At 40.7% G+C, this 72,089-nt stretch overlaps 3 protein-coding genes across 5 annotated transcripts in view; 2 read left to right on the top strand and 1 right to left on the bottom strand.

The window, feature by feature from the left end:
* Nucleotides 1-21,494: 21,494 nt before the first annotated feature.
* fzd7a (frizzled class receptor 7a) lies at nt 21,495-24,525 on the top strand. Its single transcript, XM_058393119.1, has one exon. It carries the CDS (start codon nt 22,100-22,102, stop codon nt 23,762-23,764), a length of 1,665 nt encoding a protein of 554 aa, XP_058249102.1. The 5' UTR covers nt 21,495-22,099; the 3' UTR covers nt 23,765-24,525.
* A 2,232-nt stretch (nt 24,526-26,757) lies between these two features.
* On the top strand, nt 26,758-54,067 carry LOC131353760 (uncharacterized protein KIAA2012). Of its 2 annotated transcripts, none has more exons than XM_058390822.1 (23): nt 26,758-27,004; nt 27,085-27,229; nt 27,955-28,227; nt 30,852-30,981; nt 31,278-31,466; nt 32,399-32,565; nt 33,676-33,868; nt 34,079-34,152; nt 35,411-35,576; nt 35,882-36,058; nt 38,123-38,281; nt 39,133-39,264; nt 39,593-39,676; nt 45,185-45,252; nt 47,068-47,134; nt 48,047-48,242; nt 49,296-49,491; nt 49,583-49,688; nt 49,772-50,292; nt 51,640-51,860; nt 51,948-52,129; nt 52,762-52,957; nt 53,069-54,067. In XM_058390822.1, exons 2-23 carry the CDS (start codon nt 27,125-27,127, stop codon nt 53,220-53,222), a joined length of 3,756 nt encoding a protein of 1,251 aa, XP_058246805.1. In that variant the 5' UTR covers nt 26,758-27,004; nt 27,085-27,124; the 3' UTR covers nt 53,223-54,067. The 2 variants fall into 2 exon arrangements, with proteins under 2 accessions (XP_058246805.1, XP_058246804.1); XM_058390821.1 differs by having other exon boundaries at nt 26,759-26,984; nt 53,069-54,066.
* A 9,760-nt stretch (nt 54,068-63,827) lies between these two features.
* Nucleotides 63,828-72,089, bottom strand: part of fam117bb (family with sequence similarity 117 member Bb) — a 30,828-nt gene continuing 22,566 nt past the window's right edge. For both annotated transcript variants that reach the window (XM_058392965.1, XM_058392964.1), the window contains 4 exons: nt 67,866-68,009; nt 67,114-67,345; nt 66,317-66,440; nt 63,828-66,126 (listed from right to left, as the gene is read on the bottom strand). In XM_058392965.1, coding sequence (XP_058248948.1) covers nt 65,946-66,126; nt 66,317-66,440; nt 67,114-67,345; nt 67,866-68,009 — 681 coding nt within the window. In that variant the 3' untranslated portion in view covers nt 63,828-65,945. The remainder of the gene's footprint in view (nt 66,127-66,316; nt 66,441-67,113; nt 67,346-67,865; nt 68,010-72,089) is intronic.

Consider the following 72,089-nt stretch of genomic DNA (forward strand, 5'->3'; position numbering starts at 1 on the left):
CTGCAGGTTGATCTACAGACATTCTTCAGAGTGTGTGTGTGCTTGCACTATGTTGGTAAAAGGGCAGTTAGAATGCACTCACAGTTATTTTCAATGGCGCAGTACCATGTGGTCTGATGCTAATGCCTCCACAAACTGTAGTAACCTCTCACAATGTGTGCCAAGAGCACGACTCCAACAGGACCCTAAATTCTCTCTTACACACTTGCACGTAAATGTAAAATCTGTCCGGATGACAAATATAGATTTAATATGATGCACAATTATTTCAGTGGACTTACCTATAAAGAACAAAGCGGACACTCTGACTGGGAGTGATTTATTTTAGGGTAAATATGGTCAAATTTCCCAGAGTCGACAGGAGGAGTGGGATTTAGAGCAGGAACGAAAAAGAGACAAGGCGGCCCCATGATCTGGGCCCTATTTTCGGTATCAGGCAGTCATGTGGCCGGGGGAAGAGGGCCTCCATACATACACTTAGCCTTTTGTGGGGTATAGGAATGCTGTATGTAAGAGAGAGTGCAAAAGAGAGGGCGAGAGGGAGGGATGGAGGGAGAGAAGGAGGGACAGTGTGGGGGTAGTAAAAGAAAGTGTGGGAGGAAAAAATTAAAAGGAAGAAATGGGGAAAAAGAGGGGACAAAAAGAGAATTTAAAGGACATAGCTCAGTCTGACACTGGTTTCATTCTTGTTAAATAGAACTGGGGTGTAAATCACATGCCATTAGTTCTGGGAGGGTCAAAGATGGTAGCAGGAAGAGAGGAAGAGAGGAGCAGCACAGGGAGAGGTGAAGAGATGGAAACATAAAAGGTGCAGGGATAATTCGAGGAATGATGCAGGATTTTAGTCAGCTCCAAACTCCAGTGAGATGCCTTCAAACCTCTAACTCTCTCTCTGTCCATCAGTCCCTTGGCCATAGCCTTCACTGTCTCTTTCACTTTTTGCTTCTGTTCCCTCTTTCAAAGAACTAAACTCCCCCCTCCTCAGCTTTTGGGATTTACACACAAACAAGCACACACGCGCACACATGCGTGCACACACACACACACACACACAGCCTAATTCATTCAACTTCAAAGCAGCACCACATCGACCTCTCTCCCTCTCTCTCTTTCTCTCACCACAAATCACTTCTCTTTCTCTAGCAAACCTTTTTTATTCTCTTTCTCCTTTACTCTAGCCAGTCCCACATCCCAGCAGCTGAAGCAAAAGAACAAGCAGTGCAGGAGTCAGAGAAAAAAAAAAATAGGACGGTGCGCTGAAAGAAAAAAGTCTTGCTTCCTTGAGTAAACACATCTTCTGTCCACAAGACATATTTAGAGTTATCTTCCCATTTTCTCCATCTCTCCAGATCAACTGCAGTTCAACTGACTCCCACCTCTACATTCACACAGAAAGAGTCTTGTGGTTCTCTTCTTGGGCGGTATTTTCCCTGAGATCTGTGTTAGTGTAACTGTACCTACACCCATCACCTATCACCTACTAACTTGAAATCTTTTACTTTTGAAATACAAGTTTACACGATATCAAAAACAACGTATTCCTGTAGTCACAGGATCAGTTGGTCCCCACATACTTGTCCACACTCTCTCCTCAGCTGGCTAAAGTAAGACAGTCGCAGCATCAATCCGAATGCTTTTCAAAGCAATTCAGAAGGAGCATGTCTCTTATTTTGCTCAGTGGTTCCTATATTCTTGGCTCAGCCTCCGCTGCATGGTAGCACCACAGAGGCTAACACGCTCAGCCAGAGAGGTGACTAGATAAACTGAAAGCTCTGCAGTTCTGAGATGAGAGACAAGCATCCGAATCTGTGGGAGATTTCCACCACTCAGACAAGAGGGGGTGGCCTGGGGAATGACATCATCAAATAATAACAGCCCTGTCAATAAGAACAACTGGGGGCTGCACAACAGACATCCAGCTTTCCAGACATCAAGCAACTACTGTTTACTGAATTGGTACATCATAGGTATTGTATCTTATTACAAAAGGTTACTTTAATGAATGCAGTAGCAAAACATTTTCCCTGGAGTGTATCTAGTAAAATAAATAAATAAATAAATAAATAAATAAATAAATAATAATAATAATAATAATAATAATAATAATAATAATAATAATAATAATAATAATAATAAATTATTATGTATATTATATACTATTTTTGATCATTTTATTATAATGATTAAGTAATAAATACAGCAATAATTGATCAGAAAATCAAAAGAAAATTAATAAAGCACATTTTACTTTCATGAACAAGAACTACACAGCTTAAACTGATTTATTAAAATCATAGTTTTACAACATTTCAGCCTCACACCCAGAAGTAGCGCGTTACACTCTGTGAAAGCTTTCATGTCAGACTAATAAACATTACTAACTAACATTACTAGTGTCTGGCTAGCTGATTTTCCTAGCTGCTGCTGTTATATAACAGGTTTACTTAAAACCAAGGTATGTTAAAGCCCCCATGAAATTAAAAGCAGTTCATCCAGTACTCTTCCAATTTGCGTCCAATTAAATGCTCTATAAAACACATTTGTCTCACCCAGTTTGCTCTACATTAGCTGCTATTTAGCATTACACATGGCTTGTTTGTGTAGGCATGCCTATGTAGCTTCCTGCAGGCTGTTCTCATTGCAAACAAACTCTTGCGTGTTGAAGACATGGTTGGAGCTTACACGTGTCGGTGCCCCTCTATCTCTATTCTGGCTCCAATATATACTGCTGCTGATGTGTGCTGCATTAACTGTGATGGTCTATGAAATGGCATGTGAGCATTTCAACATATCAAAGCACATGCATGCTATGAAGTTAAAAACAAGCTCTATTTAAACGTGTGCTCTTTTTCAGCTGGTTTGCTAAGCCATTGTTATGTCTGTTCAGATTCAGCAGGAGGTATGGCATATCTCAAACACTGCAAGCTGTTGTGGAAATTAGTTAAACTCTTCTGCAAACTTTTTCCTGGTTCAAAAAGAACTAAATAAACACACACAATCGAATCATGCTTTACATGCCATTTTATGGACACTTCATGTAACTAATGCAAGGTATATGCTAAGCCCTGGAATTTCCAGAAATACTAATGCTGCATTCAACTTGTAATTCCCACTTACAAGCAGTAAATGTTACAGGAAATGCCCTGACAAATTGCAGTTTCAACTCGTTATGTTAGTGTAGTCTTCTCGACTACTATTTCTTTTACTGTCAACATTGCTGCACACACTGTAAACAGTGTAGCGTGTCCCTTCCCTACTTTTAAATAAGTTTATAACAGTATCTGGCTTTAGATTAGTTAATATACAGACACAACAATTGGTTAAATCTATAGAATTGTCCATACTAATCACTTTTTTGAGAAGGAAATAATCAGTGATAGAGTTATAACTAATGTTAGCTGGCAGGCTTGTTGCTAACACTACTTGCTATTATATGCTGTTGTAGCTCTACTGCAAATGTAGTCCACAATGTTGCATAAATGTTTGAAGTTCATTACTTAGAGCGCTAATTTGACACCATAGAACAGCACGCAGCCCTTTACCTGTCATTTTTATGAGCTTTTTATGTGTTTGTCAGCACAAACAAACGTTATAAGGCACCATAAACACAGCATAATGCTACATGCTAGCTCACCTAGTGTAGCTAGCAGGTTTAGTCAAATTTTCTCATAAGCTATATTTATATATTCTTTATTTGGGATTGACCATTATAATTCCCAAAGAGTCTAAAATGGTGTTGAAGAGGTACATTAGTTATCAAAAGGTTGTAAAGCAGGCACTGTCTTTATGAACATTGTATTTATTTTTTCCAACTCTGAAATTACTGAAACCTAAAGCTAAATAAAACAGGGTGAGCCCTCCCCGTCAACATTAGCTGATTCGCTAACAGGTGTTCCTCATATTTTGGCCAAACAGCAGTCATATTTCCTGAATTTTCTATAACATGACCTAATGCTGTAACACTCCTCGCTTAATGAAACTGCATTATGTGAAATGTCAGTACAAAAAAACTTTAACGTAATAATATTTTGCACTTACTTGAAGTACTGTGTGTAACGTATTTGAACTCAAAATAGCCAGATTGCTAATTTTTAGTATAAAACTTTAATTATACAAGGGTCCTAGTGCCATGAGCCATGTCACAATCCAAAATGTTTCAGTGAAACCTATGCCTCTTCTGACTAGCATAAAAAAGTCCAAAAAACGTCCCTCATAATGCAAAGACTGGAAGTGTGTCTAAGTGTGTCTTTCATCACCTGCACATCTGAAAACTTTCCTAAATCATGGCGTAGCCAATAAAAATGCAGTCTCATGCATGACCGCATTCAGAGCCTGTTATTTAATCCTGGAGTGCATGTGTGTGTCCAGACCAGAACATAAAGCACAGCAGTGTCTGAAGGGGACCATATTCTCTTGTCTCAGACAGGTGGTCACCACAGAAGGGTGGTCTGCAGATAAGGTCTGTGTGCAACCAGGGAGCTATCTAATGACACAGGGGTCATATTAACAACCTGATGGTCAGTTAGATGAAAGCTACAGAGTGCCTGGGGAAATACTGAACGTATGTGTGTGTGATAAAACAGTTGCATTTTAATGTTAATTAAATTATTTCATCATCGGCATTCATGCATACATACACAGGATATCCCCAATATATCTTTAAGGGAGTATATGCCTAACAATATTATAGATTGTAGATTGTTTTAGGGACTAAAACGGTCAAAATCAGATTTCTATGGAGAAACAAGAGAGAGAGAGAGAGAGAGAGAGAGAGAGAGGAAAGAGGGTGTATTTTTTTTTTTCAAAGAAACATGGCACAATTGAGTTAAGGTCCCCACTCCGTGATCTCTGACCTTGCAATCGGCCTGGGTCAAGACACTGAGCATAGCCTGATGACAGACTATGTATGGCCTTTTCCGAGAGAAACAGAGATAGAGAGAGAGAAAGAGTGAGAGAGAGAGAGAGAGGGGTTGGGTGGGGTGGGGTGGTGAAGGTGGGTGGATTGTCTGCCAGTTACCAATTTAGTAGCAGTCTCGGAGTTTTAATGGAAAGGGGTGTTGACTGATTAATATGCATGAATTTGGGAACAGTTGTGGTTTTGTACTGGACTGTGCTTTTCTCACGAAAGGTGGGACGGCCAGGGGAATGAATGCATTAATGCTCTGAAGGCCAAGGAAGAAAGAGAAAGACAGAGCAGTGAAAGAGAGGTGCGGGACAAAGAAGGAGGGGGCTCTTCTGCTTTTCCATCAAACAAATTAAGAGGGGAGGCAAAAAAAGGGAGGCTGGTCCCTAAGTGGGGGTAATATCAGTTTTCTTCAGCCTTTCAGCCTTTCTCAAACCGACAAGAGTTCTGAACATGATCCAGACTCACTCCTCTCTCAGTGACAATAGGAATCAGAGCCAGGCATAGAATAGTGTAGCCTATTAGTCAATTTTTTTGTTGGCCACAACACTTAATGTAGACAAATATTCGGTCATGGATTTCTCATTCTAGACGTTGATATATTATGGAAAAAATACAGCCAATGTTCTAATTATAGTGAAAGGCAGGGATCGCACCTTATTTATAGTGAAGTATGGTCAAAAGTTTGAGACAGAAGTTTCATCATGCTCACTTTGTTATTTCTCGATTTCAGCAAAGATCCGTCCGTCACCAGGACGCCCCACAGGGGAAAATGCTCAACATCCTGTATTCAAACTCTCCTTCTTTAAGGGTTTGCATTATTCTAGTTTCATTTCTTACCCCTCCCAAAGGTTTCTTTCCACTGCCGCCTTTATCTTCACCTCTCCGTCTCCCCCTTCTCTCTCTCTGGACATGCAGAAGGAGGACTATTGTTCCCTCTCTCCCAGCATAGCCTGGGGCCCTGCAGCCTGGCTTGTCATGGTAATGGCTCTGAATGATGTGGTAATGGGATGTAAATACCACTATACTCTTTAACATACCACCAACAGCACACACATTCAAAACTTTACTCCCTGTCCTGCTCTGTCCTTCATTTTTTTTCTCTCTCTCTCTTTTCTCCCTCTTCCTTTCCCTATAGTCAAAGCTAAACAGGGAATTGAGCGAATTTTTCACCAGTGCATACAGGTCAGAGGACAAGGTAACTATTTCTAGGGAACACAAGGGCTACTCTCTAGCTTTTTGGTTGAGTTGTTGGAAGTTGGAGGTAATGGAGGGTGAAGGTTTTAGTCAGCCCTCACCACAGACAGCAGCTATTTCAGACACCATTACAGAGCTCGTAAAGCCATTACACACCACTGTCTCCACCATCATTAAGAGATTAGAGACTAAGCCATACGCCTGCCAGCCTTTAATCATAATATCGCATATATTCAAGGATTTAAAACAAAAGATACAAAGAACATATTTATAAAATTATGTCACCGTTGAATGAGTAGGATAGAAAAATACAAGAGTCTGATTCTTTTAACAAGATGATTGATCTCATGTATGAGGATTTATTAGTGAATTTTCATCTTTATTGTATTAATCTATGCTGTCAAAAAGAGATCAATTGAAAAGCTAATAAACTGAAATAAGCACACAGGATCTTGACTACACCTGGAGTGAAATGTAGACAGATCTGCCACAAATGAGTTTTCTTTTAAAAAAAAATAAAGCTTTCACTTAAACTACAACTAAAGCTCTCTCTCTCTCTCTCTCTCTCTATCCCAGACGAGATCATCCACCACATTACATCTGACATGAATAACATTGATTATCTTGTTACTATGGCATCTGTCAAGGGTTAGGATATACGAGGCGGCATATGAATAGTCAGTTCTCAAAGTTGTGTCTTGGAAGCAGGAATAATGGACCAGATTGTGATGGCTAGATGATTGGGTCAGAGCATCTTCAAACATCATGTGGTCGAATCCCACAGAAGAGCTACACACATTTCTCGTATCACAACAGCTCATATATCTACCATGAGCAATCAGACAGCTTTCATCCAGTTAATTTGCCCTCATCAAAGCACATGCACAGCTTTACCCTGCAGTTAATGAAGCTCCTGGTGGCATGGTGGTCCGTACGCACAGAATGGCAAGGTCAAACTTGTACATGCCACTGATGCCATCCTATCAGCCCTTCCTGTGCAAAACAGTGGAGAATGAGAGCTAGTATGGTATGAGGGTTAGAGGACATGATGAAGGAAGGAGATATAAGATGGAGTGATAGGAAAGAGCAATAGAGATATGGATGGACAGCAGATGAAAGGAAGGAGGAAGGAGGGTCACCCTCCTGCCGGGCTCATCCCAGCTGATAGCTTTATCTGTCCTTTCTTCCTTTGTTTCACCCGCTCTTCCTCCCTTAATTCCCTTTATCTTTCTCTCTCTCTGATCACCATGTCCCTCCTCACTCCTCCAAGGCAGGCTCTCCTTCCTTTTTTTCCTGAAGAAGATGCAAACTCAAAGAGACTTCATTCATCATTGATGATAAACACACACACACACTGTGCCGAAAAAGGTTTAAAAAAAAAAAAAAAGTCTTCTCGTTTGATTGAGGTACCGATTTCATCTTAGAAACAAACACAAATTCTTTATTCCTCCATTTTCAGCTTTCACACAGTTGCATCATGCTTCGAAAGTTAAGCAGTGTAACCCACACACTGAAGTCTCAGTCCTAAAGCTAATAAAGTTTCCAAGACTGTGTGACTATTATATCATTGTGTAACTCTAACTAATATACAGTATAATTTATCTGTGCACTAATTAGAATAAGACAACGTTAAATTCATTTCATGCCAAATACTATAAAAATCCCTTGTTTTGTCCAAGTGCACCACTACAAAGCCCATCAATTTCAGAGCTGATTTAAGTCTATATGATCCAATTCTTGGCTTGTAGTAGACATTTCAGACATGTTTATGAATCCCAGGATCATCTGCGGATCCTCGTGACTGGCTAATCCTGATAAATTCACCTGAGCTCTCACCTGAGGGAGAGTGAAACAACATGAAAGACGGAGAAAATGGATAGAGAGCAAATTCTGTTGTCAGCCCGAATTACTGTTATAATAACTAGCTTCAGTAAATGACTTCAAAATTTAATTTAGTGACAAACACAAAAGGGAAAACATCTGAAGTCAGTGGCATCCTGCAGCTTGTCATGTGACCCACACTCTTGCTAAGCGACTCACTGATTCCCTAAAGGACCTTTATGCTCTCTCTCTCTCTCTCTCTCTTTCTCTCTCTGGCTGAGTATCATCTCCCATACAGCTGAGCCACGTATCCTTGAGTTTGGGATGATAATATATTCCAGCCACAAAGCCAGCTGAACAATGCTGCTTATAGAAACGGTTCTCTCTCTGCCTTCCTGAGGAGTGCCTGTTTTTGGGCCCTGTGTTTTGAGTTTCTCTCCCTTCTTTAAATGACAAAGTAAATCCTCATGGCAGCCCCCTACGAGAGTCTCCCGCCCGCCCCCTACCCATAACCCCCAAGCTCCAAGACAGGCCAACAAAAGGGCCCATTTGCACGGTGTGAGGGCATAATGCAGTTATTAGTGCGAGGAGCTGCAGAGGGTCAGAGGGGGAGAGCCGCCCTCCTGCCCCGGTACAATGCAGGCCAGTGGGCTGAGCCAGGGGGCTTGGGGTGCCGGCCATTCGGCTTTTCTTCCCAAACCTTTTTTCATCAAAGAGTCACTTGATTCACAGCTTTATAATAAAACGTCTCTGTTTTTCAGAAATAAATTACTCGAGAATAAACCTGGCAAACATCTCAGGTTTTCCAGCAAATTAAAGTACTTTGTTTAAAAAAAAAACTTAGCAGCTCAGCATTGACATTTGCTGCATTAAACCTTCAATCACTCTAATTATCACAAAAGCTCCCACCTAAGAGTCATGACAGCCACTGAATCATGGTTTGAAGGGATCTCCTTATTAATAACAGTCCAGAGAAAAAAAGGTTTGCTTTTGATACAGTTGCTAGGTTCTAGCCCATTTAATGAAACCAAGAGTCTCGTTTACTTTCACCACATCAGAGCAACTAAAACCCGAGTTCAACTCATCAGTCTTGGGCCCATTTCTTCCACTGAAACCTAACTGACAGCATCTCCGGCCTAGTCGAAGCTTCAATCCGCTGCCTTCTACCATGCCCCGTTATTAACCCTCTCCTTATCCTTTGCTCACTCACAATTAATTCACATGGAGGTCTGACATTGCTTTGATCTTGAATCTCTCCGTTCCATTTTTAGTTTGTAAAGTTAACGCAGGCTGTCCCAGAGAGAGATAAACACTAAATCCTGCTCATCCAGCACCTCATCAGTCTGACTCGGGCTTAGAAGATGGGAAAGAAACCTTAGGCATACAAATCCAGCTTTTGTCTACATGTACATGTGTGCACATGCATATGTAAACGAACACATGCATACGCAGCAGATCTCCAATGTCCAGATTAATAATGAACACATACTTCTTTAAAATGTAGACAGAAGAGAGAGAGAGAAAAAAACTTTGTTCAGCACTACTAAGGTCTGGAATAACTCAGTCTATGTATTATGTATTTTCTGGAAGGAAGACATTGAGCACAAACCGAAGACTTTCTCATTTTTACCAAAGCTGTAATACGTAACACACTGGAACAATCAAAACTCTCTGTGTCTATCCTCTACACTCACTGCTTTGCACTGTATGTGTGAAGATTAGTTTCAATTTTAGCATTTGCAACATAACCTTGAAAAATAATTTCAGCCTTTAATATTCTATTTATATTTTTTTCTCATGTGCATATGGATGTTTTCTGGTTCTCTGGTTTCTTCCCACCTCTTACAAACACGCTGTATTCATTTTTCCCGGGATAGCCTCTGAATCCGCTGCGACCCGGACAAGGATAAAGTGACTGACTGTATAGCATACAAATAGTCTAATATATGGTGTGATACATACTGTTAAAGGTTCTATAGGGAACCCTGTAGCAGAGGGTTTCAAATTTCATAAATCTGAAATTCAGGATTTCAGAATTGCATCCCTTTCAATTGGCTCGGAAATAATTTCAGTAATCTGAATTTCTATTCCTGACAAATCCACAATCAGAACCAGTGGAACAGGCTTGCTTAGAGAACGGGTCAGTAATGTGTAAAAATAACTTTGAAAAAAGAAGTCAAATATTAGCAGCATAGGAGTATGAGCCAGAGGTGTCAGATAAAAGTTACATCCATTGCACGATTTTCCCAAGGAAAAAATAGCTATCATGAAATTCATAACATATGCATTTAGTGGCGGGGAATTTCCAGTAAGCAAAATGTTAAAATAGCAAGCTGTGAAACCTTGAAAAGATCTGTGAAGCAATCAATAAACAGAGCAAAAAAAAAACTTGCCAAAAAAGTCTGGACAAGAACGGTGTACATTTGACCTTTTCCAAACCTGCCCCCCACCCCCCCACACCAATCAGCAGAGATTTGTAATCCCTGAAATATGCAGCTCTGATAAAAAGCAAGGCCTCCTGATGAAGATCGCGCATGGCTAGGAGACAGAACGTCTGCAGAGGAGCAGAGATACAGTATAAAATAGAAAAGGCCAGTGGAAGATAGTCCTGGTCTTCGTCCTCTAACTGCCACAGAGCAGATTTACAATATCTCACCTCCTATCAATCCCGGAATCTGCGGAATGTGCTTTGGCCAACTCGATAGGCGGACTCCTATCAGGAGTGGGGTTCGGCTCTCTGTCAGTTTATTGATAAAACAGCCCTTCTCTCTCTCTCTCTCTCTCTCTCTCTCCCCTTTCATCTGAAGTGTGCTCCTTCAACACGGAAGCTGTCAGAAGTGTTCTGCCAGGCTGGAGACTTCTGCAATCACCACGGCCGTACAAAACAGAGGAAAGCAGTGCGAATATGAAAATGTGCAGGCATGGAATTTAAAAGTGGGCTTTTGTGGCTATCCATCAACACACTTGCATAAACACCACCTCGTGTGATATACACAAAACCAAGCAGAGGAGTTTTCACTCTAATGATTCGAATTAATCTGACAGTCAAACAGCAATTAATGCTATGCTGCTGCATCCATTTTAGTCACTATAGCCATCTTAATTCCCTGTTTAATCGGAAAATCTCCATTCTACCTGGAACCGAAGACAAGAAGGTAACCAAGTTTTGAAACTTGTTAGAGGAGGAGAAATTAAAGGTTATTTCAAATTGAGGGAAAGTCACTAGTGGTGGAGAAAAAAAATCATTCAAAAAAAAAAAAAAAAGAACAAACAAATCTTTGACAGTCGTCATGGAAACTGGAGGCCCATGGTGCTAGGCTGCATGTCTCTGAGTGTGAGCAGACCAAAGGAACCACACACACACACACACACACAAGCTAAGTCACAGATTCTAGGGATCACAGTGGTGAGCATTAAATGATGGAGAGAGTGTTACAATATCATTTGCTCTCACAAGCACACACACACACACACAGAATGTCTACTGTCTGCTACCAACCAGGAAAAAGTTTACCTTAATTGCATGTTGCAATAAAGTAATAATATAACCTTGGCTACTGTATACTGGTGACACTGAAATAATATATTGTCAAAATGCACAGTTCCACATGACCAATGAAATGTAAAAAACAAAATAAATAAATGAATAACAGACACATTAGATTGGAAAGATGCATGCAGATAAATGCAAAAATAAAATTACATTTAAAACATTTAAAGGTCTTGACAATCTCAGTAACTTACATTGATCTCAATCAAAAACAACCATTCAACAAAATGTTCACAAGTTATATGGAGCATTAACTTGACACATTAACTTACTTTTACCTGTTCAACGTGTAAACTAGAGGCACACTTTATCACCCCAACATTCCTGTTGATACAGTGCATACATTGTATCAGAAAAGAAGGAAATGAAATGGAGAAAGCTCTAAAAGAGTGCAGATGAGAGTCAAATTGAAAGAGATCTAGTCTGAATATTAATAAATATAACATGATGATGAAGACAGTCCAATCTTTTACGAAGGCAGGAAATCTTATTCAAGGTCAGAATTCAAAGAATTCCCATACAAGGTCAGCTCATAACACCCGATCCCTTCATCATACCCACCAACAGTTTTCATTTCAAGAGCCATGGGGCTTGGCCCTGAGCTACACTGCCACAAACGCTTGAAGAGAGTCACCCATTGCTAATAGAAAACACCCATGTGAACCTGGAGCTGAGCGACAGCAGCACTACCAGACGGTGCTGCCCTAGCGTACAATGGCCACACAAATATCTTTTAAATCCTAGAGCTCAACTCTATCTTTTGCTGGCAGTTACATAATGGAACCTTGTGTAACATTTCCTATCTGACAGACATGAGCTATCTCCTCAAACAGTGTTGTGAAATCGAAATAAAATATAATGTTGCTATTGGTGATTTGCATGATCACAAAATAACGCTGTTTTCTCAAGATTTAAGGTGAGAGGATATGAAAAGGAAAAAAGATAAATGAAGTCGACAACAATAATAATGGCCTTATAAATCAGATTGATTTCCATAATAAATCATAATAAGTCTTTCAGATTTAATCTTGTGAAGCTAAGAAATTTAATCTGCCTAATTTATGAAGATGTTTTAAAACATGGTTGTCAGGAGGAATGTAATAAGAAAGATAAATTATATGTACATTTCACTTTTTTTTTTGGCACAGTGAAAATGCTAAATTATACACTCCAGCATTTCCGAGGTGTTTTTCTAAGCTTTATATTTCAAAGCAGATCTCAGTGCCTTATAACCGGTACTCACATAGGTGTAGCATGTTAAGATTCCTCTGGATTATGTCTTATTTTTCACTTTTCTCTTCCTATATTTTAGTTATAAACTATTATTGGAACCTGTTGGAGAATCAGCCCTGAGGACAAGTTGAGAAAAGCTCTCGCTCATACACTCACCCAATCACTCACACTCACACACACACACTCACACTGCATGCATGTGTCTCTCCCAGCCCGGTATAGCCAGAGGGGCTTTAGCAGCAGCCCGGCTCCTCAGAGACTGATTAACACAGGCATGTCTCCAAGCAGGAGAGCATATCTTACACTCCTCCTCAAAGCGAGCAATCACACACACACACGCGCGCACACACACACACACGCAATGCATTCACGTTATACTCAAACACAAATGTCCTAACTGTTACATGTCAGGAATTGACACAGGGGTTCACAGAGGAAAACACACTCACACAGAAGAGACAAAACATTTACCTATCTAGATTAAGCACTGTTAAACAGTGGCCATGTGGCGAGACCTGAATGCAGCAGTGAGTGATTGTGCCCCCTGTCCTCTACCTCACCACACAAGCCTGTTCTGCTTTCATCCTGACTCCCCCTTCTTTTGCTGCTGCCTTTTGTCTGGATGTGCTAATATCCCAAGTGCAACGCTCCAAACTCTGCAAGCCTACTGCGAGAGAGAGAGATCAATACTGCATCCAGCTCTAGCCTGTTACTTGGGGTTATGTAAATGCCCTCACTTGCACACAAACACACAGGGATCTACAGCACCCACAGCTCTAAGCACTATTCCTAGCTCTTAAAAGACTAGAGCCTGACATGGTAAAACAGTGGAGTGAGAGAGTGGGTAGAGTGAACGTTTGTGCACATCGATTTCCTGTCAAGCTAAAAGCCTAACCTGCCTAGCAGCAGTTGACTGCTCTTCCTCAGGTGCTGAGAGCTAGCCGTCCCACAGACGCCAAAAAAAAAAGAAGGAGCCTTTACGCCAAGCAGATCAATACTAGCACCTTGTAACACTGGAGAATATGGTCAGAGACTCTGGACATCTATTTTTATGAGACCTGATCTTCACCTCACAGTCAATTATAGCTCCTCACATGACTGAGAGTTCAGTGGGATCAGGGAGTTCAAAAAGATTAAACAAAAAAAATGATGACCGAGATACTGCAGGAGCTCCAAACTCAACTGGATGAAATAAATATCGTCTCCACTGGCTGTGTACAGCTGCTTCCCAGAGAATACAATCTCAACCTGGATTGGAGACGAAGACATGATAACATTCACCTCATATTACTATAACACAGGAGCTTCGATGTTTAATCCTAAAACCACTTGGGAAGAACATTGTACACATTTTCGTGCATCTTTCTTTGTCAGGAATCAGTCAATCTTTTAAACTACTAGTCAAGTCAAGGAGCTTCTATTGTCATTTCAAGCATATACAGCTGGTGCAGTACACAGTGAAAGGAAACAATGTTCCTCCAGGACCATGCTACATAAAACACAGAGCTACATAAAAAAAAACACAGAACTAAGTACACTAGACAGTACTACATAAAGGGAATGTGTGCAAACAGTGCAAGACAGAAGACAGACAGTACAATACAATACAGTACAAAATACAATAATGTTCACAGAGCAGCGCCGACCAGTACACAGCTCTGTAGTGACTATGGGAGCCATTATGTATTCAGAAGTCTGGGTTAAAAATAAGATAAACAGCATGTAGTGGATTTAACTACTTGTATTTCTGGCTTTAAGACCATGTATTACTATCCGAAATCATATACATCATCTTTAGTCTCAGTCTAAGACATCCTCAGCGTCAAGGACTATTATTACACTTATTACACTTTTCTGGCCACAAGCTTCAGGTTGCAATCGGAGTCTTCCATGTGTACACACTTCCTTGCATCAGTTTCTACAGTGAAAAACCTTGGAACACAGTGGCATTATGGGTTTTTTTGGGGGCATAATATGTTGACTAGATACTCATACTTAAAAAGTTTGTTTAAAGCACTTAGTCATGAATAAATGAGGTAATTTGCATGTTTGCCCGTGGGCTACGAGAATGTCTGTGGTTGGTCATCTGCCATCTGCCTATGAATGAGGTTGCATTTATTCAGACTCTCTAGTGGTTGCTAGAGTTCTGGCTTGCGAGACAATATTAATTATACAATTACAAGTATATATCTACTTAGTGGAAATTTGTTTAGCCTTAACAATGCAACTTCTCTTTCCAGTAACATTTCCATAGTTTCTTCTGCATTATTTTAATTTAGCAACAAAAACAACTTGTGCCGCCTGAGTTATTGTCAACATGATGAAGTGATGCTGTCCCAAAACCTCCGCTATCACCGGTTTGTAGTGCTGGAACTAATTTAATTTCCCCCATCTGGGTATTTGCTCATTTGTATTGAAAAAGCTCAGAACGATTTGAGATTAAGCATCAGCTCATGAACCAGCACCGGTGTTTTGATGTATAAGAGCCATGCTGGCTACAAAGAAATCAGATCACAACTCTGTTGGCATGAGAAAGATTTCTTAGCAGCCCTCACACTGAAAAGATTCCACCACAAACACCAGCAAAGCCTAATGCACATGGGTGTGCTTGTCCACACACACTCAGACAGTAAACAGAAGGTTTTCTCCTCCTAATGTAGCATGTGTGTGTATGTCTTCCTGCCGTCCGAAGGGTCAGTGTGTTTATTAATCTTACATCAGAATGTCACTTTCAAACAGTGCAGAGCTCCCAGAGGGGGCCCTCGAATCTGTTTTTTTTCTCTCCAGTGATAAACACAAGATGGCCGGCCCCACCCCTGTTAGTTTACACAAGCCTGTTAAACATCCCCTGCCTCTTGCCCTCTGCACCGACACCCCAGCACCAGGCTGCACGGCCAGAACAGCCTTCCTGCTCATTTGCCAGCAGAGCGTACATGCAGCGTATTTGTGCTGCATAAATCATTCTTTCATCGCTTGTCCCCTCCTCCCCCTTCTCCGGGCGCCATGTTTTTTTTTTCCAGGTTGGTGTAGGTAATGTACCGCTGGCCTGTACTGTAGCAGCTCTGTAAAGCGCTGACGGATTGGAGCCAGCTGGCCAAGAGTACGGCACTCTGCCCAACATTCCTACCCAGCTCGAGTGCACTTCATCGCTGCCACCTTCACAGCAGCCGTCAGGAGAAAGCAGGCCTGGACGAAACAGCCACCTTATTCATTCATCCCCTCTTTCGCTTGTTTAGTCAGCAGAAATATTGAGGACATTAGAGCAGGCTGAGCTGTAACGTCTAATCATGAAGCGAGATGAAGAAAAACTCTCAAGGAAATGAAAGATTTTGAGTAATTATAAAACTTTTTCATTTCTGACACCTCATAATCAGTTTAGTTTCCTGCAACAGAAAGCTGTTTCAATTAAATCCAGACTAGTTAATGCCGCATGGGTGTGTGAGTGAGTATGAGTGTGTGTGTGTGCAAGTGTGTGTGGGTGAAGCGGAAGGCATGTGCAACCTTCCTTTAAATCTGGTCTTAGATGAGCCCATATTTCTCTAAACTATTTCACCTAAAAAGCACGCTGGCAGACGGCTGTGTTTAAGTTAACCGTATAGTGTGTTTACACAATGAGGGCTTCTTCCAGTGTGGAAAGGGCCTCGGTTGAATTAGAGTATTATCAAATTGATGCATGGTCTCTGACAGCTGGCCACTTGAGTTTGACAAATGATGCGGGAACATCTTCCATTCAGTATAAGCTCTCAGATGAACTGAAAGCAGACCTGGAACTCTATGTGCAGTCAAACATGCATCGGAAGACAAAACTAAGAATAAAAATGACAAAACTGAATTATGACAAGAACTAAACAAGTTGCTGTATACAGCTTGTAGAATAGGGTGTAGCAGAGATGTTTACATTGATGCTGCTTCATCCAGAACAAAGTTCCTGTCCCCTTTCACAGCCCCACACACAAATGCTGCAGGCATGAAGAGGAAAAACTTCAATGTTTTTTTTTTTTACTACTTTAGACTTTTACTACTCTAATTAATAACAGGACCAGCTCTGTGCTCCTGTCACACTCACACACACACACACGAACTGGGTCATAAGGGCATTGAGATAATGTTTATATGGGAAGATAAACAACAGTGTGCAAATGAAATGTTTTCAAATGTGAAATGATTCCTGAGTTAGGATTTAACGTACATGAAATGTAAAATGTACTAATCAGATTTTCCTTACAGCGTTCAATACATAATTTTAAAGTTCCAAATGATGCTGTTAACATTACTGTGGTTGAAACTAGGATATTTTATATGAACTAAAATGCAGCTGATTGGATCCATTTCAAGCACATGATAAACTGGAGATTAAACATGAGCATTATCTTCTGTCAGATTTTTAAAACACATCCAAATCCAAAAAGAAAATAATTTTAAAATGATGCAATTTTGTTTTATCGATATATATTTTCATTATCATTATCATTATCATGATCAATCCTGTTGCCCGTTAACAGCAACCCATGTCATTTAGGATTCTCAGTAATGTCACCTGAAAGCTGTCCCTGAGTATTTCCACAGAGTCCTGAGGAACCTGCATTTCCTGTCTCTCTCTCTATCTCTCTCTGTCTCTCTCTCTCACACACACACACACACACACTCATTCCTCCTAGTAGCTTTCAACCATTCCACGGTTGCTGATACTGTTCATACATATGCAAACAGGGATTATAGACCAGTGTATGAACAGACATGTATTTATAGATCAGGATATTTTAACCTTTTTAAAAAAGGGTTATGTAAACAGAGATATATAGATAGGTGTGCATAGAAATGGCTAAATTACGGAAGTTATATGGACATGTATAGGCAGGGAGAGAGATGTAGATAAAAAGGGGTTATATATGGCGAGACTCATGCACATACAGATGTATAAACAGTAGACAGGATCATTGTGCTCTCTTATCATGTGCTGTGAATATCAGGCATGGGAAACACAGCTTGCACTGTTTTCTGCAAGTCTAGACAAACAGACTAATACACTCAAAACAGACTAGAACACTCATCTTACACACGCACACACACAGACACACTCATGCTCACAGATAAATGCCCTATCTTCATCAATCCGTCACAAGCATCTTCACACCTCGGCACTGCTAGAGTGTAGATAAGAGCCAGCATTTCTTGCCAACTCAGATGTGTTGAAAGCTTGGTCAATATTCTGGCACCACCCATCCTGCTGGATGTCAGGTAAGAGAGGAATAAGAGGCATGTCTTCGCTTCAGGGGAAATGTAGCTAAAGCCTCAGCGAGCAGCCAAGCTAAAGCTACACACAGCAGCATAGCTCCTAATTGACCACAGTGATATACACTTGGCCCAAGAAGATGTGACATGAAGCACTCACAGACTGCACTTAAACATTCTCGCTTGGCTTGTTTGTGTATTCTGTGTTGAGTTATGCACCACAGTCTCCTGTATACCCGCACATTTGCCAGATTATGGCAAACCAAAGGCCTGACCAAAGCAAAACAGTCTCTCACCCACAAATTTACAGACCTACTACTGGAAGAAAGAGGATGAAGGAAGTAGAGGAAAAGAGGGAAACCCTGAAACCTACAAAGAGCCTGCTGCAGTAATTTAATTGGATAAAAGTGTAATTCAACAAGAAAGTGGCGAGAAAAGTCAGAACAAATAAAAGGCGTCCCGAAAGAAAAAATAATCATCTGCTGACTACAGCTCCAGAGCAATTACTGCTTCTTATCTCCAGTCCCTGGTAAAAGCCGTCCTGACAGCCTCTACATCAAACATGTCCGACACACAAAGAGACAGGGATCTGTATGTGAGGAATGTGTATGATAAAAACATTATGGCGAAAGTGAATGCTGAATGGTATAATGAGATTTCCTCATGTCCAAAATGAGGAAATCACCCGAGGGGAGACATGGCTATGACATGGGTTTTGCAGGAGACTTTGATGGATCAGACATCAATGAATTTGCAAAAGGGCCTCTAAAAACAGAATACATGCAAAAGCTGCAAAGTAAACTCTGCACATCCTCTCTAATCTTAAACATTCAGCCAAAGGAAGGGATTATTCCATAAAATACCCTGAAGCTATCTGGGCCATTTAATGCTTAAACATTCTTAGTTGATTCTCTGGCTGGATCATCACAGAAGTACTATCATAAATAAATAAATTTCTATTTAATCTCATGCTCATTTTTATTTCACTGGATAGTAGTCGGGAATATCCCAGGGGTCCTGTGATAACTGCTAGGCTTGTCCAAGCTGCACTCTGGGGAAATCAGAAAGGGCTTGCCACACAACACCAAGTGACCTCTTATAGAGGAGACATCATTGACTGTCAGTGAAAACACAGATGTATAATTAGCACACTGGCCCTAAACCAACTGAGAGGAATGATTTCATCATATCACCCGACTATATGAGCCTCAAGCCTAACGTTAAAGCCTTCTTTGCACATTTTCCTTGAGGCTACTACAGATGTGTAGCGATGAATGAAATTCAAAACTAGTACTATCATAAATATATAATAACATGTTGCCCTATAAACTCATCTGCTACTGCTATGTTGGCCAAGATATAAGGTGGCTGTTTCTTTTCAAGGCATTTTAGAACTAATCCATCACTTTATTAATGAAAGGAGTGGCACACACACACAAACTTATAACTGGCACTATGGATTTTTGGCACCTGGACAGGTATTGACACTACATATGCCAATTTTCAGCTCTGCTCAATTTCTGCAGGTGATTAACAGCCAAGTGTAATTATGCCAGAAGCCCATCACAACAAGTGAATGATTTATATGTACTGGAAATAAACGAATAAACTAGAGGTGCTGTGTTACTCCATGACCAGAGGTGTTTTTCTCTACTAAACATTGGTGTTCTTGATTTTATTCTACCACATTTCCTTTTTATTTTGCTCCTTCTTTGTGTTTCTCTCTCTCTCTCCTTTCAGTAACGGAATGGTGAAGATATGAGGTGAAGCCAAGTGTGAAAGCTAATAAGGTCCAGAGGGAGAGTACATAACATTAATGAGCTCAAATACAACTCGCCTTCACAACCCCAACTGCCCTAATCAACTGCGGCACTGTGAATCTGATAACGCTCAGCCGGCACACATTTGCTTCATTAGTAAATTTACTGACTCTGTAAGTATTGGGTTTAAATAGGACTATAACCATATGCATCATTCTATGCAACTAAGACCCTGTCTGTTTGTGATATGGAAAGTTCTTTTGGACAGAACTTTATAAACATGCACAGAAATCACAGATCTATTGCTATGTATGTTTTTCCTAGCGTAAAACATTCTGATGCGAACTGAGAAGATAAATTAGGAACAATTATGTATATTTCCAGTGAAAATATTCCTAAACAATGAGTTTCATATATAAAATGTTGTGTAAAGTGTCTGAAATGTACTGACAAGGAGTAGGACACAGGACGGAAATAATATGGAGAGAGAATGGGAATGAGAATGGCAGGCAGCTCGGTTGTGAGGCAAGGCAGCGGCTTTGGCTTCTCTGTGATTGATGTTGAAGTCCATGGAGCAGCTTATCTCCCTTAGCCCTCACATTTACATACTGAGGAACCTCACACTCTGCTCTCTAGCTCAGATCTATTTTTAAAACTTGCTCCAGCGGAGAGCAGGGAATTTTTTATTCATGATCAAGAATAACTTATTAAATAACAAGCCAATAACTTAGGCCATTTTGGTATCAGCATGATTATTAATTGATCCATTGATAATCAGGTTGAGCTGTGAACATTTTTTTGAGTTACGGCAGAACAGATGTTATGTTGGAGATCAGTGACATTTAAGATGTTCCCTTTAAATATTTCACTCTAAATCAAAAAAGGGAACTTCTAATGACACCTGTTTTTGTAAAAATAAAATTTCAGCACTAAAAGTTTTCCAGTGAAGTGGCTGGGTGTTCTGGTTTCTTTTTGCTACCAATTTGAATTGATATGAAACTTATTCAAATGAAAAGAACCAGCCATTTACTAGTTAACAAACCCCACACAATCTGCCAAGGGTGATACAACTCCTGGAGTGTGAACGGGTGTGTCTTTGTACTGTGACACTGAAACTACCACCTTCACATTTACAAATGAGGTAATCTCTCGGACTTTTAACTAACGTTAGGTTTACTGATTTTGATTGAATTAAGAGAAAAGTAAAGAGCAGGGGAAATTGGGGTGTTTATGTTACCATGATAAATATTCAGTAATATGTTTTAAAATGATATGAATGAAAACATCTGATATTCAAAACCTCCCATTTATCATGAAACGTTTTCTTCTTAATTGGAAGTGTATTTCGTTTCTTATCAATATCTTATCTCGGCATAATTTAATTAGGCCATCATAATCTCATTTAGAAGTGATTGACCATTTGATGACCAGTCACTGCTTCAAGAGATAACAAAATGACAAAGGCTTCAGATAAAAGTTCACATTCCATGACAGGATAATAAAATCAAGAGCATTTGGCTCTTATCGAAGGCGTTATAGTTAGTGTTATGTTGGTATGTATATGCAGAAGAGACATTTATTTTATTTTTTTTTACTTTAGCAAAAGGAAGAAAGGGGGAAAGTTTCTAGTAGATCTCTGCAATTACTTTCTCGGACCAATCAGGAGCAAGAGGCGAAGGAAAACAAAATCCGTGATTGGTCAGAGAAGCCTCCGTTTCAAGGCGCCCCGTCGTGACGAGCGGCGGGTCTGAATGAGGGGCGCCTGGAAACGGACGACACACATTACACTGTGCGCTGCGTGCTCGCGCTCAAACCGTGCAGAGAGAGAGAGACGCGATTTTACACGCGCTCCGAGACGGACGACGCTGCGACGCTGTACGACCGAGAAATAGCTCTAACCTGGGGGAAAAAGTTTATACGCGTAGATCAAAACATCCTCCGTGCGCGAGATACTCTTTCGAGGACACCGAGGAAGCTATGGAAAGTTAAAACCTAGAGGATTGTATGATATGGTCCCAAAATTGACTTTATAATGGACTTCGGAGCAACTTGGTGATTGCGAGAGTTTTTCTGCGACTTTTAAAGGACAAAAACACACACACAGTGCACGATCAGACTGCTCTTTATTCTGTTTGTGTCTGTTTTTTTTTTTTGTTTGTTTGCGAACTTGTTGGTTAGCATGCTCGACTTGATGCTTGGACTGAGTTGGTGTTGAAGAAAAACCCGACGCGAGCTAAGAGCAACAGCTGGAAAGGATTTCCCCCAGTGTAATTGGGTGAAATTCTGTGGTGGACTAAAACAGGCCTAGTTTTCTTTCTTTTTTTAACCACACTTTCAAAAGAAAGACAGCGCATTGTCTTCCACTTTTTTCCCGATTGTCCAAAAACGACGGCTTTCGCCAAAATGCCGCGGCGTGCAGAACGTGTGGGCTTTTTCCTTGCAGCTTTGTGCCTTTTGTGCTTCACCCTGAGCAGTGGTCAGTACCACGGTGAGAAGGGCATCTCGATCCCGGAGCACGGATTTTGCCAGCCCATCTCTATTCCTCTGTGCACGGACATTGCGTACAATCAGACCATCATGCCCAACCTTCTGGGTCACACTAACCAGGAGGACGCCGGACTCGAGGTGCACCAGTTCTACCCGCTGGTAAAAGTGCAGTGCTCGGCTGACCTCAAGTTCTTTCTGTGCTCCATGTACGCGCCCGTGTGCACGGTGCTAGAGCAGGCCATCCCACCATGTCGCTCTCTGTGCGAGCGGGCCAGACAGGGCTGCGAGGCGCTCATGAACAAGTTCGGCTTCCAGTGGCCCGAGCGCCTGCGCTGCGAGAACTTCCCAGTACACGGCGCGGGTGAGATCTGCGTGGGCCAGAACACGTCAGAGGCCGGGAGTCCAACGTCCGACCCGACACCGTACGTGCCCAACCTGATCACACTGCCGCCCAGTACAGGTAAAAACCCTCAGCAGTTCACTTGTCCGCTGCAGCTGAAAGTGCCCTCGTACCTCAACTACTACTTCATGGGCGAGAAGGACTGCGGCGCGCCGTGTGAACCCGCCAAGCCCAACGGCCTCATGTACTTCCGAGAAGAAGAGGTGAAGTTTGGACGCCTCTGGGTCGGCATCTGGTCCATTCTGTGTTGCGTGAGCACCCTCTTCACTGTGCTCACCTATTTGGTGGACATGAGGCGATTCCGTTACCCGGAGAGACCCATCATCTTCCTGTCCGGCTGCTACTTCATGGTGGCCGTGGCCTACGCGGCGGGCTTCTTCCTAGAGGACAAGGTGGTTTGCATCGACAAATTCAACGAGGATGGTTACAAGACGGTGGCGCAGGGTACAAAGAAGGAAGGATGCACTATCCTCTTTATGATCCTCTACTTCTTCGGCATGGCGAGCTCCATCTGGTGGGTCATCTTGTCCCTCACGTGGTTCCTCTCAGCCGGCATGAAGTGGGGCCATGAGGCCATCGAGGCCAACTCGCAATACTTCCACCTGGCAGCGTGGGCCGTTCCCGCGGTCAAGACCATCACTATCCTCGCCATGGGTCAGGTGGACGGAGACCTGCTGACGGGCGTGTGCTATGTGGGCATATACAGCGTAGCGTCTCTTCGGGGCTTCGTTCTGGCGCCGCTCTTCGTTTACCTCTTCATCGGCACGTCGTTCCTACTAGCAGGCTTCGTGTCCCTCTTCCGCATCCGCACCATCATGAAGCACGACGGTACGAAGACTGAGAAGCTGGAGAAGCTCATGGTGCGCATCGGGGTGTTCAGCGTGCTCTACACTGTGCCCGCTACCATTGTGATCGCCTGCTACTTCTACGAGCAGGCTTTCCGCGAGCATTGGGAGAAGACGTGGCACATGCAGACGTGCAAGCGCTTCGCTGTGCCCTGCCCGGCCGGCAACTTCGCACCCATGTCGCCCGACTTCACTGTGTTCATGATCAAGTACCTGATGACCATGATCGTAGGGATCACGTCCGGCTTTTGGATTTGGTCCGGCAAAACGCTGCAGTCGTGGCGCAGGTTTTACAAAAGACTCAGTAACAGTAACCAGGGTGAGACGACTGTATGAAAACGGTACACGACCCTGAGAGTGAAACACAAGACTGAAATTATGAGGAAACTGGTTTGCCATGCCTGGACGACACTTTTTTTAAATTTTATTTTACATTTCTGAGACATATTGAGCCCAAACACGAAACTGAAGCGTTCTGCGGTTACAATTAAACATGCCATGCTTTACAGCAATTTCGCTTTGTCTTTTGAGAAATTAAATTCTGTGGACACTCAAAAAAATGTGCCAACATGTTTCCCCAAACCTTGCCTTTGTTTTCTTCATGTGAAAAAAAAATATTTTGACTTTGCCTCTATGTAACAGTATATTTTACACATGTGATCTCTGCACATTTTAAGGCCTACATTTCACGCGCTGTAATCGGCATAGTACATGTAGCGCTCATTACTGTGGAATCGTGATTTTTTTTTTTACCCACGAATATTGACCGTGTTTTGCTTTACAGATGTATCCTCTCTAGTCTTCTATGGACTTGTATGACTTTCAGAGCCACCCGCTGACAATCATGCATCGTTCATGTGGCACAAAGGCGCGTTGGGTTTGGGGTTGGAGGGCTACATGCATGTGTCCAGCTGGGAAATTATGCAAGCTCCTTTTAAAGTGCGTAACTTTGTAAATAATCACCCTTTCTTAAAGAATATATGTATTTATGAAGATAATCTTTGTTGTTTTTTTACTTGATTTTTTTAAAACAGAAAATTGGTAAGAGGACATTTGTATATGTACAGTTTCACCGAATAAAACGATTAGATTTTTAATTTTCTGCTTCATAAGTATTCATTTATTTGATATTTTTGCTCAATGATTGTTTGTCATCTGTTAGATTATTTTAAAGCGCAGGACAACTGTTTTATCTTATGGTAATGATATAGAATGAACATTTTAACATTATTATAATTATTATTATAATTAGTAGTAGTAGTATTTTTATTGATAAATAACAAACGCAATTCCATTAATTATTTTAAGGTAAAAACTCACAAATAAGCTGGACATTCGCTGTGGTTATTAAAAGGCTACAACAACTTTAATAAACGTTGCTACAAATTGCTCTTATATAGATAATAAACAGATAAACGTGGAGATTAAATCGCATTATATAAAACAGTGGTCAGGGAGACGTGCAAAGTCGCCTCAATATCTTCAGTAATAGCCGCTTATCAGAGAGTAACGGCCCGAAAGTGCATTATAGCAGTAAGAGAAGGCGTACACCAGTGAGATAGCGCCCCCAATCGGTGGCCGGTTTTAAACAAGCCCTGTTAATTTCCCTCTGAACCTGGGCTTCTCAAAATGGGCTTCTGGGATGTGTGCAGTCAGGTAGTCCCTAAATTTATTACCCTTTTAATGACATGACTCGGCTGAGGAACTATTAAGACTATTATTAATATAGTTAGGATGCTAAATCATTATTATGGTTTGCTTATAAGCCTAACTGACTGGTCACTTGATTGTTCCAACTATTCAAATGTAAAATCTACACTTATAAAGTTTCTTTCATTTATCCTGAGGGCTGTGTTAGATCCGGACCATATCACTGGAACAGCTGGAGTGAGGTGGGGACACACCCTGAATGGGACCTCAGTGTATTCAATGGTTGCTTATGCTACTTTTATAAAGCATGTATTTGTTGCTTTTTAAAGAGGTATCTGGGTATATATTAGACAACAGGTTGTAAGGCTGTCATTTTTTACTTCTACATAGCTCCACAGTGAATAATATTTAATGTGTGTCTGGCTTAATTCTCATTTGACATGGCATTTATGAAGATTAGACCACCATCCAGTGTGTTTAACCAGAAACAGGCAAGTTGGATCAAGAGCTCATGCACATCATGAAAATTTTAGTAAAAAGTCGTTCCTGATTTTATACACATTAAATGGAAATTAATTCATCCAAGAACCAGTGTTAATGACTTTCTGCAATCTACACATGGTGGAACGTAGAGTCAAACAGCATGGTGACTGTGCTTACAGACTAGCTGTAAAATCTTCATTGTGCTTACTGGCGTCAAATTACTCTATCTTCGGAATTCAGTAAAATACGGGCAACTACTGTAAATATGTGATCAGAGCTCATATTGCTATAAAATAACCTACAATGGTTATATACAGCAAGAGGAAATGCTAATATGAACGTTGTGGCTCGCAGGCATCCTCAGCAGGGAGGAGAGATTCTCTCTCGGCACTGCACTGTGAAATTCCTGATCACTTTTCCAACATCTTGTCAGGAAACCACCATTCTAAGACAGTAATGTGAAATAATCGCTTAATATTTATATTAATCAACAGTTGATCATGAGGTTATGAGATTTAACTGTCCTGAAAAATGTTGAAAGTTCACAAGCTGTGTTCAGAGTTTACTGAAGTAAACATGAAGAAATGTTCCAGGTTTGTCTATATTATATGATCTATGATTTGTAATTGATCTGTATTTCAGTTACAAATCAAATATTCTGAGTAGTTTCCTGGAATTGTTTTATTGTGGACAATAAAACATACTGTACACAATCAAGCAACATAGCAAAGCTGTCCAACAACTGGATTTTTATATGAACACAATATGAACACAATCAGTACTGACAGACCAAATGCAGACTATTTTTTCTGTTATATTAAATTATATTAGTTTTGTCCATGAACTACACTAAACAAGTGCTTTTCACTATATGGAAAATATTCAGATGAAGTTCTTCTGGCACACTCCACTCTTAAATAAATGGCCCATGGCCGTATGTCTACCTCCTCTCTACTTTTATGAGGATATATTACTCTAACTGTCAGAGGGAGGTGCAGCATGTGGAGGAAGAAACTAAAAAGTGACAAAACTGCACCAGTCAAAAACCTTAATTAGGGAGTGCCTCATCTAGACCATCTGACAGGAAGTGAAGGAGAGTTGTGTGAATTACTGTAAGTTAGCAGGCCTTCTTTTTCCTTTTGTTTGAAATTCAGGATTGGTACAAACAGGGTAGCCCAAAATAGCAGCCTAAACCAGGAGGTAATCTCTTGGTTCCAAGGCAACATGAAAACAGTCCAGTCTTAAGGAGCTTTGGAAAGCCTAGCAACGGCAAACAGAGGCAATCAAATGGAGTCAGACATGACTGTGCTGCAGTGTGAAAGCGGCGATTTCCATTCACTGATACTCAACAGGCTTCAGAATCTATTCCCAGAATGCTAAAGAGACAGTTGCTCAGGAGAAGGGTCCAACAATATAAACTCAGGTGAGACAACACAGCGCCGGGTGAGTGAAATGTATTTTCTCTAAGATCTTGATTCTGAAATACAGGCACTGAAACAAACCACTTCAATCATCAATGTTAGGTTTTGAAAGAACACTGAGAAAAGCACTATCAGCTTCGACATGAAAGAGCTTGTCCTATCCCTCCTGAGCCGGGGATACGGTCATGTGGTCCAGACAGACAGCAAAAGACAATATGGAAGACTGGAAGTCTGTTTTGAACCTGAGGTATTCACTAAACTCACTGTGTATAATCTGTGAATAAGTTGTGCCTAGGCTCCAATTAGGACATACCTGTGGTGTTGTATTTAGACAGTATACTTCATTAGATGGTAGACCTTACCAGTCTAGTGTATGAGTAACTGAACACAACTGGCTCTGTATGTATATTTAAACAATTTGACTGTAAGGAGACAGAGTATTTACATCTATACTGAATGGACCGCATTTTTATATGATGTTGTTTTTCAGGGGTTTAAAAGTACTGGACAATTGGCTACCCAGTTTTTAAGTTTTAATTACAGTAATGTATTATAACTATAAAAATCTTAAGATGTGCACAATTTCACGTTGTCAGCACGGAGTTTAAAGAAACTTGAACATTTACGGTTGCTACAGTGTTCTATGTAACTAGCCACATGACTTGACATGCCATGATGGGTGGCATGACTTGCAAAGGGTGCTTAGTACACTACTGTAAAGAGAAGAAAGCATCAGTATGACATCAGAATATTTTATGCAAGGTGCAAATCATTTAAAAAAGAGCCAGGTTTGATTTTGATTTGAAGCTCAATTACTATTAAGATAAATCCCAATTCATTATTCTTTAAGTTTCTTTAATAAAATAACTATATGATATCAATTTTGTCACTGCTTAACAAATCTCATGGACAAAAATAAGGGACACACAACCAATTAATGTCTTTTCTCTAATATAACCTACGCTCACCCAGGACTACTTCATCTGGAAATCCCAGCCTCCTCTGCTTCGCTTATCTAACAGTGGACGGCTGCTCAGTGGGATGGAGCCCACACCCCCCAAAACCTACAGCACAAGGAGAGGACCACTTATTCTATTCTCAGAAGATTTTGCCTCATCATTCTCCCAACCTGACAAGGTCAACAGGAAGGATCGGTCTTTCAGGGCTTCGAGACAGGAAGCAGAGTTTCAATTCTACTCTCTTCGTGATTTGACTGAAGCCGCTTTAGCGTATTGTAAGAAGCAGGTAATGTATGAATCATCAAAAAAAGAACAAAGGAGAACACAACAATGTATAAATGTATTGTAGATGCTGCACATTCATATTAGATTGTACCTAATGCGATTAAATACAGCTTAGAAATCAAGATGCTATAAAACACTGAGAATGGTTGTGTTACCTTTCATGACTGACTCCTATAAAACATAAGTAGGAAAATAATATTATAAACTATAAGCCAAAGCCTGATGCATGTACTGATGTTGTAAAAGTGGTCCTTCTCGGTCAGATTTAGCCAGTTAAAAGGTCCAGATCTGCTACAAATGAACCATTGTGTAGACCTGGCTGAGGTCAACTCCAAACGGCTGACTGAAGGAGCAGTGGGACATAAACTAAAGCGAGAGGGCAGGCTGCAGTAAATCTCCCAGCCTTTTACTGCCTAACTGAGTTTAAACTCTGGTTCAGGTCAGGGTAACAGCCTTCACAGCAGTATTAGTTTACCAGGCCTGGTAAGAGAACCGTAGCTCTATTCTGGTCCTTAGAGTTAACACCATCCTGAAGGCAGAGCGATTAAGTGCTGTATATTAATTTTACGTCTCATTCGCTAATCTCTCAGCGCGGCTGCACAGCAGCACCTGGGCTCGGCTGATAAGCCTGCAGCGTGTATGCTCCACACACTCTTACTGCTCAAGGTGTCTCGAATTTTTCCCTACATTTCAAGCCAATCAAACTGCCAATTTAAGTATATTATCCTGATTGACCTCAACGTGATACGAGCTGCAAATCTTAATAAAGTTGTCCTAAGGGGTTTTATATATGTATACGCAGACAGTCCATAATCTATCCAGTTCCTCTCCAGGACAATCTGCAAACGCACCACAGGCTTTAGCTGTTGCCTCATTATATGGACATTAATCTTTTCCCCTTTAGCTGAGTTAGTAATCAGGTTGTGGAGGCAGACTCAAAGATACCACACTCAGTCTTGCAGAAAATAACAAATACAGACATGCATCCGGGACATATCCGAATACTAGGCATGCATTATTCATAATACAAGTTAGTGTGTTTTAAACTGATACAAATACAGATACAGATTTTTCTAAAGAAAGCTTGCCAGGTAGGTTCACAGGGCACTGGAACCGAGACTCCACAGGATGCAAAAAATTTTTTTAAAAAAAAAAAAAAAGGTCATTGTCAGCTTATGGGACAAAGAAAGACCATGTTCATGAATTCATTACATGAACTTGAGGCTGTGGAATGCATTAACAGCATTAATCCTTCTTTACTAATTAGGGCATAATGGTTCAAATTAGGCCACCTAATTCACCTGGTTATATTTTGAGAAATAAGTCCAAGTCAATTAGAAAATATCACAGACACATACAAACAAAAAATATAACTGCAGTCATTTTGAGGGAAAAAAACGATGTCCTCTGAACATCTCGTATTGATATGCAGATTTTTTTTATTTATTAAGAAAGGCCACATACTCTTCAGATTTAGTTTTGAACACAGTTACATATTTGGAGAGCTAAACAGATGCAGATAGTGGCACCGTATTAAACTCCTAACATGCATTGTTAGCTCAGGAAGTTCTAAAATTGGTAAGGATCCCTGTAACTTAGCCAAATGCTTTATTGAGATGTAATAAAAATCTGTTAAGGATTTGTGTTTGAAACAAGTTTCAAGCTTTGCATTAACCAAAATGTTGTGTATATAATGTAGCCTCAGATTAATAGCATAAGGCTGGAGTGCTGGAAGCACTTGCACGAGCAGCTGGAGTGTGTGACCCAAACAGACAGAGTGTCAGGCCAAAGCGGGAATGCTGCAGGTGATGAGAGCTGAATGTAGTAATCAGAGTGTTTACGGATCGGGACGCGCCCCAGCATGGAGATGAGCCCTCGGTGTGGGTGGCCTGTGCGTAGAGCGCCCCATCTGTCACGTTCTGCCTACAGCTGAATGTAAACAACACAGGTGTGCCCCGGGCAGCCAGGAGCTCCAAACAACTGCAGATGCGTTTCTTATCTGAAATCATGTAAATCGTATTCATACTTTCACAGACAGATGATGCTATGCAGACAAAGCCAAAATAATCAGTGAATCGCCAGCGATTATCTAGCACGAATTTTGTATGCAAGTAAAAGAAAACAACACACAGATGTTTTATAAACAGTGGGCTGCCTATATAGCACAATGCCAACCTTTTTTTTCTCTCGCCCTCGTCCTCTGGAAGGGTTTCCTAAGGTAAAATCTTTGAAATGATGCATCTGCATGTTGAAGTGTTTAACAAGTTGCCACTTCCCTTTAAGGCAGTCAAATGTTCGATTCAGAAGATGCCAGCATTTTGGTACTGTTTTTATTTTAAAGGTTTGAAAAGAATTCCATTACAGACTAAATAAGCAAAATTTTAAAAGACATACTGGGTGAGTGAAATGTATTTTCTCTAAGATGTTCAGATCAACAAAAATTTTTTTTGTGCTACAGAATTAGAAGGAAGATGTTTACAATATATATATATATATATATATATATATATATATATATATATATATATATATATATATATATATATATATATACACATCTTTTTCTGGTTGTATATATATATATATATATATGTATATATATCTTTTTCTGGCTGTTGCTCTCAGGCCAAGGTGGAATGTCATACTAGCATGACTCAGCCTATGTTGCCAGACCCCAAACCTGGCACTAAGCACTTGCAGGCGCACCAGAGGCCCGGAGACGAGCACAGCTATCTAAACCAGACTACTGGTGAAGGTCAGTACATCCTGAAGCACATCTGGTGACCAGATATAGCAACCGTTTGTTTGTTTGTGGAGAGTCTGGTCCATGTATTAATATTTTAAGCATATGGAATTGTCCGGTTGTATGAAGAACAAAAGTCAGAAATAATAGAGGAACAACACCTCAGGTTACTTTATACCGTTTGTCTTTGCCAGAAGCTGTTAATTAAGGAATAAAACAATGACGGAGAATGTTTTAGCAAACTAATTGAAAACACATGATGTGATGAGATTTCCCTTCTAGCCTCTTTTTTAAAATCTTTCTCACAGAAAATGAGGAGGAACATGCTTTCTTCAGACGTCAAGGTAATTTTCTATACCCCAGACCAGAGCAGGTGCGATATCAGCCTCGCTTCCTCTGTTTTCCACGGCCTAATCGTCCTCCACCGGGTCCGCTCCCACTCATAACCCCGAATCCAGCACTCAGACGTAGTGGGGACTGGCCTCATATGGCAGCAGGTATACATTTACTGATTTCTCTATACAACCTACTAGTGTTGCTACAGTCACCTAAAGCTTGACCGGTTTCAAAAGCAGACTCTGTGTAGATGAATGAAATTTGCAGAACTGCTTTGCGACACTGCCAAAGAGCAAGCCGGTCATCTGGTTTGGGTCTTTTTTTATTACCTTGGCTCCAATTCCAAAAGAAGCTAATTACATATTTAGAATATGTAGGTCTTTGAATGCCTTCAATTCATGGCTAAAGTAACAGCAATGCAGCAAGCAGGAGTATATCTACAGATCGGTAGAACATCAGCACTGCTCATTATAAGATGACTGCTTGGTGCAGTGGTGGTTCAGCGGTTAAGGCTCTGGGTTACTAATCAGAAGGTTGAGAGTTCAAATCCTAGCACCAGTAAGCTGCTACTGTTGTGCCATTGTGCAAGACCCTTAACCACCAACTGCTATATGGTTCTCTATCATTGCTGGCCCTGTGCTCTGACCCTAGTTCCTTCCAATCTGGGATCTCCAAAGGAAAGATTCAGAAACAAGTTAAATTAAAATAGTTGGTAACCTCATGTTAAGACTAGAATTACTTTTTTTCTGGTTATGCGAGTGCACCATTTGATCATATAGTACAGTTATAGAAAGGAAATTATTTTATATTCACACTATCCGGTGGCACTCAGATGAGGATGGGGTTTCAATTTGAGTCGAGCTCCTATCAAGGTTTCTTTCTATATTGTCTCTAAGTTTCTCTCGTCACCCTCGCCTTTTTTCACTGGGGATGAATTTATAATTTATATTGTGTATGTATATATTACTGTAAAGCTGCTTTGTGACAATGTCTATTGTTAAAAGTGCTACAAAAATAAAAATTACTTTTTAATTCACACCGGAATAATTAATCACGTTCCACTGAGATTCACTAAATTTCTATGTAATTACAGGAGTACCAGAAACCTCTATGCCAACAGGAGCGGAGGAGCACTCTATTACCAGAGACAGTAAGACCAGTTTCAGAACAGAGGTAGTGACACCTCAGATGAGCCCGATTCCTGAATCTGATGCTTGGGAGGAACACACAGAACAACCTGAGGATCACAATGTTTACTTGGTAACACTGCATCTTTAACCAATGCTGTGTGCATCTTTTTTCTATTAATCTAACTGAAACTGAATTAATGCAAAAGCTCAATATGGCATTTGAAGCTGGTTTAAGGCCATGTATAAGCCCACACTGAAGGGCTTATTTGTCTTGAACACTGCATCAAAGTACAGATCAATAGATCATTAAACATGCTCATTTGCATATCACTAAAATACATTTTCAGCAAATTGGTTCCATGCTGAATGATTTGTTTGCTGTTTTATTGTGATAGCACAATCCATGTTGTCAGGCCTTCACATAGCAGTTCATTAAAATACTGTTATTTAACTGAATAATGGAACAAAGCAGAAAGTAAGATAATTAGAAAACCCAATATCAAAGTCTTAAATTTGAAGACCTTTGGAGCAGTGTGTGAAGTTCTATGGACCCTTTAAAGCCTGAGAACAATGATAGAGGGAAAATCGCAGCCACAGCCAGTAAACATATTTTCAGCCAACAGATTCTCCGAATCAGTCCACCATCTAAGGAGATGATAATTAGAAATTTGTTTTTAAAGTTTTCTAAGTGTAAACACTTCTCATGGAAAATATCCTAAAATCAACATTTTGCCCATGGTGAACTAACTAAAATTGTACCCAGAGTGCAAATGTCTACCTTTCTTTCCATCATAACATTTTCATCTTCTTTAATCTTACATTCTCTAAACATGACCCCAGCTTCCTGTGCTTTTTTCTTTATGGAATGACTATGTAATTTCTGAGACATGATTTTCATTACTTCAGCATTATCGGAGGAGAAACCTGAAAAGGTCGATTTATAACCAATCATCTGACCTTAAGTGTCTTTAGTTTCCACTCTCTTTGCCAGGGACTCTCATACGATGCATCACACTATTGTTATGGCAGACGTTTGGCCTTTTAATGTGGAAATAAAGTAGACTAAACAGAATAAACAGAATGAAAGGAAACGGCATTTATGGCATCTATTTGAGGTTGATTATTTGAAACTTTTCAAACAGTTAAGTTTTTCTTTGGACACAATTTGACCATTACTTCAAAGAACCTAACCTTTTCCTCAATAGCTTTTATCTCCCTTATTTTGACACAAACTCACCAGGTTGCAGAGCATTTGACTGGCTACCCAAAGGACTTAAACGGTCAATGGAAACAGAGTGCAAAAGAGACAGGTGGTGAGGACGGTGGACACGCTCCACGACCAGCTTATACGAACCTCTCTTTGGCTTGCGGTCACCTTTCAAAAGTCCCCAATGACAGAAGACAAGCAGAGGGGGGCTGGCGTCCAAATCCTGGTGAGCATTATCTGTGCTGTCAAAACAGACAGTAATAGACAAAAAATTTAACGCTTTCTTCAATAAAACTCCTTTAGTTTGTTTTATGGCAGTGAAATGTTTAAAGAAAACAATTACCAAATTTAATATTCACTTATTGATCTATCATGGTCACATGGTTTAGAGATGAAAAATGATTAAAAACTATTTAGTGCTGTATTTCTGCTTTAGTGAAACAGAGTGGTCTTCATCTACCCCCCATTAAGCAAGCACTTCCTGCAGACACAGAGAGCAAGGACCATGGGGTATGTCAATATTCCCAGCACAAAAATGGCTCAGGCTGGTGTGTTTTTCTTTCGCCATAGTAACCGGTTTGAACAGATAGCTCTAGTTTTTGTGTTGTATATTCTGTGACTTAGCCAGCATACCTCTCAAATTGAGAACAAACACCAATGACAGTAAATACCACTTACTGTGTACAGAGATCTAGAAGAAATACTACAGGTGAAAATCCGTGGCACTCAGAGTGTGTAAAAGTAATAAAGTATAGTAAAAAAAAAAGTTTCAGTAGGTGATATGATGGGAAAACCTGACAAGGTTTAGTGACCAGATGAATAAATCAAAATAACAGTTTATATCAAGTAGACCAAGCACACAGAAATATACAGTAAAAGTTAAGCATAGTTTCCAAAGAAACATGTTTCAGAAAAACAGACTTGCAAGCAAACGGCTCCTGACTGAGTAGGAAGTGAAATCCATATACAATATAAAGGTGATACATTAACTCAGAAAATAGACATAATAATAACTAGGTGCTCTAGATTGAATACTATGAACGAAACAAATAACTATACTGAATTACACCTATGAAATGTACAGTATATATTTAGTACTGGATGACAAATAAAAGAAAAAATGAAATGAAAGTGTCTTAGTGAGGTGCTGGGCCTCCACAAACTGCTAGTACAGCTTCAGCGCACCTAGGCACCATTTCTACATGACTCTAGAACTGCACTGGATGGATGAATACTATTTTCCCAAATCATATTCACTCAGATGGTGTTTGAAATAGTTAAAGAGCACCGTTGCTCCGAAATTTCTTCCATCAGTGTTCACTTAGGTGGAGATCTGGTGACTGTGAAGACCATAGCATATGATTTACACCATTTCCATCCTCATAAAAGCATTCAGTGACCGTCATGCCCTGTGGATGTGGGTGGGGTCATACTGGAACAGAGCACTCTCATCAGAACAGAAATGTTTTATCATATGGTGAAGGTGATGAACTTTGTATTGATTTCCAGTGAGTGTTTTCCTTACGTAGACAAGCTGACCATGTTAGCAAAATACACTTTACACCACAATCATCATTGGAAGAACATTAGGATTCAACCCTCCAGTAGAGCTCAGATGTGACCAGGAAGCTGTTGGTGGCCCAAAAACCTTAAGACACCATTTTGTTGTTTTTTTAATATGCTTATATAATATTAATTTGTTTTTCATTTACAAGAATATATTATGCCTATCAAAATGAACTTTACATGACTAAAAGATGTCTTTAAGCTCAAAGCTGGGAGCATGCCTCAAGAAAACCACAAGGAACCAATACCCCGTCTGCCAGATATACATCAGCCTGAGGTTAGCACGGAGGCTGCTGCTCCCAAACCCCCAGAGAGAACTGTACTTAAGAAAGTACTTGTGCTGTTCCCTTTGGAAGCAATGGAACAAGGTAAGACCCAGAGACTACATGGATATCTATTATCCACTGACAGTTAATACCACTTCAGCAGCAATGGAGGTCAATCCCTAAACTGGGATCCTAGTGCACTGAACAATGTTCGGTATTCTGTGTTGGCATATATCTCACTTCACCTAATTCCCAAGTCGTTTGTGATTTGAAGTAGCTACAGAACTTGGACAGCTTCCTCTTCCTGTCACTTATGTCTCCACGCTAAGTTCTCAATCCTTTTGTCTTAGTGTCAGGATCTCAGTACTTTGCCTTAAGATGTTTCTCTCCTGCCTTTGTCTTGTCAGATGGTCTTTCTGGCCTTCCTGAGGAAAAGGAAGAAATTGAGGACGTCCTGTGTAGTGATGTGGAACAGAAAGTGGAGCTGAAGAGGAAAGAAGAAAACAGGCCCATGGAACATGGGAGCAGGCTAAAGGCAGCACAACAAGATAACCTGATCGGGTTTGAACCCGAGGAGGACAAAGGTATTCAAAGAAATCAAAACAACGGTCTCTGACTATACTATTTGTCTAATGTTATGTCTTTAGCTACAAAAGCTGGAATAAGGAACGAGAAGAAATGCTGTTTTTAATTCTACTTTGATTTGCACAGTTGGAGTGGGTGTGCTTCAGCTATTTCAACTGACTGTTAAATATCCAAACATATTACAAAAGAAATTGTACACTAATGATTAGTGATTCACAGTTTAAGTCAACCCACATCATCACAGATCTTGTTTTCATGTGGTATGATGAAAGTATTACATACTGGTCAACCAAGACATAAATGTAAGAATGTTGGCAGAGAAATACATTTGGCCTTGCTTTATACACATTTTAATAGCATAAAGCATCATGCTTGGCTTTGATATAACAAAATATAACCTTCTGAATTGCTTTCAGACATTTCAACCATAAAATCGCACAGTGAAGAACTTCTTGCAGAAAGCGTGAGGGGGAATGTTGTTACTGGCTGATTATGCCCAAAAAAGTTTCTGGTAGGAATGCATAAAGTGAAGCAAGGATGTACACAGTATTATATCATATATACATTGTTGACGGAGTGAAGAATACCAAGTCTTGCGTTGACAGCTTCTCCTCTCCCCTTTTAAATTCACATACAAACACCTACACATGAAACAAAACAAGCTAAGCCTTACAAACCTAAAGTGGCCCCTTGAATAAATCAATACTATCACAACAGCACAAATAACTGAAAGGCGCCGCCTCTCTGTGAGGAATGATCACAGCCTGTCAATGTTTACAGCTTAACCTGGGCCTGGATGCAGTTAATAGAGTTCGCATGACGTAGGTGAGCCTAGCCACTAGGATCTGGAGAGATCTCTGGGGCTGATATTATAAATAACAGCAGACAAGCTGAAGTGTGGTCAACACTCCTGAGCTTCTAAGGCCAAACCGCCAAGGCTAAAACACTATGTACAAATATAGAGAGCACTAGACTGGCACAGAGACCGACTGAGGAGAGGGAAGCAGATTTTTGAGTAACACTGAGTCAGATACCATCTTGCACTAAAGCAGAACACGTTCACAGAAATTCAAGAGCCTTTTTTTTTTTTCAGTTCCTCTGCAAGAGAGGATAGATGGATGATTTAAAACCACACTGGACCATCATCAAAATGGAATCAGTTCAAAGAGGAACTAAAATTATTACCATGTCAAAATATTACATATTATATCATTCTACATTTATTTCTGTTTCCTAGGAAAATTTCCCATGTGGAAGTAAAACTTACCTTTGTCATCATAGTAAAAATATATAGTCTTATTATATTTTGCTGTACCATCCTTGTGTTACAGACCAGAAATAACAGAATGTCTGAGAATGAAACTAACGTCAGTAAGAGACGATGCTACCACTTTAGCCAAAACAAACCCGTATACACAACCAACACAATACATTCTAATATGGATTGTTAACAGGCACCAACATGGCCCATCGAATAGAAAGTATGATACAGCTTGTCCAAATGAAATCTATAAAATATGGTACAAAGGTAGGCCTTTAATTCATCACCATGTGCTTAGAGTTTATTTGCACCAATTTTCAACTACAATATGTTCTGTTATCCTTAACAATTAGCTGACTAAAATTAAAAGTCCATGTGACTGAACCTACATTTTCTTCTACTGTCAAAACCTTAACCAGCAAGTACAAGCACAATATGAGCAACGTACAACTGAACAAATCAAAGCACCTAGATCCAGTGAAAATCGAAAAACTAAATATAAATACATATTTATAGATTTTGATTAATTTAAGAGATCCTAAAAGTTTTTACACTAATATTGGAAATACAAAATGAAGTTTAATATGGCAAGTGAACCCCTACAGCAATTTTTAAAACAAATTCATCTTTATCAGCATTATATTATATATGAACCAAAGCTAGTATTTAAGATGATACTATTTAGATTCAAATTATACTAAACTTTGCTAAAACCCTAAAGAAAGGCATAAACATTGTTGTATAATTTTTTTTTGAAACCACAGTTATGTCCATTATCGATTTCTTTCTTCTTCTTCTTCAGAGCAGACTGCTGTGGGTCCCCTGCCTCCATTTATAGGTCGTAGAGGTCTTGGAAAACAGTGCTCTATGGCATACTACAGACAAGACCCACGGGACCCGGCAGATCAGTCAGAGCCTCAGCCTGGCATTATCAGAGGCAGCCTTCCTCTGGAGCTGAAAGGTATCTCAGTTGTGTTACATTTATTAAAACTTCTTCACATCTTGTCATTATCAAGTTGATAATCGTTCTATAAGACAGAGATGTTTCTATATGCTTGCTTGCAGCTCCAGAGTTGAGAGTTTGATTGCACACAAATTGCACATTCTCCCAGCGCTGTAGTAGTTTCCTCCGGGTTCTCTAGTTTCCTCCCCTAGTCCAAAGACAAGGGTTGTAGGCTGACTGGGATCTCTAAATTCTCCTTAGTGTGTGAATGTGTGTGCAATTGTGCCCTGCGATTTGTCCCCTGCCTGGGGTAGGCTGCAGGCTCCCTGTGTAGAATAAGCAGCACAGAAAATGGATGGATGGATGGAGATATTAATGAACAACAACTTGTTTTTGCCATTTATAGTTACGTAACAAGTTACTTAACAAGTAAGTATGTTTTTTTAATCAACTTGTCATGTTAGAGAAACCAGAAAGGTCCAGAAGTCTCTGCCATTTACTCAAAAAGTGTTGACATCAGAGACTCCTTCCATCCATACATATATAAAATAAATTTCCTGCCACAGAGCTTCATCATAGAAATGATTATATGTTTTTGTTTATTAAACATGTTTTTATCCGTTTGTTATAAAGCCTGAATTAAGAAAGGATTCGGCTATACAAGTCTTACACCAGAAGTGCTAATGTGTGAGGACAGCTGGCATGTCAGAGCTGCTAATAAAGAAAATTAATCAGCACCTTTGAGAATCAGTTAAACAAAAAAAAAACGTCAGTGAGTCTGAAATATAAAAAGGAACATAATGAAAAGAAAGTAATCGTTTCTTTGATATCATTCTTTATTCTCTTGGCTCTACTGCATGTTTTTTCAGAGTGTCAGAAAGATGGACTCCTGGGCACCTTAATAATGGGTCCTGCTGGGGAAATCATATGCTTGTCTTTCTGGGATTCCTTAACTGACACAGAGGACCACCCAGCTCTGGAGGATGCCATGAAAGAACACGGTAATGAAGAGTTTTACTGGCTTTTACCTTCTGCCCACAGACCACAGAAAAGTCAGCACTGTGGTTAAAGACGCTCTGAAATAAAAGACAAGGACGTCTTAAATATCATAATATCACCTTTATTCTATAATCTGTCTACAAGACAGTTTATACAAATGTAATACAAGGTCCAGTCACAGGCATTTAGTGGAGCATTAGGTCAAGGACAGTGATGCTGAGAAGGTCAAGAAGTCAAGTAAACAAGGAAAAAAGGCAGACCATGAGGCCCGTGACGAGAAAGGTGTAAATATAAATGTCTTTTGTGAAAATGTCTTTATCTTTATCCAAGTTGTGAAGGTTGTGACTTCTGAGGGTGTTTTGGAGGAGTCATGGACCATCTGGGACCAACTAGAAGAGCAAGCTACACAAGCAGGTCAGTATCTGTGCACAAACAGGAACATGAAGACAACCCTATTATCCAGTCCATTCAGGATTTTTTTTTTGTGATTGTTGCGGCCAAAAATACTTGATTTTTCTGCAGCTTTGGCTTGAATTGGTAAAATTGCAAGCACAGGACTCTTTTTTTTAAACTAGTAGACAAAATATACACTAATAGACGTGTAAATACAGTGTATGGTAGCTATGCTCATGTTCAGCATATATGAATCGAAGAGGGCTTTGGCTGAATGTACATAAATTGTGCATAAATTTATATGATTGAGCCTCAATAATGTTGACCACGACTGATTACATTTAAATTGAATAATTGACAATGACCTCCTGCAGTTTTTTTTTTTTTTTACACAGATTCTGCTTTCAAGTGTAAACCGGTTATTTATTTCAATTACACACACAAATGTAATGAAACTTTGTCTTTTCATATTCATTCAAAACCAATTATTACGCAAAAGAAATGACATCCTACAAAGGAGGATGAGTTCACTTGTGTCTGTGGTTGAACACAGCACACTTAGGAAACCGTTTAGTCTTTCAACATTTAGTCAACATTTTTGTTTTTCACTGTCTGTGAGCTGTGCTTTCCTAGGGGTATTTATGGGTATCAAATAATTGGGGTATTTATAAGTGCAAATCCGCTGTGCAGTGAAAGCAGCTTACAGGTTACAGGTGATTGGCCTTTATCACCATAACACACTTGAATATGAAGAAAATCTGCATGGTAACTTTTAACAATCTGGCAGGAAATTTCAATTCAGTTCGACCCACGAAAACATTCACACATAACTTTACAATAATATATCATTGCTGGTATTACAGTGCACAAAGGGACTGTTTAAAAGCATGCTGGCATTTTGGTGGAAGTGTAAATGGACTTTCAATTCATTTGTAAACTCTGAACACAGCATCTCTACTGCCAATTGAACCCCTGCATGTACAGTAGTTATGTTCATAGCTACAATTCTACTTCTTCTACAGATTTCACATTTTTAGCTCGACGTCAATACACTCCTTTGTCACATGAATACATACAGGTAGTCTAAAACTAAAGAATACTATACACATGCATATACAGTCCCCTTCCCCCCAAGTCGTGAATGCTCCACATCTGGTAGTGTTTTGCAACAGTGAGGTATCCCGGCCGGAGAAACGTGATCTCCTTCCAGGCCAGGGCTTAATCCCAGCCCAGGAGTCTGTGTGACTGACAGAGGCTGTGTTTTCTCAAGCCGACCTCTGGAGCTGCTCTGTTTCCTTTATCCTGTCACTGGTCAGAAACTGAATACCCCCCAACCCCCCAAATCTAGTCTACCTCCCCCACCCAGCCCCCAACCACTCTATCCACTGTGTACTCTTCACCGCTTCTCCCCCTTTCCTCCTGAAGTTTGGGCCTCTAGAGAAAAAGACACTGTCTAAATAAAGATTCTTTAGGCAAATGCCCAAAAATGGCGACATGGCCATAAGCAATGTAATCCTGCTCTAGAGCTTGTATGGATGAGTATAGGGAAATAATCTTTAACAATCCTGCCTGGCAAAATTTGGAACGATAAGCTTTTATACCCTTTTAGAGTTTTTCAGAAAGAGAATTAATATAAATTGTTAGCGTTAATGAATGTATTATTACACAATTATTTACATTCACAAGGATCACTGCTGTAGACAGCTTTGGATATTAACTGTAAGTCTAAAGCCAATAAGTGTGTCCTTAAAATTATCAGAAGATACTTTTACGCTTGGCTGTCATGACACTGACAACGTGCTAACAAGTTCATAACCAAAAATAGCCAGTGGTGTAGCAGAGTCGACACATTGTGATCTGGGGTGTATGGCATGCCGCTGCCAGAGTTGTTGGCATATGTTACGGATATCTTACTAGGAGAGAACTGATGTGAGAATATGTGTTTAACAAGAATAAGAAAGCATATCAGTCGAGTAGTCTGGTATTCTATTACAGATATTTGAAGTTAAATGCTGTATTTATTGCTCAGACCGATCAACAGGCTGGATGCTTGGTGTTAAAAAATAACTGAATAATTGATAACAACTCTCATCAATTCTGACTAACTGATACATGCTCATTTTACACTGTCTCATTTTGTAGTCGGTGTCCCAGAAAAAAAAAAATAGGGTCATATAATCACATCCAAAGCATCTACCGGCCTCTAGTGGGCAGTATATCTTCTGGACATGTCCGTCTGGAGTGTTACTAAATTATTTTAAAAACCTAATCCAATTTAATGACATATAGGACTAGAGTAAAAAAAAATGATTCCAGGCTGAGATAAATGACAAATGTGGTATCAAATGTGTTCGTGAGTCATATGCAGTGTTTATAGTCTTACACTGAAATCATAAACCAGCCCTCAGTTTCATCACTACATATGTCTTCCTAATAGAGAACAGCAAACGAAGAGAAGCATGTAAGATGATACCGCACATTCACTGACAACACTTTTTTAAATTATTACCCTGATCGTAATTCTTAACTGGTTTAAAATCACCCTGCACTGTTAGCGACGGAAATAACATTTAAACAGCTAGACTTTTTTTGGCTTGAGTCTGATAGGGGAGGAAAGGTGTGAAATAAAAGTGCCACTTCAGGTTAAAGCGATATGTGGTGGCCTAAATTCCATGTCGCATGGACGCTTACTGAGGGGTCCAGCCAGGGTGGAGAGGTTCAGAGAGAGAGAGAGAGAGAGAGAGAGAGGGAAAGTGCAGAAAGTGAGAGGTGAAATGGCAAGAAAGGGAAAATATTAAGAGCATAAAAGGAGGAGAAGAAGAAGTAAGCATGAGTGAGTGGATGAAGTAGAGCAAGGCAGCAGAGAGATGGAAAATTAGAAAAAGAAAAAGACGCAAAAGAGAAAGGAAAGCATGTGTGTGTGTGTGTGTGTGTGAGCAGGAAAGAGAGGGAGAGACAGAGAGAAGTAAAGAGGTGAGAAAGTAAAGTGTAAAAAGGGGGAAAAGCAGTGAGTGAGTGAGTGAGTGAGTGGAAATAGAGCGAGACAGTAGAGAGACAGAAAATGAGAAAGAAAAAGGCATATTTCTGTTGCCAGTACGGGGGATTTGAGTCATGGCAGATGAATAATAGGAACAGTTGATTGGGCAAGTGTGTGGGATCAGTGAGTGAAGCGTGGAGAGACACAGACGTAGGACAGCCCGCCTCTCTGGGGTGACTGCTGCACTTAACTGAGCCTGAATGGCAAGAGAGAAAGGCTGAACTTGTCCCCCCTTTCTTTCTCTGTCTCTTTCAGTATATCTTCTTAACACACCCTTTTTCCCCTTCTCTCTGACTTCAAAGCGGTCCTGGAACCCATTAAAACAGACAGACTCGTCGAAAAATAAACGGTGCCTCGTCGGTGTGGTGGTGCAGTAGAGCTGGCCCCCGTGTGTCTGTGTGTGCAGCCTGTAAGGTGCAGTCTGCCGTGCTTTGCTGGGTCTGATCTACTGCCCACAGGCGTAAAGCAAATACCACCACTCTGTAGCCAAACACTGTTCTTGCTCACCATGTCTCCCAGGGCCAAAGACAAAGAGTATATAAACATCTGACATTTTAAAGGGTGTCTGACCGTGCATGTGTGTGAATGAATGAACAAACACTGTTTGGGAAAGAAAAAAAGAAAGACATGGTCTCAGTGTTACCAATGCAGTATGTCAATTTCACTACTAAAGGTGTCACCTTTTGTCTAGATACATTCAATGGATGGACAGATGGTTCTATAAAGGCCGGGATTAATGCAAGTAAAGTTTTATAGTTTAAAAACAATTAAGCCATTGTTATATAGTCGCTCTCTCTCTCTTCGGTAAGGTTAAAATACACTGCTGTGATGTGGACAGGGTTAATCTCAGCGCTCCCTCTAGTGGAATGAAGCTTTATTACTACATTACTGGCTTGCCAGCCGTGTGGTAACAAACATCATAATCCAATAAACGTGTCTAACAGGCATATGCTGCTGATTTGAAAGCCCATAAGGCTCACTTTAGTGAGTCTGCGTCCATCAGCAGTGCTGCAGGAATGTGCCGTGTTGTGGGTTCTGTAAAGTGAGATCTCACCGGTCACACAGGTCAGATTTTAGGTTAGATACACTTTCACCTGAGCAATATGGTTCTCTTTTTTTCCCCGTGCCAACTGCATGACACTATATATTATATATATATTTTTTAATTAAGCTTCTGTTTAATCCAAAAGCATGAGAATTATTACTTGATTACTTCAGGTGGTGTATCAGGTACATCAGTGTTAAATAAAGTATTTTTCCCTTAGTACAAGCTATGAGTATGTAAGAAGCTTTTAATGCACATGGACATATAATCCACTGCTACTTAACACATCTGTAGCACCTGCACAATAAACAGGGATATGACAAGAATTTTGCAACTCTCTCTGTCTAATAAAAGAAAGCCAATTATCAAATCCAGTTATTTAGCATTTGTTTTTGTTGAAAACCTTCAACAAAATTTATAACTTGCCCTTTTAGTGTGTTTGTGGGACCAACGTAGTCACATTCTCCTCTAATAAGGCAAAAATACCACAAAACGAAGGAACTAATAAATAACCAGAATGACTACTTTACTGTATTAGACCACTGTTGAAAATTTAAGAAGAAGAAAAAGAAGAGATTTCAACTTTCAGTAATGTCTGTTTCACCCTGCATTGTTTGAGTATGGCTGTAGTTTTGTATGTAGATTAAAAATGAATATCTTTTACGTACTGGAATTCAGCAGCTGTACTTTTACTTCCATATACCACGTAAAGGCTTATCTGGTAAACAGGGTTTCATTCTTTTTCGGAAGGAAATGTAATAAAATTCTCATCAGTGCTAATCACACATACACAGATCAGGCATACCATTATGAACACCTGCATAATATTGTGTTCATCCCCCATTTGCTGCCAAAACAGCCCTGACCCGTCATGCATTGTGTATTCTGACACCTTTCTATCAGAACCAGCATTAACTTCTTCAGCAATTTGATCAACAGTAGCTCGTCTGTTGGATCGGATCACACGGGCCAGCCTTCGCTCCCAGTGTGAATCAGTGAGTTTTGGCTGCCCATGACCCTGTCACCGGTTCACCACTGTTCCTTCCTTGGACCACTTTTGATAGATACTGACCACTGCAGACCGGGAACACCCCACAAGAGCTGCAGTTTTGGAGATGCTCTGATCCAGTCGTCTAGCCATCACAATTTGGTCCTTGTCAAACTCGCTCAAGTCTTTACCTTGCCCATTTTTCCTGCTTCTAACACATCAACTTTGAGGACAAAAGGTTCACTTGCTGCCTAATATATCCCACCCACTAACAGGTGCCATGATGAGGAGATCATCAGTGTTATTCCCTTCACTTGCATTGCTCATAATGTTATGCCTGATCGGTGTATATTACAGAGGTAGTGCACAGGAATTTGTTTACAAAATTTTGTTTACAAAAACAGCAGCCATGTCTCTTAGTAAATTTCAAACAATCCTGCATCTGTTTTCCTTTTACAGTGAGAGTGAATGACAGAGAAGTGGAGGCTAAGCGAGGTCACAAGAAACAAACCAGCACTAACCCAGAGGTATGAGCCTGAACTCAAAGCCCTGCTGCACCTGCATAGCTCACCACATCAGACAGGGTATTTACTCAAACCATGATGTCTCAGCATGTTAAGTGATTGGAGCAGCTCTGAGAAATCTACTCTAATGAAATATTGTCTTGAAATGAACCAAGTATCATGCCTTAACGGAATCCAGAGTACTGTTGCCAGGCAGAGTTTATGATCCATGGATCTTCATGTAGATGAAAGAAAAGAAGCACACCTGCCTGCTAAACTAAGATACGGGTTAAATGTTTTAATGGTGTTATGGAAGTTCACAATGCAGACATGATTAACTATCACGGTGGATGTGTATGGTTTTGAAGGACATACCTTGACCTGCTGAACATATCACAGTGACAGAATATCCTGGCGCTGATCGGAGTTAGGAGAAAGACCCAGGTGAGGCGGAAATCCCAAGAGGCGTTTTTTCGTACACGCGAGCACGTTATTTTATTTTATTTTATTTTATTTTATTTTATTTTATTTTATTTTATTTTTTTATTTTATTTTATTTTTTTTTTTATTTTAAATTATTTTAAGCGGTATCACCAGAGTTTTATTTTATTTGTTTGTTATTTTGCCAGCCGGGCTCTTCCAAATTTAGAACAGTGCTTTTTTAGAAATGTGTTAATTTTATTTTTATTTTCTAAAGCTCCTGACCAATCAGGTCTCTGCAAAACGAGAGCATGTGGGAAAACAAATTCTTAACTGCCGCTTTTTGTCGTCTCAATAGTATGCAAATATATGTACTCAAGAATATGTCATTGCTAATATTTTAGTGTTGCAACACAACTAAAGATAATAACCTTGTTTATTTGTTAAAACATTCACTGTTGATTTGAGAACCTGTCAAAACGTTTTGCAGAATGTGTGCATGGGCACTTATCTTTTGCGCACTCAAATTCACACTTCTTCATATGTGCCATGTGGCCAAAGGTTTGTGAATATAGTAACATCACCCCAATGTGTAGGCTTTCCCTATAAAGTTCCATCATGACAGTTCACCCTTCATCATGAAAAGCCCTCCTCAATCCCATTGATCACATCTGGGATGAACTGGAACTTGGACTGCTCCCTAGGCTCTGACTTCAGCTTCACTAATACTGTTGCATCTGAATGAGCACAAATCCAACATCCACACTCCAAACTTAAGTAAAATCTGTTAAACGGTAAAAGAGGACTTTTTGTTCAAAAAGCATATATGAGTTCTATGAATAAGTGTCCATGAACATTTGACCATCAATGGTGGAAGCATTTTCTGGCCTTTCAAAAATCAGTGGCATGTAAGGTCACAGTACTAGACAAAACAACACAAAATATGTGGTGTTGTTTTTTTTCAAAGACCTATGATAGGACAGTTTGATAAGACAGGAGAAATCGTTAGAGCACTGGTATGTGACTGTTGTTAAAGCAATGGTATGTGGCATGATGCCCCCACCTCCCAACCTTTGAAGACTTACAGTAACACCACACACGCAGCAATCGTTCTGCCTTCAGCATGAAATAACTTTTTGATCACTATCATCAGATCGGTCTTTATTTCTACTAATTATAAATATACTGTAGATAGCAAGCTAGGCTAATTAGTTAGGTGTGAGCCTCCCGTGAACTGTTTTTTTCCTCTTATTAACACAAAGGCATTAACAAAAGGGAATTAAATATAAAACATAAAGTATAAAAGCACCCTAAGCCTTTACACCTCATTTCACCTGTATATATTTTTCAGACCACAGTACCTGGTCTAGTCTGGCCGAACACAATTGTATCCAGTCTAATCTCTTGATTTCTTCCCAGGCTTGTGTACCGGGGCAAAGAATAGAAGAAACAAACAACTATACAGAAAGTCAGCCCTACAGCAGAGGTAAGAACAACACAAAAAAAATGCCATTCTTTAAATTCCTGAGTTTTCCTTATGATCATAGTCTTATATCAAGTTTAAGATCAAACCTTGCCGGCGTTGCCCATACAAGTAATGGATAAAAGGATCTTTTCCAGCATAAGGAACAGCAACAGATCACACAGCACTCAGTCAGGCTAGCGTTGGAGTGTTTTGGATGCCTGATCCAGTGGTTCAATCCTGATCTGGGTTTACTGCGTGTGTGGAGTTTCATTCTCACTGTCTGTGTCATTATTTTCTAGCTTCCCTTTATCTCAAACCCCAAAAAACATGTCAGCAGGCAGATCGAAATTTCCTGTATGTGGCACGAGTGTGTAAATGTATGTTTGAGTGCATGGTGCCTTGCGATGGACTGGTATTAATGGATTCAAATGCACTCCACTGTAACCCTGACTGAAAACGAATTCTTAAATAAGAACATAGATTGTATATGAGAAGATATTTTATGTGATGTTAGTCAGGGAATTCTGAATCTTTGAAATAAATACAATGCAATGTGTCCATTAGGGTTGTTTAGACAGAACTATACAGAAACACCAAGTCAGTTTGTGGGTGATAGGAGTAAGTAATTTACTGTCTATAAAAGATATACAATAAAATTTCATACAGAAAAGCTATGTGTTGCCCAATATGTCAGAAACTACAAGAATTGTGTGGTTATGTTTGATTTATAATGTTAACAAGAATGCTAACAAAAATGGCTTGTTAGAGGGATGTTAAATCACAAAGCAGATATATTTCACACTCCACTTGTAACCTGCAGTATATCAAGTGCCAGTCAACACTGCTAACATGAGCAGTTTAATAGAGAGATGTTTAATGTCCATGGGCCATGGTTCCCAGAATGGCAAAATGAATTGTAATTTTTTTTCTTAGAGGAAGATATCACGCAACAGACAGGAGGAAGGACACAGAGGCCATGGCCTAAGGCAAGACCGAGATCTGGGTCACCAACTAGACCTGTGTCTGATAGCAGCACTCAGAACACATCTCTTTCCAACCCCACAGCTACAGATGAACATATTGATAAAGCAAAGCTTCAGACTCAGACAGAGTCATATAAAAATACTGCGTAAGTAACACTTTTGTTCATTTTATATCATGCATGCACTTTTGTATCTAATTTATTACATTGTCTTACATTACAAATACAAATTACCGTTATTTCATGAAGGTGAAAACGGGGTTATAATAATTCCTCACAGCTCCAGTGACTCTGAGCTTGGGTTATTATCAGTACAGAGTTTCATATATTCTCCCTTTGTCTGAGTGAGTTTCCTACACGTTCTCTGATTTTCTCCCACCTCCCCAAAATATCCCGATAGGTGGACTGACTACTCTAAATTGCCCCTAGGTGTCAATGAGTGTGTGCTTTTGTGTCTCGTTTGTGCCTTCCAATGGACCGGTTTCCAGTCGAGAGTGTATTCCCACTTCATGCTCAGTTTTCCTGGAATAGGTTTGGATCCACCACAACCCTGACCACATTACAGCCAAACTCACAGAAGATGAATGTATGAATATATTAATAATATTATATATCATTCCAAGGATCTATAGCCTGCCTGAACATAATAATGAGATGCTAATGAGAAACTATTTTATCAACCATGCATAGTTGAGTATGAGTGTATCTGTGTGTGGGGGGGGGTGGTATTATTATCTATCTGCTATTTGTTTGTCTGAACATAAAAAAAACTTTTTTTGGGCCATTTGGGAAGATAAGAACCCCTAACCATTGAAAGATACTTTAAAAATATATATTCTTAATAAATCACATGCTCCGCTAATTAACAGTTTCTTTTCCTGCCTGTCATATGGCTATGTTTTGGGTGCACATACTGCAGGTCAAGACATAAGGCCAAAGGTCAGGGTGAGGTTAAGCAACATGGCAATATGGGTTCTGGAATCATTAATATCCCATTTAATTACTGCTTTGGTTTCAATTATCCTTGACTGCGTGTCCAGTTTCAGCCGCTGCCTCTTGACCTTCTGTGAGAAAGCAGATTAGAGCATCTGCCTCCCTTCCTCTCTCTATGCTATGTATTTTTTTTCCCCCAACACCACACTGATCCTTCATCTCTCTCCACCAGCTAAGCGTTTCCTGCTTTTCTTCTTCATTTGACAGCAAGTCCAGAAAATCAGGTAAATTAGATGCTGCAGATGATCCCCACATGAGTAACATGAAGAAGCAAAAGCTTAAGCGGCATGCCAACAGAGTCACAGATATGGATTACGCAGAGAATAAGTCTATAGACTCAAATGTGGACACAGAGTCACAAGACACCAGTTTTAGTGAAGAAACAGCTTCTGGTCCAACACATGTGAGTCTTACTGTGAGATTACTGTACCAGCAGTGAATAGTGATAGATCTCTCTCATTCTTCATTCGTGGTTCCTTGCCTTTTCTATACAGAAGAAAAATAAAAACGCAGGTGGTGAGAAAGCAAAGTCCACAAAGTCAGAAAACACAGCAGAAAAAATAAAAAAGAAGTCCAAAGGTCAAGCGGCATTTGTTGTGGGTAAGTTTTGCTATTACTCATGACTACTAATTTTACTTCTAAAAACTATAATAACGTGAATGTCAAATTTTCATCTGCATCAGGTAAACCGAGGCAGTCACAGGAAATTGAAAAGAAGAAATATAGTTCACAGAGGCATGAGAAGACAGTGTCCAAAAGGCTAAAGAACGAGTCCGATGACAAATCGGCAGATGATTATTCCTGTGGTTCTTCTGAATACACTGTGGATGACATGGAAAGCAGAGAGGTCTCAACTGTCCACAAGAACCGTGAAGCTGGACACAGTCCAGATATTGATCAGGATCCCATCCATCATGAGAAGTTTATAGCAGGACACAGTATGGAGAGTGATCGGTCTTCTGCCTCTAGAGAAGGTGATGGAGATGGAGATATTGATCGTTTCTCCATCGGTGATGTATCTGCAGTTTCTTCCAGATCACACAGCTCTGCCAAGTCCTCCTCTACGAGCACATGGAGCATTCGGAGAACCAGTGTGTCATCAGGCATGTCTAGCCCAGTACAACTTCCTCGTCTCTTCCCACGTTTCGGGGTCCTAAAACACCATCCTACATCCAACCCTGACAAGTCTGAATCAGCTGCTGATGTGGGTTTTATTGTAATATCATAATATAATGCTTAAAAAAGCTCAAGGTTCACATTTTCAATATAAGAGAATTTGTGGTCAGTTTTGTGAAAACACATTAGGACAATTATCCCAAAATACACCGATCAGGCATAACATTATGAGCAGTGAGAGGTGAAGTGAATAACACTGATTATCTCCTCATCATGGCACCTGTTAGTGGGTGGGATATATTAGGCAGCAAGTGAACATTTTGTCCTCAAAGTTGATGTGTTAGAAGCAGGAAAAATGGACAAGCGTAAGGATTTGAGCGAGATTGATAAGGGCCAAATTGTGATGGCTAGACTGCAGCTCTTGTGGGGTGTTCCCGGTCTGCAGTGGTCAGTATCTATCAAAAGTGGTCCAAGGAAGGAACAGTGGTGAACCGGCAACAGGGTCATGGGCGGCCAAGACTCATTGATGCACGTGGGGAGTGAAGGCTGGCCCGTGTGATCCGATCCAACAGACCAGCTACTGTTGCTCAAATTGCTGAAGAAGTTAATGCTGGTTCTGATAGAAAGGTGTCAGAATACACAGTGCATGATGGGTCAGGGCTGTTTTGGCAGCAAAAGGGGGATGAACTCAATATTAGGCAGGTGGTCATAAGGTAATGCTTGATCAGTGTACAAATATTACATAAGATATTTAGAGCCCCTTGCAGTTATTTTTAATTAGACAAATAACCTGTTGTGATTAATATAAACGTATAAACACTAAATGAACATTACTCACAAACTTTTAGAAATAAATGTGCAATAAAAAAACACTTTTAACTGAAGAACAGATGCGTAATTCTTCCCCCATTTTTGTTGTTGCCATGGTAAACAGCCTTATAATCTTTCCCACGTTCGTGATGTTGCTTCAAATGTATACTGTAGGTACATTCTACTGTATTCCATGGGACAGTTTAGGTTCTATTATTATTTAGGTTATATCAGCTCTAAACAGCCATTCCCTTATCAGCCTCTCTTCCCAGACCACCCACCCCACCCCTCTAAGTTAATAAGACAAAAGTACAGCTTATCATGTTACCAAGAAACATTTTTCTGTGGTGGAAAAATGAAAGGAACAGCTCAGAACTTCTCAGACACAAAGTGCTGACTCCTTCCATAAACGTTAGCATAAATAAACACCTTCATCATATCAGTGTTTATACAGATTTATTTTTTCACATGACAACACAGAATAACAAGCCTATTGTCACAGCTGCAGTTACAGAAAAACATCTAACCAATGACTATTGAGAAGTCAGCGGCGCTGTGGTGTAATTATAATCACATATGCTCATTAGTGGATATGATCAGCTCAGATCATTTATTATCTCCTCAGGCTAAGAGCAGTGCAGAAGCCATCAACCCGAGGGAAAGCAGAGTGGCAGCTGCACTGGCAGCAAAGGCCGAACGTCGCCGGATGGAGGTGGAGAAGAAGAGGAAGGAGAAAGAAGAGGAAAAAGAAGAAGAGAGACAGAGACAAGAGAATAAAGATCTGACAGAAGAGAGAATGCGGCTGGAGCTGGAGGAGGAGCGGGGACAGAGGGCACAGCAGGCCAGGTTCACCTCGCACGCCATTATAAGTTGTCATCAAAGACATAACCGAAGTCAGCAGCAACTTTAGTTATTTAATGGTACAATTTGCAGGTTGAGAAAGCTTAAAGAAGAAGAAGAGAAACAGAGACGGGCTGAGAGAGAGAGCGAAGGACAGACGAGTGAGCAGGCCGAGACGGAGAGGGAGAGGAGGAGGCAAGAAGAAACAAGGAACAAGAAGAGATATTTAGAACGACTTCAGAAAGAGAGGCACGAAGAGGAGATGAGAAGAGCAGGTACACTTTCAAGTGCTTACTGCTGTTTATAAAGATTAGCCACTTTATAGTCTCACACACACACAACACACACACAACACACACACACAGAGAGAGAGAGAGAGAGAGAGAGAGAGAGAGAGAGAGAGACTCACCCAGCCACTCGCAAGTTTAGCTACAAAATCTCAATGAACAAACTGCAAAGGAACACAGTTTTATATTTGACAAAACAGATAGAAATGTAACTCATATAAACAAGTTGGGAGTGTATAAGGTTTTGCTGATGCACCTTTATTTCTTCAAGACAAAAAAATGAAACCTAGACAACAAACATGGTGTTATCTTTAATAACTTGTTCGCCCAGACTTTAGCATTATTATAACTGCCTCTTCTTTTCTATCCTCTGGTTACATCTTGTTATATTTCTGCCACATATCATGGTCTGTTGGTCTTACTTACATTCTTGATTATTGCCCATATTACATTTTAACTTATTAAAATTATTTAATATATATTTAAACTTATTTTTGTAAATTAACAGTGGAATATAGGTCTATTATTTGTGTCTAGAAATATTGAAGGATGCACCCTCTTAATATGAGATCCAAGTGAGATATTTGATGATAATTAGTACAATCGTGTGGGGTGTGTAGCGGCGTTAAAGCGTCAGCATGAGGAGGAGGAAGCTCATAGGGAGGAAGAGTACAGGAGATTGCAGGAGATGAATGAGAGCGAAAGAGAGGAGTACTTGCGCAGAAGGCGGGAGGAAGAAGAGGAGAGGAGGAAGGCTGCGGCGGAGAGAAGACGTGCAGAGGAGGAAGCAGATATGTGGTATGAGGAGTTTAATAGGTATGTCAGTTAAAAGAAACACCATCTCAGCAATTATTCTACCTTATATATATTATATAATATATACACAGTGGGTCTGATTACAATACTTTACACTATTCTGATTTCCAGGCAGAGGGCAGCACTGGAGCAAAACCTCCATTTCCAAAGAGGACTTTTTGTTGAGACAGAGGGTCTGAAACAGCAGCAGAGCATCTCTCGGCCCTGGGTCTTTTCTTACTTCAGCCGGCTGAGCTTAGCACACTGTAACACCTATGAGGAGTAAAATAAAAGTCCATCATATCCATATATTTTGCCAAAATTTTAAGCTCATTCTTATTATATCACTCTCAGAACTGCATTCGACCTGAGACATGTTCCACATCACCAGATTGACCTTATTTCTGTGTTACAGCCCAAAAATGGAAACTAAACCGAATGAAGTAACAGCAAGCAGCTATAGAGTTCTTCGTGTTCTTTATACTGTGTTCTTCATGCGTTTTAAATTTCAATAGTCACTAGTTGACATATTAAACGATTAAATAATCTGGTTAAGTTCATTTATCTGGTGCTTCTCTTTAGGCTAGTTAAGTGTTACTGTTTCATGTGAGTGATAGAAATGGTCAGGATAATACAGGGTGTTCTCAAACTCTCCAAACGTAGGGGGAACGAATGAACACAGTTTTTAATCAAAATGGTGCCTTCTTTACAAAACATCTCTATATGATTTACAAAGAAATGACAAGTCGTGTCTCCTGCTAAAGATCAACTTATGTTCACAAATCTGGTGTTATGCATGTAATAGCACTTTGAATGTGTTCCTTTAAATGGTATTTGTGCTACATTTTTTTTTCCAGATAGCGTATATGAATGCCTTATGAATAATGCCTACACACACACATACATACACACACACATTTCCCAAGTGTATGGAGGGGCACCCTGTAACACCGACAAACCTGTAACATTGATAACATTTAGTTTTGTTCCAGGATCTCCAGTAGAGATCAGGGGGTCAGTGATTTTGTAATTTAACTACAGTATTAGAAATCCACTATTAATATAAATACTAATAATATCAGCTGGAATCTCATTTTTAATAAAATATTCTATGAGTGCAAAATTCATACCTCATGAGTCTTACTATTATAAATTCTAACTCTTCTAAATAATGTTTCCTTCCTTCCTTCCTTCCTTCCTTCCTCCCTCCCTCCCTCCTCCCTTTCATCCTTCTTGCGTTCCTTCCTTCCTTCCTTCCTTCCTTCCCTCCCTCCCTCCAGCCTCAAAATAAGTTAATATTATGCCATATTTTTTAATGTTTTTCCTTTCCTCTGAGAGATTTTTTGCCACTGTTCTCCTCTCCTGTTTTTAATCATTAAAAGAAATACCAATAGAATCTTGAAAACATTTACTACAAACGTAGCAAAGCTAGCATATATAAAAAGCCTTCCCAAAGCAAGTTAAGGGTTAAACTGGCTACTCTAAATTTCCCTGGGTGTGAATGTTGGTAAATGCTGCTCTCTAATGGACTGGTGTCCCATACAAGGTGAATTCTGTTACACTCCCAGTAATCCTGAGATCTAGATCCCTGAGCAGGATAAAGAGCTTATTGAAAGTAATTGAGTGAGTATTCATTTAAATATGACTAATTCACCACAGCATCATACACTCACCATCCACATCACTATAACACTTGTCTATCTAATCAGCCAATCATGTGGCAGCAAAGTTATTGTTTGCTTGTTTTTTGCACCATTCTGTGTAAACTTTAGATACTAAGTGTAAAAAATGTTTAAACTGGGGGGATGTGGTAGTTTAGTGGTTAAGTTGTTGGACTACTGATCAGAAGGTAGTTTGAATCCCAGGTCCTCCAAGCTGCCACTGCTGGACCCCTGAGCAAGGCCCTTGCCCATCACTTGCTTGGTTGTATAAAAATGAAGTTGCTCTCGATAAGGGCACCTTCCAAAATCCCATAAATGTGAAATCACAGGAGATCAGCAGTATCTGAAATACTCACCAACTTATCTGACACCAACATCACACTCTTCCCACGTTCTGATACTGAAGCTTTTCACCTGTTTCTGCATGACTTTAAGCATTGTGCTGATCTACATGATTGGATAACTGCATAAATGCCTTTTTGTATAGCAATATACCTAATAAAGTGGATAGTGAGTAGAGAATTATTTATTCTGTTGCTAAGTTTGGGAATCAGATTCAGAGAATTGTATAGGAAATAGGAAATGAATTCATGGTTTGCTCATCATTCCACTGAGGTACAGTCATACACCAGCTGAAACATTTGTGCACAGGATCTTACTTTCACTGTTTCCAAACATGACTACAGACTCCTGAAATCCTGCTTCTGTAAAATGAATGCTTTTAACAGTTTTTAAAGAGATCTCACCTATGTTGGATTGCTCCATATTCTAAACTGCTATTGTCTGTCCATCTTCCTGTAAGATGTGAAAAGAAACCTTAGTTTCTCTGGCTTCCACAGTGGACCTGCTAAAGACCTGTGCCATGCTGGGAATGCTATCTGGAGGGACTACAGACAGGACTCCAGGTTGCATACAGGCCTCAGGAACACTGCGTGGAGGTAACAAGAGACAGACTGCTGTGTGAGTCTGCCCTCTGCTGGACATGAGCCTCGCTGCAACTAGACACCAGGTTACTCAGGGAAATCCATCAGTAGTTAATTACGCTTAATAGATTTTCAGTGCCAAATTAAATGCTATTTTAAACCTTTCTTTGCAGTGGTAACATAAAATTTAAACACATTTAATAAGCCAGGCTTGAGTAAACATATCTATTAATATTTATTACGCAAGAAAATACCAACCTACTACATATTTCAAATATATTTTACACATAATTACTGCACTGATAGCTAACATTAGTTTGTGCCTTGTGTGTCATGTTTTATAAGCAGACTTAATTATGGAAAGAAAGAAAGAAAGAAAGAAAGAAAGAAAGAAAGAAAGAAAGAAAGAAAGAAAGAAAGAAAGAAAGAAAGAAAGAAAGAAAGAAAGAAAGAAAGAAAAACTATCAATATTATACAGTGCATAATCCAAGCAAAACCCAAGACCAAGAATTGTAATAATTTTAGTCAAGTAATGACTTTTAAGGGGTCATGAAAATGCTCTTGGTGATAATGAAAGTTCAGGGAAACACCAAACCTGGATGTGTACACAACAATACAAATGCGTTTAGATTCTATTGAAATTCTCATTTATATTCAAGACTAAGCTTCATGACATCATGCAGTCAGGACATTCAGCCCACCCATGTTTGGTGATACTTGGTATTATCCCTGACATGTTTAACACATCCTGTATATGTGTGTGTGTGTGTGTGTGTGTGTGTGGTCAGGATGGTCTGAGGAAGCTCAGAGGAAGCTGAAGCCTCTCGTGAGAGAGTATCACTTTGTTCTAAGAGCGCTTTCTTATGGGAGTTCAAGGATATCTCGAAGCTTTTTAAACACAGTCAACTTACTTTCTGACACCAAATGCTCCTAACACATGTTCGAGATCAACATCTCTCATAATTTAACAATTTATCTTTGGATTTAAAAGTAATCCTGAATATAACACTGTAGGTATCCTGCAAATGACTCTTTAGGATAAATAAGGCTTTCTTCTGCTCTTTGCCCTACAACCTTCATGCCCACTTTAGGATACTCTATACAGGAGCATTCCACACAGTGCATCAACTCAGTAATTGATACAAGAGCAATACAATGGGAACATTCATTAAATATCATTCATACGAGGCTACATAATCAGCTGAATGAAACACACTCACCAGGGAAAAGCATCATAAGGCACTGAAACCTCCACATATGGCGGGTGGCAGTTTTGGCTGGGGACAGAGAGCGACTGGCGGGTGCCGAGCACACAGTGAGTCAGCTGCGTATGCAGGAACAACAAAGCCTCCAGCTCGGCCTGTAGTACAGTAACTATGCTACGAGTCGCCAGTCTTCTGCTCCACATCAAACACATTTCATAAGCCAAGCTAGTTTGAAATGAGGGATTACTCAATATATTTTAATTTACTGGAATCATGCTGTCCTAAAATGCTGTCACTAAAATAGATGCTCTGAGAAAATATATGTCTTTATGGTCTGGCTATATGAACCAAACAGCAAGGACAATGCCCTCTGTCTGACAGCTAAACATATTGTACACTGGCAGCCCATGTGGCTCAGTGAATGCTTAATGATTTGGCCCTCAGACAGGAAGATTGTGAGCTGTCACATGTCCCAGAACCAGGCTGCTAAACAAGGCCCTTAATCTTCTTTGCTCAATTGTACAGTATGTTGCTTCTAAAAGCTTCAGCCTCTATTGCTAATGAGAGGTTATTTAACACAACCCATTCAGATTATGAAGAATGCAGTGGAAAAGACCAGGGTGTCCCGACCAGGGTAAGGTCAGTAAACATCAGTTTGCATTCTCCTAGACAGACCTGAGAGCTTTAAAGGCCTTGGAAACTGCCAGGCTGGCTTTAATGCTTGAGGTGTAATTACTTGAGAGATTCAGGACTAATTTGGTATCCTCACACAAAAATATGTTATTCTCCATACTGGTAGCCCTTTAATATACACATCATCGCTAGCTAGACAAAAACAACACTTAAATGTCTGTCAGTGTCCAGCTGCGAGTGTTTGTTTGAATGGAGCTTATAAAAGGCATTTTGGCAGAGGTGAGCAAGATCAGCAAATTACAGTGGCTTCAAATAATAGCAACTTGTCATGTCCTAGATTATATTACACTGCAACATTGCAACCTGTTTACTGAGTGTAAAGTACACATTCATCCTGTACAGACCTCACATATTACAAATAAGATGAATGAAGGCCAGTATAAAAAGTGTCAACAATAAAAGGGAACTGAATATTAATTTTAGTTGTTTGTGTGATATTTTTATCGCTGAAGCTTGACTGTGTGACTGTGGTTCATGGTTAATTATATTATCGAGGCAGTTATGGGTATATTTGGCTGGGTGTCTTGACTATATACAGTGATCAGGCATAAGATTATGACCACCTGCCTAACATTGTCTTGGTCCTCCTTTTGCTGATAAAACAGCCCTGACCCGTCATGCACTGTGTATCCTGACACCTTTCTATCAGAACCAGCATTAACTTCTTCAGCAATTTGAGCAACAGTAGCTCGTCTGTTAAATCGGATCACACGGACCAGCCTTCCCTCACCACATGCATCAGTGAGCCTTGGGCGCCCATGACCCTGTCACCGGTTCACCACTGTTCCTTCCTTGGACCACTTTTGATAGATACTGACCACTGCAGACCGGGAACACCCCACAAGAGCTGCAGTTTTGGAGATGCTCTGATCCAGTGGTCTAGCCATCACAATTTGGCCCTTGTCAATCTCGCTCAAATCCTTACACTTGTCCATTTTTCCTCCTTCTAACACATCAACTTTGAGGACAAAATGTTCACTTGCTGCCTAATATATCCCACCTACTAACATGATATAATTATGTGATATAATTTAGATCAGCACATGCTCCCATGATCTATCTTATCCTAACTTATTCATTACTTTCAAATATCTTCTGGCGTTAAAGATATGCATGAAGCATTATTTTCAAATTCACTGTAAATTTGTCAAATTTTAAGAGTAAAAGTGCAGATGATAATTTTAAGGGCCCTCTGCTGTATAAGATGTGCAATTACAACCAAAAATGCCCTATGCCCTTCTAAACACACCCAGCCATCTTTTTTTTTTTTTTTGGTTTTGGAAAAATACATATGCCTTGTGAATTGTCTTTTGTGGAACATGGGTGAGGTTGAGCAACTCTGTTTTCACTGGGTACAGAGCTAATTGCTCATTTCTGGGCTGGAACATTAAAAGTAAAAAGAAAGAAAAAAGTAGCAAGTAAGGAAGAAACTAGTCAGATCCACTGCATTCCAATATTGCATATCTGGGGCTTTCTAAAAAATGGTTGGATTGTGGCAGGTCTAGAAACACTGTTTTGACATTGCAAATGCCCCCTTTAATCCATGAGTACAGTTATGATGTACAAGATCTCTGGTCTGGTGCAAATGGTACAAAATATGAGGCTGAAAAAGCATTCCAGAAGGTAAGAAAAACCAATCGAGAATATTTTGACATTGATATACAATTACCTCTTGTTATGTTCCTTCCTGCTGGTTGGATGGAAATTTGTTCTCTGCAGCTAAGAGCAACATGCTCTTACAAAACCTCACACAGACACAAATGACTGGTATATGGCGATTCCACAAATTATTCCATTCTGTTCAAATAAAAATCTATTCCAGTAGTTTCTCACTTGTGCTGCTGCAGGTTTTTGAAATCACACCTTCTTCAGTACACCCGATTAAACTCTTCAGCTAATTAACAAGCCTTTCTGAGTTTACGCTGGAGCATAGTACACATTTTCCTCAAATATTGTGTCCTGATGTTTTTAGTAGCTGAAGTTCACATCTGTCGATTTGAACATGATGCTAAAAACGTAAGGCAGGCTTACAGCTATAGCTAGTTTATCTTTGCCTCAAGCCATGTTGAGAAGGTCAGTAATATCAAACAGACTCAAGCGTGACACACTGACACATATGCACGGGTAAAAACAGCAACACAAGCCAAAACAGTTTCTTCCACTGCATTTAGTTTGAAAAATCACTTCATGAAAACATCACATGTAAGGAGGAAGCATGATTTAATGGTGGAATCGTTCGGGCAGAATATTATTCCGCTGTTTCATTATTGAACTATTTATCTGTTCATATGTGGAGATTTATTAGTCTAAGCACGAGCTTAAACTAATATTAGCAATGTGAGCCGTGATGCACCAGTACAAAACCAAAGATGCCAATTTGGACCCATGTTTCTTGGATGTTCAAGTACATTTGGGGGGAATTTGTCTTTCTCCTGGCCAAACTGCTCATTTAGACAGTGCAGGCTTCCAGGAGCAAGGCTATAAATGAGTCGCCTAATATAAAGCCAGAGGTCACAGTGTTCTAGCTGGAACTGTGTGTCATTATTCAAAGGTATTACAAATTCCTTGCAAAATATTGCCAAATGTAATGATCATGTGGCCTCACTGATTTGTTTCCACTTTCAGTTTTGTGTTTTCTGCCCAAACTGTCCTGCTCAAACACAGTCACACAAAACTCATTGGGTGGAGCTGGGTCTGAGCCTAACCCTAACCTCATAACCCCTAGCCCTAACTCACACAATGCTGTATAACAGAAAACAACACATTAATGACACTTATTCAGCCTGAACTAAACTGAGTTGTATCCACCCCCTGCACTTTTGGCTGAACTCCGCTCTGTTAGAAGGAGCTGGATCAAGTCCAACTCTGTACCTTGTAGTGAGGCAAATTTCTCTCTTGCACCTCTATTACCTACATGTCTCTCAGACCTGGACATCGGGGAAGCTACATTTAAATAATAAAACTTGTACTGCTAGCTGGTAAGACAGAAAATGTGAAGATGGTTTCTTTGGTTCAGTTTTATATGTAGTTCAAATGAAGCTCAATTATAACTCCGTATTAAAGAAGGTAAGGCAATGAACAAATTTCCGAAGAAAACCACAAGCCTCGCTGGCAGCACAGCAGCACTGATCTGCATTACATTTTAGCTCAAAAAGACTTAAAATAAGGTCTGAGTTCAAATCATCCATGATCATTTTTTTTCTGTGACCGCCTGACTGGTAGTTGGTGTGTGGAATTTGCACTTCACAGTGATTACTAAACCTTCTGTCAGCCTCTGGGCAGGAACCTGTCTCAGCATTCCAATAAGTGAAAACAGGAAGAGACACTGGTGTAGGCACTGGACCTGAAGAAGTGGGCTTGGTGTCGAGGACTGTGTTGAACCAGCTGATCCTTTGTCAGGTTTAAACTAACACCACAGCGTCTGAGTTTAGCCTGTAACAAAGAGAGTTTGCACGCTTTGGGTGAAGGGAAAAAGTGAGGAATCTGGGCCTGTAATCCCAGGCTGGACATGAAGCCTGTCCCCTATTGGTCCATGGGCACTAAGATCAAAGAAAGAACAGCTCGGAGGGGAGCTCTGGGACACGGAGACGAGCAGTCTCACACAGTACCTGTAAGAGAAAAAAGGATCTGTTTTCAACCTAAAGGCAAGAGTGACAGAGGGTGAGAGATGGACAAGAGGATTGTGGGGGAGTGTGTGCATGCATGTGTAAAGGCATGAGTGGAAATGCTTTACAAATACATGAACCATATAGTTCCTCTGGATTCTCACAAAAGCAGGTTGTGTTAGAACATATCAGAACTGAGAGAGTTCCTGGCCTATTCAGTTAACCCCCATGCTGCGCTAATCACATGCCACGTCCAATTATGTGACCTGGGATTAAATGGCCTGGTCTTAGCCTACTCTCCCTCCTCCCTGCATGTCTCTTATAGGCACTGTGCATAAACGGATTCAGGATAAATCCATCCCATCCCCCAGCTCGTTCATCACCGAGTTCTGGGTTGCTTTCTGATCATTATGGAAAATCAGTAATATACTGTAGTGTTATACTGAGTCTCGGGTTGTGTTTGCTGCAGTGCTAATGTTCTGCAAGATGCAGGAATGGCAATGCATGACCCTGTTAGATAAGGGCTTTCTGCTGGTGGCAGCATGAGGCTAGAGAGGCATTGAGGGAAAACGTCCCTGTTTGGACAAGGTGTCTGCACTGTCCTCCGTGTGAACAATTTCGTCTCTACGTACACAAAAAATGGGGGCGGGTTGATCGCTGGAAAACGTGCATGACTGCACAATTTCAAACAGCGTTGCAGGGAACATACTCACAGAAGAGCGAACTGCAACAACAGCATCCATGGTCTGTGGTGAGAGTGGCCCAGGGCTTTCACTGACATGAACTCTGTAACACTGCAGACAAAACATTACATAAAATAACTGACTCATTAGCTGTCCAAAGACAGTGTAAAGCTTACAAGTCTTAAGAGTATTCAGGTTACAGTTATAGGGAAATATATTCTTTTGATATTAAACACCTTCCATTAGAGTATAAAATTGTTCAGTTTTATTTCATTATGAATATGTTCTGTTAAATGGGTTTTCTTTTGCTGTAGAACAATGGGAAGCATTGTAGCCTCACAGCTCCAGGGTCTGCAGGTTCATTCCTGAGATCGGGTTGCTGATTGTCTGGAGTTTCGCATGTATCCATGTGGGTCTCCTTCAGGCTCTCTAACCCCATCTCTCTCAACCTTGGAAAGACATGCTAAAATGAATGAAATCAATATACAGCAACAAACGACAAACTCTTCTCTCTTTTGCAGTCAGGGAAGCACCTTCACACCCTGAAGGTCAGCACAGACAGAATGAGGGAGAGCTTCTTCTTCATCTGGGGCCTTCACTGGGACAAGACATGACTAGAGCTTGTGTGGACTTTTTTGTCTCAACATTTCACCAAATATATTTATATTTTATATCTCCCTTTTCTTGTACAGGTAATTCTATTTCTATCATGTTTTAACACGGACAGTCAAAAAGCATAGATAGACGAGCCCACTGGCACCTCCATTAGCAGGCGGTCAAATAGCCTTTATTTGTCACATATACATTACAGCACAGTGAAATTCTTTCTTTACATATCCCATCCTTGGAGGTTGGGGTCAGAGTGCAGGGTCAGGCATGATACAGCGCCCGTGGAGCAGAGAGGGTTAAGGGCCTTGCTCAAGGGCCAAACAGTGGCAACTTGGCGGTCTGTATCTTCTGGTCAATGACCCAGAGCCTGAGCCACCACCGGGATTGAGAAGAAAAATAATGTGTTATATTTTTAAACCTTAACTCAATGATCAACTCAGAAATTCATTACATCTAGGACACTGTTGAAGATCAGGATTTTCCCTTAAAGACCTGCTCTGTTGTTCCACTAGGTGGCACATTCTTCTTTTAAAAAAAGAAAAAGAAAAAAAGTTGGAAGTGTTATGTTTGTCTTTATGAACCTGAGGGCCAAAAGAAACATGCTTACATGACTTTGAGATTTCTGCTCATTTCAGGGTCTGAACTGCATCTCTAATGATCCAGTTCAACATTCTCGGAATGTCTTTGGACTTTCAGATTAGTGCATTCGACATTTAATCATGTTTCAGATCATTTAATAAAGCCAAGCTCATTTTCTGGTCATTGGAAAAATGCACTGATCTCCACCCAGCTGGACATGAACAGAAAAATAAATAAATAAACCACCAACACCTCATACTTTGTATTTGGAGCAGCTGCAACTTTATTTTTTTTTTTAATTTTTTTCAGTTACATACAGCCAGAGGAACATTATGGAGTACATGAACTGTATGGGAAGAAAAAGGAAAGAGCAGAACAGAACAGAACAGAACAGAACGACACACAGAGTAATAGATCAGAGGCCTACACAACAGTGTTGAAGCTGTGTCCGAGCAGACCTAAATGTGCAACATGAGAAAACTCTAAAACACGAGTCTAATCTGATCATCTTGTCTAGTTTCTTCAAATGGGTACGAGTGTGTAAATGTGACCCAGTTACGTAGGACACTCATTCTTCTCATTCTTTCAAACTAACAAATACACTAATTAGAAAGAGAATACGAAGGCCACCATTCTTATTAAAAAAATGCATTATTAAAATTGTCTCTACACTGAGCATACTCTCTACTTAAATATAGGCACATATACTAAGCAGATACATCATCAATTATTCCAAACCGAGAACTGTTAATCATTTGTAGTTGTTGGGAAGAGCTTAACGTTCGTACATTCCTGAGTACAGACCTACAGCGGTAACCATCAGCTGATTTCAGATGATTAAGACCTTGTAATAGTTAGAAATGGTAGGTGTTCAAAGCTATAAGCCTCGTGGGGCCTAATTGATCTGCAACACTGGCAAAAAGTGCGATAATCTTTTTCTTTCAAGTTCATTATTTCTTTTATTTAAAGCACAAAATAATACCTTAACAGTTGTGAACAAAAAACAAAACAAAACAAAAACGGACCCCAATACTACAGAAGTGTGTTGGGCTCCACCCAAGAGCTTGAGCCCAAACCCAGGCCTGCTCAATAAACAAGGGAACAAGTGAAGGTCAGAAACCAAGCCACTAGCGTGATGTACTGAAGCAGGCACTCTACGGCTTTGGTCTTTATTAGAACTTTACACAGGTTTGAGCCTGATGATTTTTTTTTTTTTAATCGATACTGTGGAACAGTAAACCGTCTCTAAATCATGGTTTTATGCCGCCTCACTCTTCTTCCTGGCTTCGACAGCAGCCATTTTCTTTGGACAGGATTACAGAGTGATCATAACAGCCTGTTCTTATTGCCTTTCAGCCAATAGTTGATTACAACAGTGACATTGTTAACATTAAACACAATACAAAATAAAATGCCTACAGCATATATGAGAACATGAATGACAGACACTTGGCAAAGCAGTGTTTATTATTACAGTCAGCTCTGTGACACTGAGGAAAAGAGACGTGGCCCAAAAAGCAGCCAGCGACTGGGAATGATTTCGATTTTACAAGTTTCAGATTGGTTTGTTTTTCATCACATCTGAGAGACATGAAAATTGTAAGCTGGTAGATTGCATGCAGCAGTGTGAATTGTGCACTGAAGGTAGGACCGGTACCTTTCTAAACACAACGTGTCGGACATTTCCGGTGCACTTGTAAGTTCATATGATCCACATGAAGCATCTTTGATATAAAACAGCTTTTTGGACTAAATTATTGGAATAAATTGTGATTTGACAGTGAACATCCTGTACAGTTCAATCATATTCAAACTGTTAATTAAATACAGTTTAAAAGTCCTGTGATATGAAAGACATATTTGATGCAATTTCAGACTTGAGATTTTCTCACTCAGTGTCACATCGCCCTCGATTCAACAGCCTCATCCTTATCAGTCAGTGAGTGAGAGAAGAGAGAACACACACACACACACACACACACACTTAATTCATCATGCCCTCAGCATTGCATCTCTCTTCTTTTCTCTCGCTCTCTCACACACTCTTTGTTCCCTGATGTGTTTGAAGTTCAGCGTTTGGACCCGGATTCATTAGAAATGCGCTCTACGGCCACACGAACAAAAGCATGCCGTTTGCTGGGCTCTTGTGCTGCTGTCGCCTGCCAGTCTTCAACGCCGAATCAGAGAGCGTCACACATGAAGCGTAGAACGCACTCGCTCTTTTCTTTTCTTCTCTGCACTGAGGACAGGGAGGGAGGGAGGGAGGAGGAGGATGGGTGGGTGGGGGGTGTACAAGGCCAGTGGAGTTCAGCCAGTCTGATATTAGTCTCTCCTGCTGTCCGCCTCATGGTCCAAACACACAGAGGGGCGCAGGCCAAAAAAACACTCACTAAGACAGAGGCCTTCATCAACCCAGCTTCTACGTACCAGGTCTCTTGGTCTTGTCGGATCATCCACAATTTTCAGATATCATTTGGATTCAATGATGAAGTGTTCTAACTCTATGGGGGGGGGGATCCAGTTCTCTAAAAGAGATACACTGCAAGCTAGTAGAAAACGGTACATTTTCTCAGTCTCTAAAGCCTCACACTCAGAGTGAATAATGAAGAGCGATAAACGTGAGCAGATGCTCTCTTTGCGCGTGTCCTATAAGAGATACAAAATATTCATCCACACGTCTCCACTCACTCATATCTATCAAAGGTATAGGAACAATAAAAATATATCTATGCTTATCACAAACCCTCACAAAACGTGTCCTCCTGGTCCTTAAGTAGTACAAGTACTGACCTAAAAAGCTGCATAGCAAATGTCATTATCTTATCAAATATAAGCAGTGTTACCAAAATAGAGCCCTACATTTTCTTTTCTTTTGTTGCTTGACTTCGCTTTAGTTTGATTTGTAATGTGTGCTGTGCTTAGTTTTTTGGGGAGGGGACAGGATTGCCAGGAAACTTGATTGGTTGATTGATTGCATATCAAGCTCTCTGTGTCTCCTACATGTGGTGCGAGGCAGGATGAGGAGGAGAAAGAGGAAGAGGAGGAGGAAGGCTACTGGGACAGGGTGCTGGTGCCGCGGGACACTCTCTGTTCGGCCTCAGAGGGGACACTCATCAGGCTGTGTGGTTTGAGAATGCTGACCAGGCAGAATGCAGAGCCGCTGTTGGGGATGAAGTTGACCTTGTTTCTGTCTGGGCACAGGAACTGCGGGATCTCACGCGGAGGTTTGGCCCTGAGTGGCAGAGAGAACAGAGGGAAGACGGAGAGAGAATCAGTCAAAAACACTGAGTCAGCGCTGAGGACACCATATCAAAGACATACACTGCCATCACTTCAAGGACCAACAGATGCGGATGGGACCAAAAACAAACGTGGGAAACAGAAAGAAAGATGATAAAGAAGGTATCATGAGGAGTACTCACTGTGTTTCCTCAGTGAAGACCTTGACACGCTCGCAGCCCTCAGGAGGCTCACGTTTGAACATGTAGCTGTTGTTGGGCTTGGGGGAAGATGCGTACTTGGGCAGAGGAGATCCAGGAGTCAGATCTGTTTGCAGAATACACATTACTGTTAGTTTCCCACATGGATGACCTCTTAGCCCTTAACATTTAAACTCATAGCCAGTGAGATAGGACAATAAAAAAACCTGAACAAGAAACAAGCAGTCCCTGAGACAGTAAAAGTATGACACCATCAAACAAAAGCCCTTCACTGGTTGTCTTTGATAAGCAAAGTGTAATATTAATACAGATTTTGAAGCTAGCCGCAGCCTCCTGTACTGTCTTTTTTTGCTGTTGGTGCAAGCAGCATGCCATTATATACATGTAAAAAATACACACTCGCAAAACACTCTGACAGACCAGTCGTGTTAAAAACAAAAGGAGGTCAAACATTTCTTGTTTTTGGTATAACTGTTTTATAAAGAAATCTGTGGATGTCACTTGATGTGTATTTTTAATGGCAAGGGAAGTGGTTAGACTTTCTGTGAACTCTGTGTTTGATCAGGCAATGACATTTACTATGTCCAGCTCCACCCTAAATGTTTCAAAACTACCTATTCTAAAGCAGGAACTAAATAGTTCCTGTAATTAAAGAACTAATATCAGGCCTGATTTCCTGTGGAAATCCTGAAATGGTTGCTGAATTGGAAACCTGCCTATCGACACTAGTAAACACTAGTCTAACAAAAGGGAGACTATGAAATTTGTGTGTGTTGTACCTTTATCACGGCAGTCACTGAGTGTTTCCTCATTGGGAGAGGGGCTGTCACTGCAGGGTTCATTGGGCACGCTCAGGAAGGTAGGCGAAACAGACTGGGACCGGCTGCTGCCGTTGCTATGGCTGCTGCCCACAGTGATGCTCGAGGGCGTTTGTGTGTCAATGCTGCGGGAGCTGGCGCTGCGCTGGCACAGTGGAGGAGGAGCACGGTGCCCATCAGGGGCATCCTGAGGCTGCAGAGTGGGGAACGATATACACAATGACATTTCTAATCTCACTTAAGCAGTTGTGCTAGAATTAAAGGTGCAATTTGTTTCAATCTTTTTAATGTAAGGCCTCTAATAGTCAAATAATATCATAAATGTCCAAAAGCAATGTAATGCAATGGGCCAGGTTGGCTTTATTAATTTTATGTGCCTTGTTAAATATTTCTGGGAGAGAGAATTTCTCTTTCCCTAGCCAAAATGAAGGTGCTTAGGCAACTCAAGAGCCATATATTTTCAGATTCATGGGTGGGGTGTGCTTGAACAACTGAATGGGGAAGTTGACAATGTCTTCATTGGAATCGGCCTCTCAGACTACAGAAGATGAAGGTGACTGAAAATCACATGATGTAATGTACACATTCAGCTGTATGGGAATGATCAGTATCTGTACCCTGAGACTGAGTCAAACCCGTTTCATGCTCCAAGCCCGAGAGCTCCTAGCGTTACGCAACCCTGTGTTTCTGCGACACAACTGACTGCTACTCACAATAAACTGTTCGTCTTTGTCTCCTGAGTCTCGGATAATGATGCGCTCGATCTCCTGGTTGAGGCCCTCGACGCTGTTGCGGAAGCGCGAGACAGAAGATTTGGAGATGGGGATGGGGATCAGGACGCTCTTTGGGATGGGAGCCTGAAAAACACGAATACAGAGCAGTGAAGAGAAAGTAGAAAAACGTGTTTGTGTGAAAGTGTGTTTATATGTCTATGTTCTGAGAACGCATGCTCTGAAGTGTGAGAGTGCATTGTGTGTGTGTGCGCACGTGTGTGTGTCACAGAAAACTGTGTGTCTCAGAAAACAATGTCCTTGCTGAGGGAGATAAGGAAAATGGTGAGGAAATAATGAATGACATGACACACACACACACAAAATTGACCTCTTCCCCTCCACAAACAAATGTTCTCACAGTATAATAAGCATATGCTAACAGTGATGTGTGTATGTGACAGCACACTAAATCTGCACAGACACACAGACTGCAGGCTATCATTGCAGCACGGTGTGGTGTTTTCTCTGCAGATCCCACAGTTATGTAACGTTGTCTCACTGGCAGACTTTAGATATTCGTCTCTGATCTGCTGAGCCACAGAGCTCCTGGCTATATTCAGACATATAGAGACAAGCCGGACAATTCTGCACGTCCCTCGAAAACATGTACATGCTGGACTTTAGTGACTGCGCCTGAACCAGATGGCAAAATAGAAAAGCGTCACCTTTTCCGAGAGCCGACTTCCGGTCATCTTAAGTGCAGGACTCTCTCTTCTTCCTCCAGTTTCTGTGCTTCCACCCCCTCTGCTCTGTGCAGTCCTCAGCTCATGCTCTGTGATTGCCTCGCTCTCTCAGCTCCCTCCCTCCATTGAGTTGCTCTCCTCTCTCCATTTCTACCATTCCCACATTCCACACCCTCTCTCCATTTCATCCTCCCCCTTCAGCTCTGCCTGTCCCAGAAATCATCCACCTCTCTCTCTTTTCCTCTGTCTCTCTCTCTCTGGCTCCCTCCCCCTTTACTGAGGGGTGTAGGGAACAATGTGGGTGCATTAGGAGGATGTGGCAGAGTTGTGTGGCCCCGTCGTGACAGTCTCTTTAAGCATGGAGGATCAGCCTGCACCCTGAACCCTCATTAACATCTCTATACATCCAAGCCCTCTTTAAACTCCCCACACCACACCCAGTGCAGCTCAACTTTACCCCTCTGGGACCTCTGGGTGAACAGTGTGTCTGTGTATTTGAATAAATAAGACATCATGTATTTCAATTTAAAGACTCATGGAACACATTCTTTTCTATTTCCTGTTCTTTTAAATGCAACATGGGACCTGTGTAAAACCAACAAGCAGACACTGTGCCAAACCCTGACCTCTGAGGTCACCCGAAAACAATAAGCTGGTTAAGTGATGCTGTCCAGCTCCTGGCAACTTCCTAGCAACAGCTCACTAGGAGACAAATATTTGTTTACGTGTCAAATTTCCAGTGGCGAGCTGTCCTGGGACATGGGCACTGCCGCTGGTCTGAAGTGTCAGGGCCTTTTTAGTAGCGTGCAAGATGAGACAAAGTGCTTTTGGCCCTCTGGGTCATTCCCACACTATAAGCTATTGATCTGATCAGGGCGGTCTGTGGCTGAAGGTCAGGAGGGCCAGCGCTTTGTGATTACTATAGCAAAGGGCACTCGATACCAGGCACTACACTGTAGACGGCACACCGCAGTTCCTGAGGTCTGTGGTGTGTATGAGTGAACCGCATGAGGGAGTTGTGCTCTGCTGTTTGTGTATTGTGAAAGGTCAGAGGCTGAGAGGCATGAAAACACTGGGGTTAATGCTTCTTTTTGCTCATAAATAGTCGTTCTGCCTCTGTGGCTTCTGGAGACTCTGAGCGAGATACAAATGAGTAGAAAGACGTTACAGATTTTAGAGGAACGCTAGTTATTCCAACTTCTTTCCAACAGGGTATGTGCAATAACCACAAGCAAAAATGTTAATAATATTTAAACGACTGGGACAGTGGCACAGAGACAGCTCTGTATTGTCCTTCTGGTTACATATTGATAATTAGTTCCTGATTTATTGAGGCCTTCAATACACAAATATTTGCATAATTGGCATGTTAAAGTGTGTGTTTGCTCCGGCAGTTTTAAATGTTAACTTTAACTCTCATCTCCGGCATCTGCAGTGTATGCACGATTACAACACACTTGAATTGAACACATTTCCTGTACTGAGACAAGAAGGAAAACCTGTTTACTCGAAGCTCACTGAGAAACGCATTACTCGAAAATGCTTCCTAGCATTCTTCAGTCCAAAGCATTTGTAAATTCAGCCTGACGTTTCTATCATTCATCCTTCCTTAGATGGTACTCCGTTTTCAGGAGGAGGAATTTGTGGCTACTTACATTGATGTGTGGGGGTGTGATGGCCCATGGACACCACAGACCCTTTGAGAGAGGCAATAAATAACCAGAATTACTTTTACAGTACTGCTCTAGTGTTTAAAAGTTGGACAAAACTCCACAACAAGGCCTTTCTCACGTCTGTCTCATTCTAGCACTTCATTGATGGAGTGTAACTAAGATTTAAGTTCACGTTGCTCATTATAAAAGATTATTGATGAAGGCCACCCAATTGGCTTCCATTATTAGTGAGATTTGGAGCAAACATTTCTTCATTCTCGTCTAATTCTTGTCCTTGGTAAATGCTCATATGCTACAAATTATATGAAGAGAGATTAGGATTAAAAAAAAAAAGAAAGTCTTGTATGGTACAGGGTCTAACTTTATCTCAAGGTAATTAAGTGCAGAAAATCAGAAGTTCAGTAATGGGTATAAATCTTTACAAGTTTAGAGCAAAGTGTAGCTGCCCTACATGCTAAAGTGGGCTTATTCATGTCATTGTGATGCCTTTACTGGCAGTAGGCAAGTGCTCTTTCTTTCCAGGGTTTGTTCTGGTTACTACACCCTGCCTTTAAATGTGGAGGTCAGATAGAAGAATCCCTTTGAACCGTCTCCTGGCTCTGATAGCTGCCACAGGCACATTCACACGCGGCCTCATTTCACCGCCGTGGCATTTATAAAAAGCAGGAGATTCACGAGGCCACGGCTGTTTACCAGAGCTGAACTATGAACAACCTTAAGAATACAAAAGCACTACCACACGCACACACACACACACTTCCTCTCTCTTCCTCCAGAGACTTGCTACGCATTCATAGGCCCGACTACAAAACCACCCATGCATTCCCAGGAACAGTTTAGCATAGTTTAGACTAAATTCAAGTCTGTTGCCTCTGTTGTGGCCTGCTATCTGAATAAAATGCTGAAACAAATCACCAGCCATCAAACAACCCACTCTTCCTCATGAATGTAGCAATCCAAGAAAAACACATGTGAAACCACAAGCTAACCACAGAAGGGGGGCACCGATGGAGTGGAATTCATTCCTCGCTCTGCAATCGGATCAAACTTGAGCAGAACGGTGCAGAGCTCTTCATCCTTTCCTTCCAATGTGCCAAGAGCAGCACAGCCATGGCCTGGGGGTTTATTTGTTTCAAACACTAGTGGGTGCTGTGGAGATCCAGTCCACACAGGAAATCATTTGCTTTGCTCCAGCTATGCTCAGACATTTTCTTATGTGGCAGGAAAGATCAGGCTGCAACGGAAAAAAACATTGATTTCTGACAGTGCAGCTAAGTAACATAAGACTCAGTGGACAGTGAAAGGAAAAAAAAAGCAACAGAGGTTTTGTGTGTGTGTGTGTGTGTGTTAAAATCCCTCAGTCTACCCTGCACCCATGTTGATTTGGGCTTTAAACAATCAAATCATGTGTGTAGACTTTAACACCCCCTGAAATGATTAGCACACACACACACACCTTACAAAGTACTTTAGCAGAGTGTTGAGCCCAGACACAGTGATAGAGCTGTTCGTTGTTAACCCACAGAGTTCAAATATACACACCTCCAACAGGACAGGGCTTCTGCACTGCTGTCACCTCTTACAATTACCCCTGCCCCCAGTCCTGGCAAAACAGGCACTGATGTGTGCGCACACACACACTTGCTCACACTGCACCCCCTACACCTCCAAGGGGTCACGCTGTGTGTCTTTTCAGGCCAGACCTCCACTTCAGTTTATGCAGCAACTCCTCATTTGAGAGGGATGGGGGGTGTGTGGGTGAGAAAGAGTAGGTGCCCCACTGATCAGGGCAGGTGTGGCAGTTTGGG

The sequence above is a fragment of the Hemibagrus wyckioides genome, linkage group LG06 (assembly GCF_019097595.1).
Source record: "Hemibagrus wyckioides isolate EC202008001 linkage group LG06, SWU_Hwy_1.0, whole genome shotgun sequence".
Classification (NCBI taxonomy): domain Eukaryota; kingdom Metazoa; phylum Chordata; class Actinopteri; order Siluriformes; family Bagridae; genus Hemibagrus; species Hemibagrus wyckioides.

Excerpts from the sequence above, each read along its gene's own strand:
- fzd7a (XM_058393119.1), top strand. The coding sequence starts at position 22,100 with ATGCCGCGGCGTGCAGAACGTGTGGGCTTTTTCCTTGCAGCTTTGTGC.
- LOC131353760 (XM_058390822.1), top strand. The coding sequence starts at position 27,125 with ATGAAAGAGCTTGTCCTATCCCTCCTGAGCCGGGGATACGGTCATGTG. Across the intron at positions 27,230-27,954 it reads AAGTCTGTTTTGAACCTGAG|GACTACTTCATCTGGAAATC; the intron begins GTATTCACTAAA and ends ACGCTCACCCAG. Across the intron at positions 34,153-35,410 it reads CAGAGAGCAAGGACCATGGG|CTCAAAGCTGGGAGCATGCC; the intron begins GTATGTCAATAT and ends GATGTCTTTAAG.